A 72,089-nucleotide genomic window follows, 5' to 3' on the forward strand; every position below is an offset into this window, starting at 1 on the left:
AATCTCGACCTCGTTGTTGTCTGGACCACCAAACAAGTGATTTGGTAGAGGGTTATACCCTCCCTGGGTTTAGTGTCATAGCTAATCTTTGTTTGATAGAAGAATGTTATCCCATTGTCTTGGTATGCAGCATTTCTGGAGGCCTCTAGTTTGCCCCTTGTGAAGTTCTGTGCTTACCACGTCTGCCCATTTCAGGACTGAATTAGGACAGGCGGCTGGAAGTTAGTATATTTCCAGTTAAATATAATTAAGCTCTTGGTCGGTATTAATGCAAGATCCATAAATCTGGATTCCACTTTAAGGTGTTTGGTGTGATTGAACAGGCTAATAAGATAGCACTCAAGTAGGTACATGTCGCCGCATCCTAATATGTCAAGTTAGTACATGTTGCTGCATCCTAATATGGTTGAGAATGTGGCACAGACCTAGCTCCAAAAGTGTGTCACGATCCTCATTGTGCTAATCATTGCTAGTGTGCTCTGATAACCTTTCTGGCATGAACATGGTCCCCCTGGCATGAACATGGTCACTTTGGAATGAGCACTGTTTCCTAATAACTAACCCCGCCTATTACATGGGGGCTCCAACTGGCGTTATGACCTCTGAGTATGTCATGAGCGCTGATCATAGTTTTCTTATAGTGCATTGACTCTGTGCTACCTTGAATGTATACTGTACTGTACTAAGTGCATCACTACGATAGGAAAAAAAACTAACCCATCAAGCTTAACTCATTGTGCAAAGACATAACTTATGCTGTGAACAAGTAATTTGCAAGCAAGCATGAATGATACAGACCGTCTTTTGCACAATGTGCGGTGCTGCACGCTCAAGTACCTTTATTTTTGTCCACTAATGTTGTCCTTTCTTAGTTTCTAGCACTTCCTACTTTTCGTGAGAGACTGCAAAACACAGCTGCCATCTTGGTTGCAGATGCTATATTAGTGGCCACACCCCACTGCCAAGTGGGGATTATTGGGCCTTCGGGCATCGCAACAGCAGCTCAGAGTTTTGGCAGCATTCTGAGCATTAGCTTTGAGACCCTTAGGTCTATTCACAAGCATCAAAGTACAGTTAGGAGACCCCTGTTTAAATAACGTGCAATGTCCTCCCCTTATTAGAGAACAGAATCTAGTGACTGAACAGCGCTTCTGTGTTTGCATGTGGGGCGCGCCTTGTGCACCGCAGGTCAGAGAATCACTGTGACACTATTGTGCTATCTTGAACCACAATGAGTGAATCTTGATGCATTAACATGCTAATGAGGCAAATTCCTGCTTGGATTTAATAACTGCTGAAACCGCAGGTGGTGATAAAACTTTATTAAGACTGCCCACTGATATTGAGCCACACGATAAAACCCAGAAGTGCAGAACCAATGTATCTTTGAACTATGGTCTTGAACTGCCAATACTAAAGCCAATGACATGATCTGCAGTTCTCCTGTGACTCCTTTGTTCTCCAAGACAATTTTACTTTACAGGTAATGATACTACTGTTCTGATAGAATGTGATGGAGGGTGTAACGTTGCTGGTGTTGTGATGTAACAGACCAGCCCAGGGGAAGTTTAGTCACGGGGGTATTTGGAGAGAAGTTGTCTGGGCTTTGTGGAATCCCCGGATGTTATTAGGGGTTCCACCTCGTTATTTGTTGTTTGATGGTTTGCTCCGTGGCCTCCGGCCCGGAGCTATAAAAATAAAGAGAGGCGTGGTCAATTAGGGAGTTGCCGGGCAGAGAGCAGTTACGCATCTAGAGATAAGGAATCTCCTGCTGGGAAGGCCGTAATTGACCACGCGGTTTACTGGCAAAGTAACACCCGACTCGAGTGAGTTATTTACGCTGCTGCAACGCGCATTCCCTCACTGTGTGTCGCAGCTCTTATAAGAGCTCCGACACTACAATTTGGCGACGAGGGTGTGTGAACCCTCGCCCCGGGGCTGTGCTACACGCGGCCGCGTGCGAGATACGGTGCTCGCGCGGCCGCGGGGAAAAAAAAAAATGAGGTTTTGAAAAGCGGCGGCCGCCTAAGAAGCGGTGCTCGTGCCGGCAGAAATTAAAACCTGGTTTATGGTGCCAGACGACGGAGCGGCGGCCGTGCGTGTCACGGTGCTCGTGCCGGCTCCGAGTGTCTCTCCAAAGAAGAAGAGACGGTTTAAGAAGACAGTCCATTCCACGACCTCACAGGAAATGTGCAATAAGGTCCAGAGGCCTCTTCTGATTGGTCAGCAGCATACCTTGCCCTAAAAAAAATAAAATAAAAAAAAAATAAAAAATTAGACAAGAGAAAAGCAGGGTAATAGAAGAACAATACTGTGCCCACTGCAAATGTAAAGACATCTGGTGGTAACACACTAGGAGTAAGCCCTACGAACCACCATGTCTGCAATACCACCGGTCGAGCCGTTCATTGTGGAAGGAGCACCATCGGCCCAAGCTCCAAAGTGGAAAGAATGGGTCGACAGAGTACTCCTATACTTTGAGGCCACCAAAGTAGAAGATGACCAGAAGCGGTCGTTGTTGATCCATATAGGAGGCAAAGACATATACAAGATAGCGAAAAATCTTGTGGAGAATGAGCCCAAAACACATGCTACGCTGATAACAGCGCTCAACAGGCACTTTGAACCCATGGTCAACACGGACTATGAAAGGTTTATATTTAGACAAGCAAGACAACATACGGAAGAATCGCTAGACGCGTTCCACTTAAGATTAAGAGAGCTATCGAGCACATGCAGATTTGCTGATGAGACTGAAGAAGTTCGGGGACAGCTTATCCAAGGGTGTGCGTCCCTGAGGTTGAGGGAGCGCATCCTCGAGGAGTCTGGAAAATCCTTACATGACATCCTACAATTGGGCCGCACTAAAGAACTGTCAAGAGCCAGAGCTTCGCACATGGAAGCAGCCCTACAACGTCCCATCAAAGAAGAGGTGACTAATGTGGTTAGGGCACCGGATAGTCGACCTCGACAAACGGGGAATAAAGCCCGTACAAGACCGTGTGGATATTGTGGTGGGATGCCACACAGAGCATCAGAGTGCCCTGCTCGAGGGAAAGTGTGTTCCAGTTGTGGAAAGTTAAATCATTTTGCAAAGGTGTGCCGATCGAAAAACAGTCGAGGTGCGTCTGTCAACGTTGCGATTGAAGATACGCCTCCAGGAAAATCGGAGCGAGGAAGTGATATGGATGATGACGAAGCAGTAGTCCATGTTGTACACTCTCTATTTGCCGTCCGGCTATCCAGTCATCGCCCATCACAGCTTCCCAAGTGTCAGATCCTTGTGGGCCCGCATGAGATTGTTGCGGTGGTGGATACCGGAGCGTCTATAAATTTACTGGCTGCTGAGGAACATTGCCGAATGTCACCGACTCCGGCGCTGGCCAAGGCGAACGTTAAAGTATATGCTTATGGACAAAGCACACCGCTAACTCTGCGAGGCATGTTCCAGACAGTTATCACTCATGGGACACAATCCACACCTGCTAAGATATATGTGACGGAAGGGGGAACGGGCATGCTGTTGGGTTGCCAGACTGCTGAACAACTAGAAATCGTAACATTTGCGTTGAGTATACACCAAGAATCCGTGGCGGAATTGGTGGCCCGGTATGATGGGGTGTTTAAAGGCATTGGGTGTCTAAAAGGCCGAGAGATTAAACTACACATCGACCCCACTGTGCAACCGGTAGCCCTCCGCCATCGGAGGGTGGCGTTCCACCTTAGACCACAAGTGGAAAGAGAGTTGGCGAAGTTGGAGAAAGAAGGAATAATTGAGAAGGTGTCTGGGCCCACTCCGTGGGTATCTCCGATTGTCGTAGCCAGGAAACCCAAACAACCTGGTGAGGTGCGGATATGTGTGGACATGCACCTCCCCAATGCAGCCAGAAAGAGAGAAAGACATCTGACCCCGACCATTGATGATATATTGGGAGAACTCCGGGACTCCAAGTGGTTTTCGAAGTTAGACCTCCGGTCTGGATACCACCAATTGGTGCTAGCCAAGGAATCCCGGTATATCACGACTTTTTTTACACATGTGGGGCTCCGCAGATATACACGGTTGAGTTTTGGAGTGTCCAGTGCTGCAGAGGTGTTTCAGAATGTAGTTCGGGAGATGTTGGAAGGGCTGCCGGGTACTATCAATGTCAGTGACGACATTCTTGTTCATGCCCCGACCCTTGAGAAGCATTATTCCAGATTACAGAAGGTACTCCAGCGAATTCAAGATTCCGGACTGACCCTGCACCGTCAAAAGTGTGAGTTTCTAAAGGACAAAATTCAATTTTTTGGATACACGTTTTCTGCCAATGGGGTGACCCCTGATCCCGCCAAGGTGGATGACATCAAGAATGCCCTGCCTCCCACCAACGTTACCGAAGTAAGAAGTTTCTTAGGGATGGTGAACTACTGTGGCAGGTTTATGAAGGACTTGTCCAACCTTACACAGCCTCTAAGAACTCTCACCAAAGCGTCGGAGCCGTGGAGATGGGGTTCGGCTGAGCAGGTTGCTTTTGACAACATCAAGGATGCATTGTCTAGTGAAACTGTCCTAAGATATTTCGATCCTAGGAAATGTACCAAACTTGCTGTTGACGCCGGGCCAAAGGGCCTTGGTGCAGTGTTGTTACAGGATCAGGGAGAAGGAAACTGGTCCCCCGTTGCGTATGCCAGCCGGTCACTCACTGACACTGAACAACGGTATTCACAAATCGAAAAGGAAGCAATTGCGGTGCACTGGGGTTGTAAGCATTTTCACATATATGTTTACGGTCGCCCGTTTGTGGTAACGACTGATCACAAACCTTTGCTTCCCCTCTTTAATGGGACTGCGTCCAAGCCCCCTCCGCGAATTGAGAAATGGATGCTACAGTTACAGGATTATCGGTGCATTTTAGAGTATCGCCCCGGATCTGAAAATCCGGCAAACTATTTGTCAAGGCATCCTAGAGCTGCTTCGGCCGCAGAAGTCGCGGAGGCTCAGGAAACTGAAGAGTATGTCAGGTACGTCGCGGATTGGTCCCGGCCTCTGCCAATGACCCTGGATGAAATTGTACAAGCGACCACCAATGACAAATGTCTGCAAAAAGTTTTGTTGGCCATGCAGAATAATCAGTGGCATCGTCTCAAGGGACAGCTACCGTTGCTTAAGGCGGAGTCTCAATGGATCATTGGGAGTCTGTACCGGGTTAAGGATGAACTCACTACTGATGCTACAGGGTGTCTCCTGAGGGGAAGTCGGCTGGTGATTCCCTCGTCCCTCACCCCCAAAGTTGTTGAGTTGGCCCATAATGGCCACCAAGGGATGGTCAAAACCAAAAGCCGTCTCCGGTCAAAGGTGTGGTTCCCTTTGATGGATGAACAAGTTGAGAGCCGGGTGAGGTCCTGCAGGTGGTGTCAGGCCACTGGTGAGCCCAGTAGACCGGTTCCCGTCGAAACTGAGCCTTCCCCTACTGGCCCGTGGGTCTCAGCAAGTTTAGATTTTGGCAGTTTGCCTGATGGACGACATACGATGGTCATCATTGATGATTTCTCGAAGTATCCGGAGGTAGAGATCATCCCTGCTCTCACTGCTGAAGTGGTGATTTCAGCTCTTGAAAAAACCATGGCCACTCATGGTCTAATAGCGGAGATAAAAACAGACAATGGACCTCCTTTTCAAAGTAATGAGCTGGCTGGATATCTGAAAAATACTGGAATTCGTCATCGCCGGATCACTCCCAGGTGGCCCCAAGCTAATGGTGAGGTAGAAAGATTTATGAGGACTTTGAACAAGGTGATCAGAATTGCACTAGCTGGAGGTCAGGCTGTAGAATTTGCCATTTTCTCATTTCTTCTGAACTATCGGCAAACACCTCATTCCACCACCAATCGAGCGCCTAGCCACCTGGCATTCGGGCGAGTGTCTGTTGATGATATTCCTCACCATCCCTCGTGGAGTCCTCATCCCCTGATTCCTGGGTCTGTTCAAGAAAAGAGACGGATGTCTAATCAGCGAGCGAGCCGGACTCGGAGAGCTGTTTTATCTGACCTCAAGGTGGGCGACCAGGTTTTGCTTAAGCAGTCTTTGCCTGGTAGTAAGTTTCGCATGCCATTTGACGCGGTTCCGTGGAAGATTATTCAAAGGAATGGGTCGTTGGTGGTTGCCCAGCGAGGATTGGAGGTGGTGAAGCGGAATGTTTCTTTCTTTAAAAGGTTTCACTCATCGGAAGAGAATGGTGAAGAACTGGCCGGAGACAGTGGCGATTTTGGACCGGTGTCTTCAGGACCGGGTGTGGAAAGTTCCTCGGATGATTCTCGGGATGTCCGAAATGGTCCTCCTGCCGCGGTGCCAGGAAATCAGCTTATGGAAGGGCCTCCCCCAGAATTAGTGTCACAGCGTTCTGGGTTAAACCGTTATGGTCTGCGCAGCAATCCGTGTCCCTCCATTAGGCTTCGTGATCACCTGTGTGACTAAGTGTTTACTGTGTTACAGAACATTTCAATTTTTTGTGTTTTTGGAGGAATGTAACGTTGCTGGTGTTGTGATGTAACAGACCAGCCCAGGGGAAGTTTAGTCACGGGGGTATTTGGAGAGAAGTTGTCTGGGCTTTGTGGAATCCCCGGATGTTATAAGGGGTTCCACCTCGTTATTTGTTGTTTGATGGTTTGCTCCGTGGCCTCCGGCCCGGAGCTATAAAAATAAAGAGAGGCGTGGTCAATTAGGGAGTTGCCGGGCAGAGAGCAGTTACGCATCTAGAGATAAGGAATCTCCTGCTGGGAAGGCCGTAATTGACCATGCGGTTTACTGGCAAAGTAACACCCGACTCGAGTGAGTTATTTACGCTGCTGCAACGCGCATTCCCTCACTGTGTGTCGCAGCTCTTATAAGAGCTCCGACACTACAGAGGGTACTTGATATATTGCTGAGAGTCACATATACAGTGATGATAGCAGATCCGATCCCTTGCTCTGGGTCTGATCCCTTGCTCTGGGTCTTCTCGCACAGTACCCTCCATAATTCCCTTTCCCTCGCCTGGCCACTCTGAACATCTGTTGAATATAAACTCAGAGTTGAGGCTGCCAGAAGGTGGGCCTATTGAGGTTACTGCTCCTGAGAAATCAACAAACTCTGACAGAACCTTGACACAATGTAATGAGAGTCCCCAAATATGTATTTTCTATTTCCTTCAGTCTCATGACATATGGGGCATTCAGATTTTCCATTCAGAAATATCTTGTGTAAGCATTGCTTAATTTGAGCCAGTAGTTTCCGGTGCTCTACACTAGCAATCAATTGTCAACACCAGCACTTATGGCTGTCTGTCACACGGTGGCACTGTTTGTCTGATTTGGAGATTAACACACCAACAGTTGCTAAATAATTCAATACACATTAAAAATGACTAATACCTGCCACACAAGCCATTCCTATCTCTTTGGGGGCCTGGAATAGTCTGAATTGTTATACTTGTAAGAGTGTGATGGTCAGTAGTTGTGTTGGTACTGTCATTGGCAGTGCTGCCATGGGCAATGGGTGGTGCAAGCTGCAGTGGCATCATGATGAGGGCCCTGGCACTTATTTCTTTACAAATTAAGCACTGTGTGTAACTGACTTAGTAGTCAAGTATGCCATACACAAAACATTAAATGTAATGTTCTTGAATATTAAATTACAAGGTATTTTATGGGGGGAAGCAAGGGATTCGCCCATTCCATGTCATTGAGAGGTTTGCCCACAAGTCTCTCAATTTTTCCTGACCCTGGCCAGAGAGGGACCGGTATATGATTGTTGACCTTTCCTGAGTCATGTTATCAACCATCTTCATGACTCCATGGTGCACAGAGTCTGTACTAGTTTATGAACAGGAGGTTTGATGCTGGTGATGGTGCAGTGAGTGTGTAGTGGGCCAATCATTTATGTGCCGGGAATTGTCCATACTGTAAACCATATTGCTCCATTAGGCACTCAAACTGATAGGAACTTCATATTTTCCCAGACTTCAATTGGCTAAAAATGTTTAGGCATCTCTTGTAACTTACACGTGGAAGAACAGTGGTTCTTAATGGAACAAGCAAAAATACAATTTATGTATATTCAATCATAAATCACATATACCATTTAATGATAAATAATAGTGGAAACCCCAGTATACTTACACACAAAATAGTTTTTGAGGTCTTTAAGGTTCAATAATAACCGAATACATAGCAAATGCTCTGTGCTCAGGTGATCACATGGTGAATTACAATAAGGCAGTGCGTTGGTGCATATAATACAAGAAGGCAATGAAACAACAATGAAATTTACAAAATATGTACAGTTCAAGGGTTTGAACCATTTAGACACCAGTAAAATCTTTTTATCTTTTTGTTCACACTACCATGACTGTGGTTGACATTGCAACCCAATAGACATTAAAAGTCATCATCAGAACTCATATGTAGATGCGGACCACGAGCAAATCATCTGCAGGTCAGAGAACAGGAGCCAAAAATTAAAATTACGGTCAAAATTAATGGAGGTGTTCAAAAAGGGGGGAACCAAAAATTTGTACAAGTTACTCACTGTAAAGGGTCCATAGAGGTAAATCTGAAAAGAATTACTAAAAATAAATCAGATTAAATCAGAGATGCGGAGAGGACAGGAGCATTGTGTAGCTCAGGAGAAGGCATGCCACAGTGAACAATCACCACTACAAGACAAACTCATACAAGAACAGGTTTACTCAATTCACTTATTGCAACAGCGCAAGTTCTGACAAAACTAAAACTGGGTCCCGAAAGGAGATCAGAATTGGGTGAACGAGACTAAAGAATTACTTGGAAAATTGATAGGTAGCATATCTAATAGAGTATTACATATTTGGATTGATAAACTACCATCCAAGTCAACCTGGAATGAATAAAAGCAGCCCCTGACACATTTTGTGCTCACATTAAACATTGTCAGAGAGACAAAGATTTGTCTAGACTAAAGGGAGCATCAAGTATAAGTCAAAGCAAAATTATTTCAGGCTTAGAGTGCTGCATAAGTTATCCAACAAAAGGAAGAAAGGAACCCAAGGGTAGTTCCCAGATTTTAGGTGGTATGTTGCTCTACTTTAAACTAAGAGGAAACAATGCCAAATAATGCAGCACTCTTAGTCTGAGTAATGAATGTATTAAGGCACTACCCAGATATCAAATAAAAGCAGACAAAAATCTGAACGTAAGCATTTAACTTGAATGCAGTGAAACATGTGAATATGCCAAAATACTCACAGCAGTTAAACAGTGTATATATATATATATATATATATATATATATATATATATATATATATATATATATATATATATATATATATATATATATATATATATATAATTAAGAATAAAAAATGCATCACCATAGGGGTAGAATCCTTCATCCTTGTCACCATCAAGCTGAGGAACCCTCAACGGCTGAGGCAGGAGTTCGTCCACTTTCAGGGGAGCTCCCTCCTCAGTGCCAAGTTTCCCCATCTTAAATACCTTAAACCAGCTCAAGAGTAAGATTCTAGTAATCCCCCTCTCCCTTCTGTTATGAAATTCAAGCGCTGGCTGTACTCGGTCTGTGTCAAAAATATGCAAAGGAACGGGCCCTGCCGAAATACACATTCCAGAGACAGAGCTGTACTTTTCCTTGATGAAAACCTTCAAAACCTGAGACTCTCTTTTCATGTCTACCTTCCACATCCCACATGTTGTGTTCCAGCATAGTGTAACCCTGTGCTGGAGAGAAAAAGCGCAAACACGGTCTGTGTGGAAAACAAGCTTGGTGTGAAAAAACCCTGCGTCACCGCTGTGACGGCCCGTGAAACTAAGCACAAACTGGAGTTAGTGGTCAAGATAGGGTCGGTGGTTAAATACACATAGCATTACAGGTGGAGGGCAGTTCCTTTATATGGGACACTCTGTAACACCGCCAACACTCTAAAACTGCTCACCTCAGAGGTCTTTTATCTAGCAAAGTTTTTAAGCGTAGTGGCATCCCTGCCAACTAGAAAAGTGACAAAGAGCCTGATTTAGATATTGATGGATGAGTTACTCCGTCACAAACATGATGGATTTCCCATCCGCCAAAATCTAAAACCCATTATATCCTAGGGGATTTAGATTTTGGTGGATGGGATATTTGTCACCGTTGTGACAGAGTAATTTGTCTGCCAACATCTAGATCAGGCCCAAAGTCTTTTGCCATTTTTTCAGCAAAGTCTTTAAGTACAGGATTAGCTAGCGCCATCCATGCAAAGTTGAAAAATGGCAAAAGTTGCTTTTCACTCAAGGCAGAGTGTTACAGCTTTGGATTGGTAAAATATCATCCAAGCTGACCTGGAGTGAATAAAAGCAGTCCTTGACATGTGTTTCGCTCTCATTGTAGCTTGTCAGAGAGACATAGCTTTGCTCAAGCACAAGGGGGATCCAGTGTATGTCAAAGCAATACCCTTTCAGGCTTAGAGTGCTGCATAAATTATGCAAAAAGGGAAGGAGGGAACCATGAGTAGTTCCCAAGTTTTAGGTAGAGAGCATCCCCTTTATAGGAGCCCTACAAAAATCCATCACCACTTTAAAACTGTTGTCCTCAAGTGTCTGTTTTTTACCGCAATGTTAAGCATAGGATCAGCATAGTGATATCTACGCTGAGCTAGAAAAGTGACAAAGTCTTCTGCCATTTTTAAAGCAAAGTGTTTAAGCAGTGGTTTAGCTAGTGTCATCCACACCAAGCTGAAAAATGCTTAAAGCCTTTTACCACTCAAAACACAGTATTACAGCTATTGATTGGTAAAATACCATTCCATCCAGTCTGGAATGAATAACGAAGTCCCTGACATGTGTTATACCCTAATTAGAACTTGTCAGAGAGACAAGCTTTTTCCAGATACAATGGAGCATCCAGTATAAGTCAAAGCAATGCCCTTTCAGGCTCAATTTGCTGCCTATCTTATGCAAAAAAGATAGCAGGGAACGCTGCATAGTTCCAAGTTTTAGGTGGAGAGAAGCTGTTTCACATGAAGCACTCTACAGCACCAACTCATCTTTAAAACTGCTCAACTCAAAGGCCTGTTTTTCCAGCAAATTTCTTAAGTATAGGATTAGCATCCACACCAGGCTAGAAAAGTGCCAGTCTTTTCCCTTTTAGCAGCAAAGCCTTTAAGCATAGCATTAGCTACTGCCATCCACACCAAGCTTCAAAAAGACAAATGTGTGTAATCAACTCTCTGTCTTGGAATCTGTTATAAGTTTGTCTTGAAACCTAAACAGAACAAAATATAATTAACTAATTAACCCCTTAACTGTTGAGGCTTTTCCACTCCCAAGCTGAGCCCTTTTTTGGCTATCAGGGATACTTTGTGTGTATGCCTCAAAAACATTAACCAAACCATTAATTCAAAAGGTACACCAGGTTTATGGATTCTCCAGGAGGGGACAGAGAAAATAGCTAAAGTATAGCTGAACTTTGAGCTTCTGAGAAAAATGGGACAAGTGTTCCACAAAAAAAGTGTTGTTATTTCCTAAAAATGGCATCAACGAAAGGTTTGCTATGTTAAAATCATCATCTTCTAAGTTTGCAGGAGCTTGCAGAGCTGTATCAAAAAAACTATTTTTTTACCACAGTTTTGGCTTTTTTGTGCATCCAGTTGGTGTTAGGAACAGGTGTGAAACACATGGATGACACCAGAAAGTTATACATTTCTGAAAATTAGACAATATTCTGAAATCACATGGATCATTTCTAAATTCCTCATGGTTTTTCTAAAGAAAGTTGAAATCAAACATATGATAAATGAGTAGGAAAAAGGAGCCTTTTGCAAACAAAGTGTGTGTCTGTAACCTCTAGTCAAAATGCTCATTTACAAAACCAGTACACCAGAATATCTACTAAAATGCTTCTGGATGAGGATATTTAGGGCTTGTAGGTTCTCTAACAACCTGAGGAATGTCAACAACTGATCTACACCTTAAATGGTTGAAGGTGTACAGAGCAATTCAGACAATAAAATATAAAGAGTTAAAAATGAGTACAGAGGAAATCTATGTATTTCTGAAATGTACACCAGATACTGAATTTCTGAGCTATATGTCTACTTTCTTGCACAATAGCTAACATTTCCAAGAAGAAATTCAGAGAAACTGACTTGATAATAACAAATGTTCCACTTTTCTGTGTTCCTACATGTCTTCTGCTAAAAATAGTACCCCCACTTGGATGTGCCTAGCCTCGTTTACAGGAATGACGCAAAACGCAACATGGCCACATCAACTTTTTCTAAAGAAAACTGATCTTTAGTTTGCAATTTGGTTAGCTGTGGATTTTGGGCCCTGGTTCAGCCAGCACCAAGGGAAACCTACCAAAGCTGCACATTTCTGAAAACTAGACACCCAAGGAAGTCCAGAGTGATATGACTTGTTTTTTTTTCCACGAAACCCTTGAAAACCTGAGACTTTGGCTGAAAACGCACATTTTCCATATTTTTCTGTGACGGACAGTTGTGGAATCTGTGGGGAACCACAAATATCCTATCGCCCAGCAGTACCCCATATCGCCCAATAAAAATTGTACCTTACTTGTGTGGGTAGGCCTAGCCTCTGCAATAAGAAAGGAACCAAAATGCAACATAGAAACAACTTTTTTCACTAAAAACCAACCCTCATTTTGCAATTTGAATAGCTGTGAATTTTGAGCCCTAGCTCAGACAGTACCTAGGGAAACCTACTAATCTTGCACATTTTTGGAAAGTAGATACCCAAGGAAATCAAGTTGGCAGGCCGTGTGTGGCTCTCGCACAGTGATTTTTTTTACCCAAAAGCCCTTGAAAAGTCTAACTTCAGTTAAAAACACACATTTTCTGCCAAATTTCTGTGATGGCAAGTTCTGGAATCTGGAGGGAGATACATTTTTCATACCACCTAGCATTCCCCCATGTCTCCTGATAACAATGGTACCTTACTTGTGTGGGTGGGCATAGCCAGCAACTGGAAAGGGCTCAAAACACAGCATGGGCACATCAACTTTTCCCACTGAATACCAAACCTTTTTTTTTGCTATTAGGTCAGCTGTGGACTTCGGGCCCTAGCTCATCTGGCATGTAGGGAAAAATACCAAACCTCCACATTTCTGAAAACTAAACACCAGGGTGAGATGACTTCTGTGCCACTTACAAGATGTTTTTTATCCAGAAGCCCTTGCAAACCTCTAACTTTAGCTAAAACATACATTTTCCTCACATTTATGTGACAGAAAATTATGGGATCTCTGGACTGCATCATTCCCCATGTCTCCCTGTAGAAATGGTACCTCCCTGGTGTGGGTGGGCCTTACTCCTTAGACAGGAAATGGCCCAAAACACCAGTGGTGGGTCCTCCGCTAAGGACGAGGAGCGTCGCCCCATTACCATGAATGGGGGAGAGGCTGGGCTGTGACACAGGGAGAAGGATTGGTATGTGCACCATAAGTGCGCAGGACAGTTTGGCTGTCCAAACAGACATGCACATTTAGCATTTCTCCTCGTGGAGGTATTGCACATCTGGGTCGAGAACATGCACAGGCTCCCACTCCCTGTCTGAGCGCCGAACCAGGCCACTCAGACCAATCACAACGCTGATGTCATGCTGGTGACAGTAGCATTGTAATTGGCTTAGGGGAGTCTGGGAGACTGTGTGCTTCCGTGCTGCTGGAGTCAGGAAGAGAAGAGGACGGAAGAGGGACGGCAGCCGTACACAGGCAAGTGTTATTTTTTTTTCATCCCCTCCACCCTGCCACCTCCATTCTGTAGCAGCCGCCAGTGCAAAACACAACATGGACACTTCAACTTTTTAACACAAATGCTACCCCACCTGTGTGCCTCGGACTGGTATATCAAACAAGGGTCCATTGGTGTTTTTAACTGAACAAGTAGGGGGAATACTGGGACGTAGAAATTTTGTGGATGTCTGCAGATTCTCAACATTCACATCAGTGAAATGTAATGAAAATGTGCTATTTTAGTCAAAGTTTGAGGTATTGCAGGGTATTGTGATTAAGAAAACATTGTAGAAGCCACACGAGGCACACCACTAAGAATTACCCAGGTGGCTAGTTTTCAAAATGTTTGTATTTGGTAGGTTCCCTTGGTGGCTACGCAGCCTGCACCCAAATACAGACACTGAACATGACTTTCCTACCTGCTCTCAATCAAAAGTTATCACTTATTAAATATTACAAGGTAACCAAATGTTATGCTATGGAAGGGGTAGGCCTCACAGTAGTGAGAAACAAATTTAAGAGTTTTTCACTACCAGGAAATGTAAAACGTAAAGATACATGCCCATTTTTTAGATGGTCTGCACCCTACCCTTTGGGCTGTTTAGGGCCTACCATAGGGGCAGCTAATATGTTTTAAAAAAGGAGGTTTAGGACTTGCAAAAGGTTTATTTTGCTGGGTCAAAATGGCAGTTTAAAACAACATACATTGGCTGCACTGCAAGGCCTGAGACATATTTTAAAAGACTACTTAACTGGGTGGCACAACCAGTGCTGCAGGCTCCCTACTAGCATTTAATTGACAGGCCATGTGTACCTGTAGCACCACTTTACTGTGGATTTACAAGTAAATGAGATATGCCAATCAAGTGTAAGACAATTTTACCATGCTTAAAATGGTGAGCAGAAGCACTTTAGTACTGGATAGCAATGGTAAAGTGTGCAGAGACCTAAGACCGACAAAAAACAAATTCAGAAAAAGTAGGAGTGAAGGCAAACAATTCGGGCTTACCCTGCAGAGAGGACTGAGTCCAACACTTTCCTTCACAGAAATGTAAGAAAAAATTGTTTTTTTGCAAAATTTGAGGTTTGCAGAGCATTGCAGGTAAGAAAACATCACAGGATCCATGCAATGCACACCACCCTGGAGTCCCCAGGTGTCTAGTTTTCAGAATATCAGGGTTTAGTTTGTTTCCCTGGAGGGCAGAGCATGCATGTGCCCAAACAGAGCAAACATTAACCGTGGCAAGCTGGAGGAAATGTGGAAGTACTCCTACTCTGCTGCACCATATGTCAACACTGCGGCCAAAAGAACCATTCTTACCATTGGATAGCGGATGCTCCATGCCCAAAGTGGGAAGAAAGATGTTTGAGGTTTTAGGGCTGAAGGGTAGGCCCAACACCACGATGATCCACCCACACCCCATATTTTCTTTCAATAACAAAAAATATATCCCTGGTTCATAGTGTGTTTTATTGGAGATAACCTTCCCGATCTACTCCTAGGTGGGGAAAATGATTGTTTAACCAGTTCTGGGAAGGGAGCACAACCCGATGCTTGGACAGGTGACTCCTTTACCCATTCTTTTTATTGGAGCCATATTTTCCCTGGTGGACTAGTGGGCTTTCTGCACCACGACAGTAGATGGAGGGTAAACTCCTTATGTCTGTCCCTGAGGGCAGAAAGATTGTTTTGACGCAGAGTAAGGGGAACTCAGGTACTTGCTGATGGGCTAGCCTCCTCCCACCCACCAAATAAAAGAAATACAGCTAACATTCCCTGGTATCTAGTAGGCTTGCTGCCCCAGAGGACAGACTGGGGATAAACACCCCCAGGGAGGCATAAAGTCAGATTTGTCCCAGGGCAGGCCCATGTCATGAGGGCTGCACCCACAAAAATAAATATTGCGCTTTATAAATCCCTGGTGTTTAGTGGTCTTGCTGCCCCACAGGTGAGCAGACTGGATGAGAACTCTCGTCCATCCCCCCAGGGGAGGGAGTACTACAGTCCCATGCCATTTGGACTACTCACAAAAAAGTGCCACCCCTAGAGTCTAGTGGGCTTTCTGCCCCCCCCCCCCCCAGGGGGCAGAAAGACTAACCTGCTCCAAGCTCAGAGGAGCACAGGCCCATGTCATTGTGAGTGAACACCCCCACAACCCAGTGGTGGTAGAAAGACTAACTAACCCTGGGTGGGGGGTGTACAGGCCCATGCCATTGAGGCCACTACCCCAAAAAAAATATTTACATAAAAACATCCTTTGTGTCTAGTGTACTTTCAGACCCCCAAGGGGCAGATTAGGGCGAACACCTCCATCTGCCGACCTTAGTCAAAAGGCTAACTGAGCTTGGGTTGGGTAAGCACAGGCTCATGCCCACAGAAGACAAACCCCTACCAAAGCCTCATCCCTGGTGTTGTAGTGGAGCAGATGCCTGCTTGGAGATCAGGTGCCCAGCAAGACCCCTAAGCAGAGATCCACTAGGGAAAGGCAGCATTGGAAATGAGACATCGCACCCTTTACAAGGCTGCCTATCCCATGATGACCATTGCTCAGGGGCAGAATTGTGGCCTGAGCACCGATCAATAGTGAAAGCAGTAAGCACGTGATATACTTTCACTATTGTTTTGCTGTGACATCACTGCAATGGGCACATGGTGTTACAGCAAAACAAAAAACCCAACTCAGGACACAACTGAAGCTGTTTCCTCATGCCCTGACTTACATTTTGAAAAGGAAAATGCTCCTAATTTAAAAAACAGAACCATTTTCTTTTTTAGTGCTGAGGAAAACCTACTGACGTCCCCAGCGTTACGCAGGGATGGCTAGGATGTCGATGGGTCATCCTCTGCATTTAAGAGGCCTGCAGCTACTTCCTTCTTAATAGCAAGAACTACTTCTGATCCGTACTTTTCATGCCTCCTGGAATAATTGCCATTTCTCTGAATACACCTTGTGAAGACTGGACAGTAATTAGACATTCATTAATACCTTGTCCTCCTAGTGCTACATATATCAAATCGCTCTACATTAGAGCACAATATACGTGACAATATTGTCAGAAAGTAGGACTTGAGGTGCAACTTATTGTCATCAGTTTTGAATGTGAGAAAACAGTACCTTAAGACCATCCGTGCCGTGCTCCTTTCAGCACATGAAAGGTCAGCAGTTATTACAGAGTGTGAGTACTGACTGGATTCAGGCTGCATGCCTGTTTGGAATGTGCTGCAAAGACAGTGAATGACATTTCCCAGTGGGTATGGGACTCTCACTTGTCTAGAGAGATGTCTAGAATCTTCAGATATAACTTCCCTCAAGGTGCTCGGTGTACTTGTTAGGCTGTTGTACTACAGTGCGCTCCAGCTGGACCTTACTACAGGGATGTTGTTTTTCATGTTTCAGGACCTCTAGTCCCCAAAGGATTGGAATATGCACATTTTTGTTTACAGAGATGTATCCTGAAGTCGTGTGTGATCTGAAAATTAATCTCACACACTTGTTTGTCCTTTATATCTGTATATTTTGTTAAGAGTTCCTGTTTTGGCAAAGGACATTACATATGTATAGCAAGCATTGGCAAAGCCAATAGGTCTCGCGTATACAAGGGCTATTGGCTTTGGCAATATGTTGTGCCATGTTGTACATCAGTGTGGCTGATGTTCAGCATGGCTGAAAGTTAGTGGCGTGGAGAGTCGTAGAGTGGAGTGGGGAAGTGAAGTGTTGTAGAGTGGAGTAGGGGGAAGTAGAGTGTCATAGAGTTGAGAGGAGGAGAGTAGAGTACAATGGTTCAGTGTCAGAGTATTGTGACATGCAGTGGCATTGCATGGCGTGGAATTGGATGGAGTGGACTGAGCTACTGGGGTAGATTGGAGTAGAGTGGGTTGGATATGATCGGAGTAGAGTGGGGTGGGGTGGATTGAAATGGGGTGAGGGGACTGGAATGGGGTGATTAGACTGGATTTGGGTAGAAGGATTGGACTGAAGTGAAAGGACTAGGGTGGGTGGATTGGATTGGGGTGGGTTTGAGTGGGGTGCATTGGAGTGGGATGGATTAGACTGGAGTGGGGTAGTTTGGAGGGGAAGTGGGGTTGATTGGACTGGAGTGGATGGATTAGAGTGAGGTGGGATAGATTGGAGTGGAGTGGATTGAACGGGGGTGGGTCATGGGGTTGTGTTGGGGTTATAGTGGGGTAGATTGGAGTAAAGTAGAGTGAGTGGATTGGAGTGGGGTTGACTGAATTGAATTGGATTGATCAACTGGTAGCAAAGAGGAGATTACCATTTGAAGACCACGATTAGGCCCCACAGAAATTGACGGTGTGGTGCAAATGGAGGAAAACTCATCGACATGAGAGGGATCAACACCCCAGGTTTCCTGAAAGCAGATCACGTGTGAGATAGCGGTAATATGGGCCCAATCCGAGGCAGATCATTTACTTTTGAGCCCAAAAATATTCCATTAAATAAAACTGTAAAATCCCTTATAGACCAGCAATTTTAAGGATGGAGATGAAACAGGAGGGCTAAATGCTCTTGCTTAGGCCGTCCTGACTGACGGAGCAGAATAATTGAAAACAGGAGCAGTAAGCCCAGCTGTAGGCTCAGGATTGGGGCATAAAAAGTGAGCGATTTTGTCAGTGGCACCATCTGGGCAGGAAGACAGGGGGATACCCTCAGAGATATAGGCCCTTGTTACAAGTTCTGCCACCAGCCAAACTTGTACAGCCATCTGGCCGCCTCTGCAGCTAAAACACCGCCAGACCTATAAGGAGTTTACTGCAGGGCCGGCGGGCAGAAACAGTCTTTCCCCCTGCCAGCCCTGTGGTGGACAGGGCCTTAACATTGATGCCGGCTTGTAATCGAGCCGGCGCCAATATGGCAGTGTGGCGGGTGCAGCAGCACCCATCGCGCTTTCCACTGCCCGTAATTCAGGCATTGGAAAAGCGTGATGGGGCTGTCCATGGGGACCCCTGCACTGCTCATGCCATTTGCACCCCCTGTCTGCCAGCCTTTGCAAGGCGGGGCCCTGGTGGATTACAACTGCCGAGACTGCCAGACTGTCGATTAGCAGCCACTTTGGCGGTGGCCCGACTGCGTCTGTGACCCTGGCGGTCTCCAATGAGGCCCATAATGTCAATCTATCTTCTGCAAGTCAGTCAATACCCTGAACCTATTCGATGTAGGAATAGAGGATGTACAATTGACGGGGAAGGACTGCCTGAGGGAGTGAAACATCAGTCACCTGTCGTGTTTGGTGAAGATGGTGATAAAAATAGCCCAAAGGGAGAAGTGTGATGTTACTGGGGTTTGAATCAAAAGTTGGAGGCCTAGAAAGAAAGGATTTCTTCTGCAAATTTGGCATCTTTAAGATTAATAATAATGCAGTCCCCCTCAAATGTTTTTTAATCGAGCCAATCCACCCAACCCTTCTAGTCATTATTATTTGGTCAGCTCTAGAAATAGGAAAATCAACTCAGACTGAAGCCAATGAAGGACTTTATTTCTTAGCTGGATAGGAGACTCAGGTGTTCCTGTGGACAGGGGAGGGACGTTGGTCACTATTGCCACATATGGGCAACAAGCAGAGGCTAGATTGAAGGTAACTACATTTGGGGACTTCCTCCCCTTTCCCATGGGTACTACTATTCCCCAGATGTTGGAGGGCACTTCTTGTTGGACTTCCAGATGGCCAGTTACTAACAGGATTACTGGCCGAGTTATAAGTTGAGACTGAGCAGCAGGTGAATCTTTCACAGGACCCAAAGCCCTTGCTACGATCAAATCCCCCATCCGCTCAGGGAGCCATCCCACATTTCGTGATACATAAGTAGCTCACAATTAGCTATGATGTGGAGGATGGTTGCGCTGTGCAGAAGGAAATCAACCTGGTGAATGTACTTAGGTCAGTTCAGTCACAATTGGTGCATAAGTAGTTGCCGCTTCACTCTGTAGTTTCTAATAAAGGCTAGGGGATGATGTCCTACCCCAACCCCACAAAGATGCTGCCAATACAAGGGTCCTACCTCCAGGAGAGTGGGGGTCGGGCTAAGAACCAAATAGGGGGGACAAAGCCAAGCCTCTTCCTGGTGATGACAGGTGCAGATGGATCCAGGGTTGGCCAGCCTTGGCCCGGGGACATGACCAGGCACATCTCACGCTTTTGATCTCTCCGAAGTGTGGCGAGAGATGGTGTCTGGTGCTTCTAATCCTCTCAGTGTCTCCAAATGGCCCCCACTGCAAAGTTCGGGATCGCCAGCTACTGGAGAAGTTGTTGCTCTAAATAGTGATGTTCACCTCTCCCAGGTGTGGTAAGCGGTGATGCCTGGGGCTTGTAGTCATATCAGTGCCCCAATACAGCCCCTACTGCAAAGTTCTGTGTCCTGTGCCACTGGAGAAGTAGGCGTGCTAAATAGTGCTGTTGATCTCTCCCAGGTGTGGAGAGCAGTGATGTCTGGGGCTTGCAGTCCTCTCTGTGCCCCCATGCGCTGGAAAGTTCTGCGTCTCCCTGGCTCTTTGCTGAGATTATATTTAAGGTAATTTTTAAAAGAAAGGTCACTTTTGAAAGTTAATAGAAAGGTGACTTTAGAATCACTACTTTGTTACCCAAACCTCTTGTAGCCTTACCTGCATATCTGTAGCAGTTGTCACCAGAGACAACATGCTGCCCCCCTGCTAGGAAGTGTGAACCACTCCCAGGAACAGGGAACAAAGAGACATGATGTTGGGAGAAGGTGTGACCTGGTCCAACAGGATGACTACCAGGATGTTGTCAAAGATGGCCCAGCATCAAAGAGGTTATGACATCCGTGAGGCAAATGATGATCACACCTTTGCCTGCCCACTCCTTTCTGGCAAGCAGATAACATGGCAGCTGCTTCAGAAGAGGTAAACCAGCTCATTATGCTGGGTTCACCCCAGGGGTATGCTCAGACCACAGCCCCAAAGAGAAAGGTTGCAGACATCTTGTATTTGTATAGAAAAGGGTATTCTGGAATTGTTTGGAGGCCCAAATCCCAGGACGTGATGTAAAGTGGGAAGGGTTGTCTCATGGGACCCACAAAGACGACTGTTCCTGCTGTGCCCACCATTGAAAATGAGCTCTACTGGTGCCAGGACAGGAGAAGTGACTCCAGTGGCTAGGTGGCTAGCCCCCTATGCATCACCAGGGACACAAAAGGTGGAAGAAGCCTGCAATCCCAAGAGTTCAGCTGCCCAGGAACACTGCTGCTGCTGGACGCTGAAATTCCTGTTGGCTGTAGGAACACTCACCACATCTCTGCAGCATCTTCACCATCTCAGCATCTTCAGGATCCCATATCACCAGAATCAGGACCACTTCTTGGCTGGACCCCTGTAAAAGGGGGAAATGCACTGAAGACCCTAAGGTTGCTGAAAGTGACAGGTAACTGTCCCCCTGGACCTAAAAGGTGCCTGTGACTGGCCGCTGCTCCCCACCCCATGTGGTTAATCCAAGATGGTTTTCACAGGTGTTTTAGTCCATTAGCTACCCACTGCATGCCACAAATGATTGCATTGAAAGACTAAGTTCAAGTAACTGTAGCCTCTTTGTCATTTTGGTGTTGATTTTAAGCTAACAATACACTCTATTTTTATAAATTGGTGTTGGGTTTTATTGTGTTGTGTTTGTTACTTACCTGTTGTTTTGGTACTCCTATGTGAGTTACAATTCTTCTAGTGGTTCAGCCTGACTGTTCTGTGCCACAGCTACCCAGGACTGAGCCAGAGGTCTTAGTAAAGAAATCTACCTGACCTGCTAAAACAATATATCAATATTACATGGTGCGGTCTCACAAACACCACATAATAATTAACTTTCCTACATAAGGCATGTCTTTATCTTATAGGGGTCCACTACAACCTGCAGACCTTTCTGACCTCAGAAGTGACGAGGCAGAGTGTGACGTCTGTATGTCTGTTTTCCCTTTCCCTGCTTCTATTACTGGCCTTCTTGTTCTAGAATAGGTGGCCATTGGTGAAGATGGCGATAAATAAAAAACACAACAAAAAGAGAGATACGTCTCGGAACGCCAAGGGGATAGGGTCACAGAGACAATGAAAACAGTAAAAACTCCCCTAAGGAGAAAGTGCAGACTGCAAAAATATACAAAACACACATTTGATTTTTTTAAATGTTTTGGTACGGGTCAACAGGATCTCAACTGAGTGTGGGACCATAACTATTAAAGGATGTCCTATCACTATGCCTTCACATTGTGCAAGGCTTTGACCAACTGCTGCTACTGCACGCAGACAACTGGGTCCAAAGTAGCTGAAATATATGCTACTGGTCGGTTTACACCTCCATGGACCTGTGTCAGGACAGACAAAGAACATGCATCACGTTCATGACAAAACAGGACAAAAGGCTTCGTGTAATCAGCCATACCTAAAACTGGAGCCCTGCACATACACTCTCTCAGTTCATTAAACACCTTCATTTCTTTCTCTGTCAGTGTTAGGACATCTGGCCCATCCTTAACCGTCAGTCTCACTGATGGCTTGGAGGTGACTTAGAAATTCGGGATCCAATGGAGACAGTATCCCAAAATTCCCAGGAACATCCAAACATCTCTCCGTGTCGTTGGGGGATTCATCTGCAATAAGGCGGTCACTCTTTCCCTGGATAACTTCCTCGACCCTTTCTCAATTATATGACCTAGATATTTCACCTCTTTCTGACAATACTGCAGCTTCTTTGGGGACACCTTATGCCCATTCTTTCCCAAGTGGTTCAGTAAGGCAATCAAATCATATTTGCAGTCATCTCTCATTTTAGACGCAATCAACAAATCATCAATGTACTGCACTAGAGTCGATTGAAAAGGCAATTCCAATGACTCCAAATCCTTCTTCAGTATCTGATTGAAGATGGAAGGTGATTCCGAAAACCCTTGAGGAATTCGACACCAACTATAAACCTTATCCAGGAATTTGAAACTGAAAAGAAATTGGCTGTCCTCATGAGGAGGCACAGAAAAGAACGCTTGTGACAAATCTACAACTGTGAACCATTATGCATCACATGGGACCTGGACCATTATTACAGCTGGATTTGGCACTACTGGGCAACATTTCACCCCTATGTCATTGATCTTTCTCAAATCTTGGACAATTCAAACTTTTCCACAAGGCTTTCTCAGTCCCATGATTGGTGAATTACATGGACTGCTCATCACTTCCTTCAAGACTCCCTGCTTTACAAAGTCTGCAATCAGTTGCGCTACCTGTATGAGGACATCTTGTGCCATATGATACTGCGGTACCTGGGGGAACACAGTATTCGGCTTCACACTAACTTTAACTGGTTCCACTCCTTTTATCAGCCCTACTTCTTTCCCTGTCAAGTCTCTGACTGTCCCCTGCAAGTCTGCTGGCAGATCAGTCACTGTGAACATTGGGAAGAAGCTAATCAGTGGATACTCCTCATCTGTTGTCTCCGTTTCAGGTTCTGAAACCTGTCCATCATCCCCTTCATCGTCACTGTTTGTCTGCACCTCAATTCTGTCATTGGAACAGGTGATAGAACATCTTGTCTTGCACAGTAAGTCTCTTCCCAGTAGGGACATGGGACTTGAGTCGCAAACTACAAAACTGTGCAATCCCTGAATAGTGCCAAGCTCAACTTGAACTGGATCTGTGATCAGGTTAGTCAAAAGCTGATTCGCCACTCCTACTACCTTGACTGTACATCCCGAAAGAGGCAGCTTCGGAAGCTCTGCACTTCTGACTGTAGAGCGTGTGGCTCCTGTGTCAACCAAGAACGGAACTTTGTGACTCATCACTTTCCCTTGCACATAGGGTCCCCTTTGATCTACCTCTAAGGACGCTGCAAGCCTGCACTCTTCACTGTCTGAGCTTTCATCTGATCATTCATCGTTTATTCCATTCTCACCACGCAATGGGAACTGTTGTACTGCATTATTTTGACTTATTCCTTGACTTGTGACCTGTTGTGGAAGCATCACCTGTTGCTGTCCCATTGGTGCTAAGGGCAACTGCATTTGCTGTCTAGGTACCATGGGAATCTGCTGTTGCATTTGCTGCATCTGCACTGGTTGTACACGTGGCATCTGCACTTTTTGCATGGGTTGAAGACCCTGCATCTGAACCATGGTATTTTGGAAGTTCGGATTTGGACCCCTCATTCTTGGTACTTTAACATTTTGGAATGCATTAACTTCATTGCTTTGTTGAACAACACCCTCCTGCACAATCATCGGGCATTCCCGCTTCCAGTGTCTGACGCCCCCCGCAAGCATGGCAAGGTAACACCTTCTTCCTCCCCTGCACATCATTTTGAACTACTACAGTATTCAAATCCGGACCACGGTTCACAAAACCTCCCCGAACTCTGCCTCTCACTTGCGCCTGAAACATCCCATTTCCTTGCGGCTGTTGCACCATCTGCTGTAAACCATTTCCCTGCATCCCTGCTTGTGCTGCCTTAATTTGCATCACCAACACCTTCTCCTTCAGCTTTCTCTGCTTCAACTCAATCTCATCACTACAGTACTTTGCATACTGCAACACCTCATCAATTGGCTTCGCTTGCCAACAGATCAAATGATTATTGATCATCTGGCTAATCTCAGGTCTCAATCCTTCAACAAACCTGAACACAAGGTGATTCATGTCCTTCGCCTCTATAACCTCTGTACCACTGTAGTGTTTGAATGCCTTCAACAACCTCTCATAGTAGGCATGTATCGACTCCTTGGCCTCCTGCGCCATTCGATCAATCTTTTGCCAATCAATATTTTGCGGCAAAACCTTCTGCTTCAAAAACTCAATCACCTTATAGTAGTACCTCATCACCTCAGGAGACGGTGCTCCTGTGACTCTATCCCTTGCCGGTTGTGCTGTTGGCCAATCCACACTTCTCTTGCACTCGAGCCACAAATCAGCTGGAACCTTGATCTCAAAGAGAGTATTTAGGTCTTCCCAAAGACACTTCGCAAGCTTCACAAACCTGTCCGTCTGCTGATACCACTCTATCGGCTTCTCCCTCAGCCTGGGGAAGTCATTTGTGAAAGACAAAATATCACCCCTAGACCACGGTACATGTACTTGAACCCCTCCAGCTGTTTCTCTCATGGGTAACATCTTTATCGTACCAGTATCCGGTACGGCTTTCGCCTACTGCTCTGTGCCGTCACTCTTACTTTTATCTATTTTCTTCGCCCATCTGCCTTCCCACTTTTCTAATGCTCCCCAAACTTGTGCACTCTGCAGTATTTCTTTAAGGTGTGCCTTCATCCCAGTAGACCTCATGTGATCACAATCCTTAGACTCGAAATCTAACCTATAACTCCTCTTCAGATGGTTAGTATTGTCTATGTCTGCGCCGTATTTATCTGCCAGGTTCTCCAACCTCTGGTGCACCTTGCTCACCTCCTTAGTTATCTTTGGGTACAGATACCTCAATTCTGCTTCAGTATATGATTCTAACCTGTTCACTCCCATGCTCCCTTCAACTAGCTCAGCTGCCTCCATGCCCAACCTCACAAAATTCAGGTACTCTTCTCTTTCCGACCGCTCTGCTGTGGCAGGAGTAGTCTGTGGTGAATTTAACTTGTCTAACCATTTGTTCAGTTGTTGTGCAGTTAAACCTTGCAATGAGATATATCCAGCCTGCATCATTGGTGTTTGCGGTACAGTGGCACTTGGTATCTGTGGAGTCAGCAGTCCCAAACCTGATTGTCTCATGGTGTCTGGAGGAACCCCAATCGGACTGAAGTCTAACAGGGACCTAGATCTCTCCATTGCCTGTTCCACTGGTGTCATCCCTTGAGGGCTCCCTATGAACCCTCCTCTTTGTCATCTCTTGGGTCATTATTCCCTGATCACATATGCTAGGCTTTGTCTGTGCGTACAATGGTACTGGCGGACCAACTGTAAGGATATGGCAGCTGGCAGCTGCCTGCTTCCCAAACCCTGTGGAGCATTAGCTCCCATATTCTGATTCATTATCGGTGCTGTGGCTGACTGCGGTCCTGCGACCGAAGTGCAATTCGGGATCAATTGTTGCTGTGCCTGAGGCAGTAAAAGTGGAGTTGGCTCAGTTTGTATCAGCTTTGGTCTCATAAATGCCCGATCTGACGGCACCATCAAACTCGTATTACAAGTAGTGGGACATCAGGGTAGAGCCTCTGAACCTATGGTGGTTGCAGCTGTGTCTGCATCTCTGGAGCAGTGGACACACTGACACTATCCTGTATCGGAACTGGTGTTGCAACAGTATTTACCTGTACCGTGTTTGTTGTCCCCTGGTTCTGCGTCAAATTTATAGGACCTGCACTAGTACTTGGTCTATTGTCATATAGGGCATATGGTGTTGGTCGATCATGTAGCAACTGATTAAGGAACTCATCATCATCAGAGTCATCTGCCTCTTCCCAGGACTTCTTAGTCCCCTTTTCTTTGCTAGACCCCTTGTCAGTCTTACAAGTGGCTTTCCCTCCTTGGGTTCCACCTTCTTGAGTTATTGCTGGAAACATCCTAACTCCGTCTATTATTTCTCTTCTCCAAAACTTATGCTTGCTATCCTAACTAGCCTCCGCTAGTGTCTTTTCTGCTTTCCTCATTCTCCTCTCAAACTTTTGTTGCTGTTGTCGTATGGCCATCAGTTCCCAAATTGCTAGCGCCTCAAACTGTGCTGGCCTCGGAGGTGGCTTTTGCTCATATAACACCTTCCGCAAATTTTCCAAAATCATTATATTGAACGTTCTGCGCTCAGGAAACGCCAAACACCCTTCTTTCTCTGTTATTTTGTGATTGCTTTAGCCAAAGACATGGCGCAACTCCCCTCTCCTCCATTACGGCATAAGCCGGTGTATCCTCTGGCGGTGTGGGCTCCCCCACACTCGCGGAAATGTACACATCTCCCCTCAAAGCGCTCTTTAAAGCCTTGAAAAACCTCATTTTACGTCTTTTATTTAATTTACAATTGAATCAGGAAGTGACTTTAATTCCCAGAACTCTCTTCGCCCACCTTCTCAACCAATTGCCTCTCACGGACGGCTGCCAATCCATGTGCGACCCTTCTCACTAACCGACCTATCCCAGCGTGGCTCCAATGATGTCACACTCACACACTGCAGCTGACAAAGTCTTGCGGCTTGTCTTCCTCACTCTCTCGATTCACACAAAAACTAATGCAATATATTGCGAGCACTAATAAAACTCAAATTTGCCGGTTTACTACAGGGAAAGGTAATACAATCGCTTCAGAACTTTACAGAGATTTTGCTTAGCCTCGGCCGTTACTCTCTCCTTCTCGGATCCCGCACTCGCAAGCAAAATTTGACCCGAAAATTCTACTCTCGACTTGTCAATGGGTTGTCCTAGTGCACTTTAGGAATCGCCAAATCTCCATTGAAGTTTTCATTCACTCACTTTGACTCAAACTCGACTCGTCAACCACGCCCGATTGACCTATTAAACTGCACAAATTACAATATAAGCCATCAATATACTCCGGAGTCTTAGACCACGCAGGGTCCGTACATCACCAACAACCACGTGGACAATTTTTGAGCACAAAGCGCCACACTCACATGAAGTTCGCCGACTTCCCTACTCTCATACTGCGGAGTACGCACACTCCTACTAAAACATTACCTGGCCTAAAATTCTCACAAAGCTCACAATCCACCTGCGGTATCCATAAGCTGTGCAAGTGCAAACCCTACGTCACTCACTCTATCACTAGAACGCCGAGAACATACCCAACTCACTTCGGCAAGCTCCGAGATTCCGGGAAAGTCATTTGGGACTTAGGGGCACATCATCTCTCCAATTTGCATTACTTCAAAAACAATTTTCAACCAGTGGTCCCTCGTCCTGGGGCCCCAAAGGGCCGAAACCGTCCTTTGCTACCAGAACTGATAACGCATCAAAACCTTGATAATTTACCTTACAAGGAGACACGTTTTAGGCCAATGAATCTTTTGACCACGTTTGGAGACTTCCCAGGACGAGATATCTGTTCAGCATTCTAATCAATAAGAAAATAACCTTATCAATATTCATGATAACTAATCAATCGAACTAATCAATATCATGTAATAAGAATCGAACACACCTCGACCTCGCGGTCAGGAATAACCACACAAATCTAATAAGAGTAAGGATATTTATTCCCTATTAGTTACACTCTAATAGCATATTTATTAGTCTCAATATCAGTAAGCACATCGAAACCACTACAATATGGCAACTTGAGTAAGACTTTATCAAAGCATAGATCATGAACATTAAAACAAAGCACGGCATTAACATGAATCAACTTTAGCAGAGTATCATTAGCACGTTATTCAACAAAGCAAGAATTCAGTTATTTGTCTATTTGCATCCGATATTAGTGAACTCCTTAACTACCCTCAAATTAGCATCAGCATGTTGGGCTTCATGCAAAACAATTTAGCAACACAAATTTAGAAAACATCTATCTATGGCCTCTATCAAATGAGCAGTTGTACCTAGAAAGAAAAGGCAAACAGACAATTACAATATATCATCAGATAGTTACCCATCCAAATGGGTCAGCATACAGCGTCAGTCTTCGTCCTCAGGACATCAGTCGATTCGCCATCAGCCAGGATAGAACAGGCAAGGTCAGTAGGGCATAGCTAAGAATAGGGATCTTCCCTCATAAGGAGGAGAAGTAAGCATTAGACAAAGAATAGGACAAGGATGGTTTAGAGTATCAAATATTCTGACTTTCCCGCTGGGCCGGCGGGCGACCGCCAGAAGGCCGCCCGCCGGCCCAGCGGGAAAGCCCCTTCAACAATGAAGCCGGCTCCGAATGGAGCCGGCGGAGTTGAAGGGGTGCGACGGGTGCAGTGGCACCCGTCGCGATTTTCAGTGTCTGCTAGGCAGACACTGAAAATCATTATGGGGCCCTGTTAGGGGGCCCCACGACACCCGTTCCCGCCATCCTGTTCCTGGCGTTTTTTACCGCCAGGACCAGGATGGCGGGAAGGGGGTCGGAATCCCCATGGCGGTGCTGCGAGCAGCGCCGCCATGGGGGATTCTTTGGGGCAGGGGTAAACCGGCGGGAAACCGCCGGTTGCCCTTTTCTGGTCAGAATTGCCCATGAAGCACCGCCAGCCTGTTGGCGGTGCTTCCGCGGCACTCTGCCCTGGCGGTTTTCAACCGCCAGGGTCAGAATGACCGCCAAAGTCTCTCAGAGTAGCAAGGGATGGTGAAGAACGGCAAGGTAATGGTTAAGAAGAATAATGGCTTCAAGAGTGGCAGAGTAAAGGCGAGTAATGGCTGATTTCTTCTTGTGTCACGTCGTTATATCAAATTTGTCGAACAAGTCTCTAATTTCCCATTGGGCAATATTTGGTGTATCGTTATCTCTGTCCAATGATCCATCACACACCTTACTAGAATTTTCACCTAACACAGTTCTCACGTAGTCAATTGGCTCCTGTGATTGACGTCTTCATCGGGTAGAATGTCAGGTAAGAAAAGTTATACTTGTTGCTCCAGTCAGTAGTTCCATTGTCTTCCCCTAGTCCAGGCGACCTGGCACCTGTCGCGAATTACACTGTTGCATTCAGCCAGAATGTCTCCTTGAGCAAGTCGAGTCTCATGAGAAAGAATTTACTACAGATGCACACATATCTCCAGCTTTTGGAAAAGTACAGCTCCGGGTCCTTCAGGAAAGCAGCACATTGCACGTTAGAAAAACACAGTTTAATATGAGACCAGCCAGCTAGGCCCAGACCCTTGCTAACTAAGGCCTAGTGATTAATTTAGCAAAACCCTAATACATAATTCTTAATGCTGATACAAAGTCATACATTAGTACATTGTTCATTCATCATTAGTCAGTTTCATTAATCATCGTATACATTGGTGGCCACTCCCCGTGGGCACATTTCAACGCGTTCATTATTTCTACATTAAAACATTTCTATGTGGCTTCATTACACATTATGGGCCTGATTACAACTTTGGAGGAAGGTGTTAATCCGTCCCAAAAGTGACAGATATACCACCAGCCGTATTACGAGTCCATTATATCCTATGGAACTCGTAATACGGCTGGTGGTATATCCGTCACATTTGGGACGGATTAACACCTCCTCCAAAGTTGTAATCAGGCCCTATATTGCAAGCTTTTCATGTTAATATTAATTCTAAAAGTCACACTCCAACACTTGGCTCCTAGAATATTTCTCTACAAGCAAAATTCTTCAGGAGCGCACAATGCACGTTACAGTTCTGAATTATGAAGCACTAACCCATGAAACAAGATCCGAGCTGTAGCAACACAAGTCAATTGCAAAGCTAGGGTGGCATGAGTGATACCCGGTCTTCCAAGATGACCACTGCCCCTTGACAGTACAGGTGTTCTGGGAACTGTAGTTTGCAGGTGAGGTACTCAGTGCTTAATTTGTGCTTGTTGTTGCCGGTGCAGAGCACCAGCACCTATTTCTGAGGGCCGGCGCTTAGTTTTCTGTCTCAAGCATTTACTGCGAGCTAAAGATATGTGGGAAAGACGGGGGAAGAGAAAAAAGGGAAAAGCGTCAGAAAGGGGAAAAGCAGGAAGGTGCGTCAGTGAGCGAAAGTGGCAGAGGGTGGCTGTAAACGAATTGAAGAGACTCGAGGTGGCTTCAGGATTACGCTGCCTCAGTATTCCGTGTTCTCACTTTAAATTGCAGCAGCTGCGTGTTTAAGAGGAGAGCTTTGCGCACCGGCACATCATTATTTACAAATTAAGCACTGGATGTACTACTGTGTAGAGTATTCTTCCCAGGGACAACGCCTTCTTCCAGGCAGGGCTTGCATTCTGCACACATTGTCGTCCCTTCCTGGTTTCCTATAATCTTGGCATGGATAGCTATCCAGTATCACTAATACCTGGATGGCCAGCCGTGCTTCCTGGCGACTTCCTGACAACAGGAAAAATACAATACATTAATTTCTTCAAAATAATCAAACTGTCTTGTACATTAATTGTAAATTATAAAGAATAGTTATGTCAAGATTGAAGTCTCCACTCACAAACCCTACGTATTATCATTTTGGCTCATCATAACAATATGTATTCTACATATATATGTATAAATACCTTATATCAGTAATGTAAGATGTACCCTCCCTGGTCATGGTTACCTCCTTTGTACTAACATGTGCATATAAGGCATGTATAACATGAAAAAATGGTCCTTCCAGGCTTACGCAACGAGCAGACTACAGATGTGGCCAGCGTTTTCTAGCATGTTTTCTCAATGCCTACTGATAATACCAAAAGTCCTATTTGCATCTCCTGAGAGAAATCAGTCACAGTTTCAATAATATAGCTCTCCTGAGAATGTCTCATTTCAGGTACATGGCCTTGATCGATTAGACTAGTTACTCTATATTCTCAGTCCCCTGATCCAGATCATACAAAACACTTTTTGAGGTAAATAGTGAGATTAGTATAAAGGAAGCAAACTGTTTCAGACCCTTACCTTTAAACTTCAGAAATTAAGTTGGTCTTGAAGAGACTATAAATTGCACTGCTGGCCCACAATATATTCCTCTGCTTGATTGATTGTCTTTTGTTAGACACTCAGGGTGTCATTCCAACCCTGGCGGTCATCGACCGCCAGGGTGGAGGACCACGGAAGCACCGCCAACAGGCTGGCGGTGCTTCCCTACCCATTCTGACCGCAGCGGTAAAGCCGCGGTCAGAAAAGGGGATCCGGCGGTTTACCGCCGGATTTCCCCTGTCTGGGCTGAATCTCCATGGCGGCGCTGCAAGCAGCGCCGCCATGGAGATTCCGACCCCCTTCCCCGCCACCCTGTTTCTGGCGGTTTTTACCGCCAGGAACAGGATGGCGGGAACGGGTGTCGTGGGGCCCCTGGGGGCCCCTGCACTGCCCATGCCACTGGCATGGGCAGTGCAGGGGCCCCCTAACAGGGCCCCAGCATGATTTTCACTGTCTGCTTAGCAGACAGTGAAATTCGCGACGGGTGCAATTGCACCCGTCGCACCCCTGCAACACCTCCGGCTCCATTCGGAGCCGGCTTCTATGTTGCAGGGCCTTTCCCGCTGGGCCGGCGGGCGCTCCTTTGTCGGGCGCCCGCCGGCCCAGCGGGAAAGCCAGAATGGCCTCCGCGGTCTTTTGACCGCAGAGCGGCCAAATGGCGGTGACCAATCTTTCCTTATTTTAACCACTTTTTGTATAGTATCTTAGAATTTTGTCATAAACCATACACTTGACAATGGACATCCAAGCACAGTTGAGTATACACTACTTGATTCTGCTCAGTGTTGTACCTGCCTGGCTGACGACGCAGCCGGGCGACCGTACACCTGCTTAACGGCAGAAGTGCAGGTCGGGCGGCCATCTTGGTGAGTAGGATTGCACCGGCTATAAAGCTGTGCGCTGCCCTACAGGAAGTTGCTTGCTGTTCCAGTGTCTTCTGGCTCGCATACGTCAGTGTGGATATTCACTCACCTGGTTGTGGCATCTTCACTCTTCTTGAGCTCCTTGGAGGCCTTGGCTACTTTGGCAGCATCAATGGCTTTGACAGCACCAAAGGACTCTACCGGCCAGGAATCTGCGTCCAAACGGTGCGGGCGATAAACCTGCAAACCAAAAGACACGAAGGACAGACATTACCCAAAAACAACGCTTGGGTACATTGCAGTGCTTGCAAACTCTGTACTTATCTTATGTACTGGTCAATCGGTAGAAAGTACAAGTCATCCAAAGCCATTCTGACTGGAATCAATCAGAAATATAAAAAAGGGAAATACTCTTATTTTAAGCACAGATTAGAGCATCTACTATAATTTTTTGTGAACTCTAACTAACAGGCAGTACTGTTTAATAATGGTACAGCATGATCTGTACAAGCATGATGTAATGTTTATGGGGCCTGTTTTCTGTGAAATTCTATGTTATTGGTTGTTTTGTTTTCCTTACCATCTGTATATTGGAGAACAATTGATATACCATTGGTTATATCCTTCAAGACAAACTTATTTTCTGTCCTCTACAAAACTACATGCACATGGGTAGGTGGGCGTTACACAGAAACATGTATATAAAAGGAAAAGTAAGCAAGGGGTGTTGTGCAATTATTGACATCCTTGTATTCCATAAGCTGTCCTCATCAATTCCAGGTGTCTCCTATTTTGCTCTGTTTGAAGGCTTGCAATATATTAATTTCTATGTCAGACATCAGCGGGGGGAGGGAATACTCAGGTAGTGTAGTTGACTTTTGGGTATCATATAGGTTCAAAGAAAAACCCTTGTTTGATCTATGTGAGAATAGCTTTTCATGTGTTCCATTTTTTTATAGGCAGAATATTTAGAGGTAATCCAAGTGACACACGTACTGCAGGGAAACTGTTTGAGATGGAACCAGTACTTGTCTAATTTCCATTCCCCTCTCCCTTGGTGGGCTGGTGTGGCTTTGATGATTGTTGGGTCCACTTGGCTGGTGGTGGTGTTGGGACATAGTATTGTTCCCCTCGCACACTCCTGCAGAAATCCAGTTGAGTTCCTGACACTGAGACTGAGGAATATGCAAGAGTCATACACAGTAAAACAGGCAAAGCAAGCAGATCGTCCATTGGAACCCTGTTTCTGAGAATCTTCAGCATGAGCTTCCTTTTCAAAGCATTGGTGGTCATCCTTGTGATCAGCAGATGAAGCTTGTTTGGGAAACTGTGTTGCTGTAATGCCAGAGCACTGCAAAATATATTTAGCTTTGCTAATTCCGGATTTGTTGCTATTGGTATACACATGAACTATTGTCTGCACTTGAGTGATAAGAGAGTGAAGCCCAAAGGGAAACCACTCCGTTTCCCCTGTCAACCTGTGAGCTTGTTATTTAATGGATGCCAGTATTACTCTGGGGAAAATGTAAATGGGAACACCGACCCATCAATCAAATCTCCCTCCACTCGTGTCAAAGTTTTGATACAGAACTATTCGTTATATGATCTGCAACCTCACAGGGAATAACAGCATTGGCCGCAAATCCACCATCACACAAGCATCCAACATAGGTTTTGTTGCAAGCACCAGAGGAGAATGAAGCTAGCAAAACCAAATTCTTTTGGGGCGAGGAAGTAGCGTAAATTCAAGCAGCAACTCACAATCAAGGGAGTAGAACAAGTGTCCCCACCCAGTCTCTCATATCGAGTACTCACGAAAAGTCCACAGAAACTAGCATGTCAGAGAGTTGTGTCAATGGTGAGTCCAGGAATTGGTACCCTTCATAACAAATGTAGAAAATATCATTAAAAATAAGATAGTTCAGATCAAAATAATTTCAATGTGCGCATGTGTAAACTAAGGTGAAGAACAAGATTCCATATAAACATCCATGTCTTAGGACATTGAGTAGCACCACTTTTAGCAACCTCGGAGCGAAAGACAGCAAGCGGCCTGGTCAGGGCACTCATCCCCATCAACACCTGTTCAATATTTTCAATTATAAATCTCCCTAAAATGCAATCCCCTACCTGCTTGCATGTTGAGTATGCACAGGAAGAGAAGAAAAAAGGAAAACACTTTGCGACATCCTGCAGTATGGCTCAATGAGCTGAACACTCGTCCTTGGAACATACTGTCATCTGCAGGTCAAGGATTTGAATACTTGTAAGCCTGGCTCACCTTTATTTACAGCCGTCCGAAGGCAGATACATTGTGTGCAATCAAATCGGTATTAGCACCATCTGTAGTTTGAATTTTACTGCACTTTGAAAAACGAGAAGTGTGGCATGAAGGGCATTATAAACAAAACACGTTTTTAACTAATCAAAACTTCAGTTACCTGAATTGCATCAAGCGCACTGATACACCATCAAGTCATAAAATGTATGCAATTTAGATAACACTTCATTAATAAGTGGCGAAAAAATACAAACTGTCTGAATACATGCAAAAAGTGGGCATTTGCTAGTTTTGCCCAAATTCCACAGCGTCCTTCTATCACTTCTTAACATTAGTATTTAGACATTGATAGACTGCAGTGTCTGTTAAACAGCGCACACCCAAAGCCCTACAATCTCAAGGATGAATTACAAGGCTACAACCACTCTCGAAACGTTGGTGCATCCACTGGCCGGTGACATCCTTTATCACATCATCATTGAAATCATTAATGACATCATTGCAGCTGCTGTACAGGTTTGGCTATGAGCACAGACCCTGAACAACCACTCTGACTGTTATCTACAACTACCTCTATTAGGCAGCTCCTAAATTCTTGAGTGACTATCTGTACGTTTTACCATTTATAAAGCATTCTTCTTGTTGTATTCTGAGGTGAATTTTGCTTTAATGATCAGAATACGTAGGACAGTTCTATGTGGCATGTGTAACTTCCATGGAGGCAGGTAAAGCTGTCGCACTGTGGGGTTCAGTTGTACATGTGTCTGATCTCATTTAATAAAACATACAAAACTAACCTGGCAGCAGAGAGGCTTCTTCACTGGTGACTAGGATCACTTTTCTGTTGAACTCTGTATACTTAAGGACTTTGTCACGGCCCGTGAGGGTGTACAACTCTAAAGACCTTGCGTATCTTCAAGAGCAGATGATGAGAATGAAGAAGTCTAAGGAGTGTAATAATAAAATTAATGCAATATCACGTAGAATTAAGGTGTAGGCCTTAGACGAACAAACAGTGCCTTTTGATTCAAGTGAAGATCATTAGGCAGACACATTTACATGTATTAGACTTGAAAAGCTGATACTCTAGTTTGAAATTGACCTAGGATAGGAATGTAAAATATTAAACTATTGACAAACCTAACATGCTGTGAAAATGATGATTTACTGCAAAAGAAGTTAGTTTTAACCTTCTCATAGGCATTTTTTGTGTAAGAATATAAAAATGTATTAAAATGTTCTAGCTTAATTCTGGAAAATCTTTCAAAGCATACAATGGCATAGTCTCAGAATCAATTGGTAGCTTGTGATGTAATAGAATGATGCAAAAGACTTATCATGGACTGAAGTTTTCCACACGCAGAGTAAATGGTGAAAACCCTCACTAAAGAATATAAATGCTGCTAAAATGATTCATTCAAACATTGTTGCCTATGGACTATTGTTTGTGCGGTGAGATGATGATGAAATGTTCATGTTCCTATGAAGACACAGTTTGCTGATTTGCTGATGTGAAGAAGACGATACATGTTGCAAAACTTTAGATGCTTTGTTTTTATATTAGTGTGTGTTCCTAGAGCGGATAGGATGTTCTTTCCCTGACTCTCAGCAGGAGATTTTCTCTGTGCCCATTCTTTGAAATTTGCCGGAATCTTTGCTGCTCTGAGATTCTACTGAGTTTCATTAACTTTTCTTTATAGGGTAGTTCTTCTTTGATTGATATTTGAGATTTGATATTCTGAATATTCATGCTTTTCCCTCTCTATTTGGAGCTCTTTATGGTTTCCGAGTGACACCTTTTTCTTGTTCTTTCAATTCAAAATACTGGGATTTAGAATAGGGACTTTTCTTTTATGGACTGTACTTAATGCGTTTATTCTGATATTGATTGATATTATGATTTACAACTTATTGATTTGATATCGATGACTTCTTATGCTGGTTTAATAAAGATATTTCAACTAAAAAGATTTATAAATAAAGCTTTTAAACTCACACAAACTCTCATTAGTGACTGAAAAAAATAATAACTGAAATTGTGATGACTAACTGATTAATGTGCAGCTCCTGGTTAATCGCCTGCATCCAAGGTCTATCAGCCTGTGACACAGCAGAAATTTCTAAACTGATGAGTTAGTCAACAAATCTGTAAACCGATATTTAAGTGATATCCCCACTTCAGCAAGGTCTTTAAATATTTAACTGTAAGTTTGTTTTCTCCAATGAAGCTGTTGCAGCGCATACAATATTAAGCAATTAAAGTAATTAAAGCCTCATTACCAAAGGGTCGTGCCACATTGCTGGTGAATAATATTGTTTCATATCATTGTGCTACCACGAGTCGCCTCGAGATCAAGTGCGGGTTGTGCTCAGCCCAGAACACTGTAAACACTGCCTGGGAACTGTCCACAAGGTTAACGTGAATCGCCATGTGGCCCGTGAGCCCACTGAAGTTCATTGAGCTTACCCCATAGCTGTACATACTCTAGTTAAAAAAAAAAAAAGGAAAAAAGGGAGAGCGCCCACCGGTGAGTCAAGTGCCTATCAGCAAGTATACAAAAAGAAAAAAGGGGAACAAGCTAAAAGTTGATTCATTTACCCACTGTGAAATCATCCACAATTGAAGCCAATTGGGCTTCAGGAACTGCAATCTGGATATTCCAACTGATTATGCAGCAGTTCAGGGAACAGTGAAAAAAGGCTTTTGTTCATTGACACAGAAGATAAACAATTTTATTCCTGTGGCAGCATAAAGATAGAAAGTGGACTTGAGAGAAATTGAAGTTAACACAACCTATTTATACTGAAGATTGCAACTTACCTTATGACAACACTGACTACAATTGTTTTGTTAGTTTATTGTCTTGCACCTTTTATGTTATCTCTTTGAAAATTAATCTATTGTAGCACTACTTATGTTTCTACAGCATCCTGGGCAACCAGATATGTTGTAAGAATATTTGAAGGATGCTTTTAAACCATATTTAGAAGCTATAGGAGGTGACATTTTTGTTCCTAAACAGAACTTAGCATTACGCAAACATAAATGAGGTATTGAAGGTAAGAATATTTTGAGGACTTTACCTTTAGCTGATGTTCAGGATGATAATGATGAAGAGCATGTTGATGGGTATGTGAAGGCCATACAAGGCCTGAAGTGAACATTATAGCAAAAAGCTAGATGTAGAAGAATGAGATAAGTTTTTGTCAAGGTGCCAATTACCAGGAGAAAGTATTAAAATTGTGTAGGTTGTTTAGGGTACTAGCACCTTCATGCAAACTTAAAGATTTGCATGCCACAATTATAAGAGATCAATTAATTAATCATACCAGTAAACTCAAAATTCAAGACAAATTGTTGGCCATTGGTGAACCTACCGTAGAAAGATCTGTTGCAAAAAAAATGGAAGATGCTTCTTCTTATCTTTCAGTATTGAAGTCAGAAAACAAAGTACCACCAGAAGATGATTGTTGCCAGACAACAAATCAAGAGGTGAATTTAGTGAACAAGATGTCAGATACAGGTAAAAACAAGACTCAGTATTTCAGGTGTGGAAGTTGCAAACATTTAGCTATATTTTATAACTACCCAGCTGTAAAAGCTAAATGTTATTGTTACAAATGTTCTAGGCACTTTTCAAAGTATGTAAGGTTGACATGGATAAGCATAACACAAGGGACAGGAAAATCAGTGCCACCATGCAAATGATCAAAGAGAACTCATCTAAGGATGACAAGGTTTTAGCTGTGAATGTGTCAAATTTATCTGATGATGAAATGTACACTGATGTCCAACATCAAAGACTGAATGTAAAGGAAACTTATAATCCACATACGCGAACAATAACAATTGATTGTTTGGAAGTGGATATATGGTGCATCATACACAATAATTCATAAGAATACGCACCTGAAATTGCTGAACATAAAACTAGAAAATGCCAATGTGACCCCTGTGGATTATTGTAGAAAAAGGTTGCCTTTATAAGGTTGTTTGAATCTGAGTTGGATTTTAAGGGTTAGTCCATCATGGGAAAGGTGTGTGTAGTGGAAAAAGGTAAGCTGCTGCTGTGGTTGGGGAGAACAAAAGAAGTTTGGAATAATACTTAACCCCAACCATCCTGAACAAGTGATTGTTCTGAATATATCTGAGGAACATAAATGGAGGAATACATTTCTTAATGTGTTCCAGGACAGACTTGGGAAGTTAAAGGGGTTTTCACATTAACCCCTTTGCTGCCAGGCCTTTTCCCCCTCCTGTGCCAGGCCTTTTTTTGCCTATTTGGGGCAGTTCGCGCTTAGGCCCTCATAACTTTTTGTCCACATAAGCTAACCAAGCCAAATTTGCGTCCTTTTTTTCCAACATCATAGGGATTCTAGAGGTACCCAGACTTTGTGGGTTCCCCTGAAGGAGGCCAAGAAATTGGCCAAAATACAGTGAAAATTTCGTTTTTTTCAAAAAAATTGGAAAAAGTGGCTGCAGAAGAAGGCTTGTTGATTTCCCCCTGAAAATGGCATCAACAAAGGGTTTGCAGTGCTAAACTCAGCAGCTTCCCAGCTTTCCTCCATCCAGTTAGTGACAGAAATGGGTGTAAAACCAATGCTGGATCCTGGACAGCTAAACATTTCTAAAAAAGTGGAAAAAAATCTGAATTCAGCTAGAGGTCATTTGTGTAGATCCCACAAGGCTTTGCTACAGAAAATAACAGCTGAAATAAAAAAATATTGAAATTGAGGTGAATAAAACATCAATTTTTCTCAACGTTTTACTCTGTAATTTTTGTCCGCGATGTCAGATTTTCAAAAGTAATATACCGTTATGTCTGCTGGACTCTTCTGGTTGTGGGAATATATAAAGCTTGTAGGTTCATCAAGAACCCTAGGTACCCAGATCCAATAAAGGAGCTGCATCTTGCAATGGGTTTTCAGTGTATACCAGGTATACAGCAATTTATTTGGTGAAATATACAGAGTGAAAAATAGGTATCAAGGGAACCTTTGTAGTTCTATAATGGACATAAGATAAGGTGTTGAGAAGCAATAGTTATTTGCACATCTCTGAATTCGGGGCGGGGTCCCCATACTAGCATGTGAATTACAGGGCATTTCTCAAATAGATGTCTTTTTTACACACTCTCCTATATTTGGAAGGAAAAAATTTAGAGAAAGACAAGGGGCAATAGCACTTGTTTTGCTAATCTATGTTCCCCCAAGTCTCCCGATAAAAATGATACCTCACTTGTGTGGGTAGGCCTAGCGCCCACGACAGGAAACGCCCCAAAACGCAACGTGGACACATCCCATTTTTTTGAAAGAAAACAGAGGTGTTTTTTGCGAAGTGCCTACCTGCAGATTTTGGCCTCTAGCTCAGCCGGCACCTAGGGAAACCTACCAAACCTGTGCATTTCTGAAAACTAGAGACCTAGGGGAATCCAAGATGGGGTGACTTGCGGGGCTCGGACCAGGTTCTGTTACCCAGAATCTTTTTTACACTCTGTCTTACATGTGGAAGGAAAAAATTAAGAGAATGACAAGGGGCAATAACACTTGTTCTGCTATTCTGTGTTCTCCCATGCCTCCCAATAAAAATGGTACCTCACTTGTGTGGGTAGGCCTAATGCCCGCAACAGGAAACACAACATGGACACATCCCATTTTTACATTGAAATCCGAAGTGTTTTTTGGAAAGTGCCTAGCTGTGGATTTTGGCCACTAGCTCAGTCAGCACCTAGGGAAACCTAGCAAACCTATGCATTTTTCAAAACTAGACACCTAGGGGAATCCAGGATGGAGTGGCTTGTGGGCTCCCTCCAGGTTCTGTTACCCAGAATCCTTTGCAAGCTTCAAAATTTGGCAAAAAAATAAATTTTCCTCACATTTCGATGACAGAAAGTTCTGGAATCTGAGAGGAGCCACAAATTGTCTTCCATCTACCATTCCCCCAAGTCTCCCGATAAAAATGGTATCTCACTTGTGTGGGTAGGCCTAGTGCCCGTGACAGGAAATGCCCCAAAACACAACATGGACACATCACATTTTCCCAAAGAAAACTGACCTGTTTTTTGCAAAGTGCCTAGCTGTGGATTTTGGCCTCTAGCTCCGCCAGCACCTAGGGAAACCTAGAAAACCTATACATTTTTTTAAACTAGGCACCCAGAGGAATTTAGAATGGAGTGACTTGTGGGGCTCTCACCAGGTTCTGTTACCCAGAATCCTTAGGAAACCTCAGAATTTGGCAAACAAAACACGTTTTCCTCCCATTTCGGCGACAGAAAGTTCTAGAATTTGAGAGGAGCCACAAATTTCCTTCCACCCAGCATTTCCCCAAGTCTCCTGATAAAAATGGTACCTCACTTGTGTGGGTAGACCTAGTGCCCTCATAAGGAAATGGTCCAAAAGACAACGTGGATACATCACATTTTCCCAAAGAAAACTGACCTGTTTTTTGCAAAGTGCAGCAGTGGACTTTGGCCTCCACCTCAGCCGGCACTTATGGAAACCTAGCAAAACTGGACATTTCTGAAAACTAGACACCTAGGGGAACCCAGGATTGGGTAACTTGTGGTGCTCTCACCAGGTTCTGTTACCCAGAATCCTTAGCCAACCTCAAAATCTGGCAAAAAAAACACTTTTTCCTCACATTTCGGTGCTGCAAAGTTCTAGAATCTAAGAGGAGCCATAAACTTCCTTCAAACCAGTATTCTCTTAGGTCTCCCAATAACAATGGTACCTCACTTGTGTGGGTAGGACTAGTGCCGCGAAAGGAAATGCCCCAAAACACTACGTGGACACATACAAATTATCAAATACAAAACTACCTATTTTTTGTGGGGGGACACCTGCGTTTTTGGTCCTGGGCTCAGCAGCCATCTAGGGAAACCTACCAAAACCAAAAAGTTTCTGAAAACTAGATACCTGAGGGAGTCCAGGGAGGTGTGACTTGCATGGATCCCCCAGTGTTTTCTTACCCAGAATCCTCAGCAAACCTCAAATTTAGCTAAAAAAAATCCAATTTTCCCACATTTCTGTGTGAGATCACTGCACCAGCACAAATTTCCTACCACCCAATGTTCCCCTCAGTCTTCCGGTAAAAATGGTAGGTGTGTAGGTGGGCCTAGTGCCTGTGACAGGGAAGAGCCCAAAACATGTTGAAAATGAGGGGTAACCAAAGCGAGTCCAAAAAGGCAGTTTGAAAAAAAAGTTTTTAGGCTGAGAAGTCAGGCAGAATTGTTATCAGTATAGATGCGACAATGCTGGGTGGTAGGAATTTTGTGGATTCCTTCAGATTCCAGAAGGTTCCATCACAAAAATGTGGGAGAAATGCGTGATTTCCAGCAAAATTGGAGGTTTGCAGGGCATTGTGGGCAAGAAAATGGTGCTGATGAATGTGAAGCACACCACCCTGGACTCACCCAGATGTTTAGTTTTCAGATATGTCTAGGTCTCATGGATTTTTCTACATGGCAGCATCCCAAAGTTCAAAAAGTGCAGCCCTCACCATTCCAAGTGGGACGATTTTGAGAGTTAGACAAGCTCTCATGCCTAAATGTAAAACCAAAACCCCAAATAATCAAATCTCCTCTTGCTTGCCATTGGAATAAGATCTTTTAGTGTGTGGGAGAGAGATGAAAGACTGTTACCACCTTCAGTTGGGGTGGGAGCATAACCATGCCGATACTGGTTGGTAACCACCACCCCACTATTTTTTATGTTTTTTCAATTCCTGGCATCTAGTAGGCTTTCTGCCCCCCTGGCGAGTGAATCGGGGGCAATTGCCCCATCTGCCCTCCGGTGGGCAGAACAACTTTGTCCCCATTTATTTGGGGTGGGGGTATGGCCATACCTCCACCCTCTTTTTTTGAAAAAAAAATCTTCCGTGGTCTCTGATGGGCTTTTTGGCCACCCTTGGGGGCAGAAAGACCCTACAAAAATAGGCTGATATGATCCCAAGGGGGGCAGAAATGGCCTAAAATAAATTTGCCCCCCGGGGAGAGACCCTTGCCTGGGGGGTCGCTCCCCTTGTGTGAAAGTGGTGAAAAAAACAAACCCTGGTGTCTTGTGCCCTAAGAAAAATAGGCTCATCTGCTCCCAAGGGGGGCAGAAATGGCCTAAAATAAAATTGTCCCCTAAGGGAGTGGCCCTTGCCTAAGGGTCGCTCCCCATCTGTCAAAAACAAGAAACAAAATGGTGCCTGGTGGTTTCTGCCCCCCTCCCTGGGCAGATCAGCCTAATTAACATAGGCTAATCTGCCCTCGGTGGGGCAGAAAAGGCCTAATAAAAAAATTGCCCCCCGTGGAACAACCCTTGCATAAGGGGTCACTCACCTAATCAATATAACCCCCAAAAAATCCCTATTGTCTAGTGGCTTCTGCCACCCCGGGGGGCAGAAATGCCTTAGAAAAAATGTCCCCCCTTGGGGAGCGACCCTTGCCTAAAGGGTCACTCCCCTTAAATGTAATACACACAAAAAACTCCCTGGTGTCTAGTGGCATTCCTGCAGAAAGAAAAGTAAAAGCCTTTCCTTTCCTTTTCATGCTTCTCTGACTGCCTCTGCCCCCGTACTGAGGAGAAACAAATCTGTTTCTCCTCAAATCGCGCTGGAAGCATGCTTCCAGCGCGATAGGAGGCGACCTCTGATGAGATCAGCGCGCAATCACACGATGATGTCATCTGATGTCCCTGGAGGGGTCGTGGGGGGAAGCGATTCTGTTATTCTTCTCTATAATTGCAACTTGTTATTCTCTCCTTCCTTTAGGTATCTTCCATCCGGCGACATTTGTTCCACAGGTCGAGTAGGCCCAGAGGAGACAGTGGTTTTAGACGTTGGAAGTGCTGGGAACGAAAGAAAAAGAGAAGGTAAGTGTTGGTTCTGGGACCTGTGGGTTAGGATTAGTAAGGTGGTACAGCGTGGTGGGTGAGGATACAGGGATTCCCTTTTATTAACTCCCAAACGATCACCAGCTCGTGGAATGGGTTCTGGGTTCTTCCTTAAGAGAACCTTATTGGCATTCTCTGCAGGGCTGTTAACTTCACAGTCCCTCTCTGTGTTGTTAATGTGATGATCGGCGGTTTACACACATAAGTGGTGTAAAGGCAAACAAAAAAAATAAACAACAACTCTCTCGAGCCTTCCTGAAAGTGCCCGTTATGTAAGAGGCTTTTCACCAAGAATCCCAGGTGCCCCGTTCCCCACCAACCCCACTCCCACACCTTTCCCGAGTAGAGTATTGCAGCAGGCATGAAGGTAGGAACGTACCTGCGACAGCCACGTCCCTCCAGGGAAGTGGCAGGAAAATGTGTTTGTCTGTGCGGCAGGATCTGCGTTGCCAGGGTTTGGACTCCGACGTCTTCAGTTCCTTCTTGCGGCGTTTGGCATCTCTCTCCCTTCGCTGCTTCGGCTTCTCCAGTTTCTTCCGTCTTGCACGCGGCGGCCACTCCCCTTTTGAAGATTTAAATTCCCGGATATCCGGGATCAAGCTGTTTTCTTGTGGGTCACTGTGCTCACAGATAGGGCTGGGGTCCCCCTCTGTAACTGGGGAACTCATGACCCGGTTACACACCCCTCCCCTAGAAGGGGACAGTTCCAAGTCCCGTCTGGTGGGATATCATGATAGATAATCGGCGTTACACAGCAGGTCTCCAGGGAGGTGGTGCACCTGAGAGGTAAAGGGTTGCACTTCCATAAACCAACGGAGAATGCTTGAGTTGGTGTTTTTATGTCTGGACAACCACATAAGGGGAGCATGATCGGTATATAGTTGAAACGGATGGCCCAGAAGATAACACTGAAGACTTTCAACTGCCCACTTGATCGCCAGATATTCCCTTTCGATTATGGGGTAACGTTGTTCGCGAGGCAAGAGTTTGCGACTTATAAATACGATGGGGTGGTTGGTACCAGCCTCGTCCTTTTGGAATAATACAGCACCTATGCTTACGTCAGAAGCATCTGTCTGGAGATGGAATGGTTTGTGGAAGTCGGGACAGCGCAATACGGGTTCAGTAGTGAGACTATTTTGTAAGAGGGAATAACTGTTTTTTTGGGATGGGGTCATGCTTGTTTTCCTCGCGGGCTGCCCTTTTCTTTAAACATCCGTTAAAGAGGCTGCTACGGTGGAGTAGTGGGGAATAAACCTTCGGTAGTAACCCACTAACCCTACCCAGGAGCATAATTCTTTTTTTGTGGATGGGGAGGTATTCGTAGTATAGCTTCTACTTTGCTCATTTGTGGTTTAATCCGACCTTCTCCTATGTAATAGCCCAGGTATGCAATTTCATTACATGCTAGGTGACATTTTGAGGGATTCACTGTAAGTCCTGCTTGTTGTAACAGGATGAAAACGTTGTCTAGATGAGTCAGGTGCTCAGACCATGTTTCGCTGTAAACCACTATGTCATCAAGATATGCAGCGGCATAAGTGTTATGATGCTGTAATAAGGTGTCCATGAGTCTTTGGAAGGTTGCTGGTGCCCCATGTAACCCGAAAGGGAGTACAGTAAAATGACAGAGCCCTGAGGGTGTGGAGAAAGCCGTCTTCTCTTTGTCCCCGGGTGACAAAGGGATCTGCTAGTATCCCTTAGTGAGATCTAGGGTGGCCATATAACAGGCCTTTCCCAGTCGTTCTATGAGTTCATCTACTCGTGGGATAGGGTAAGTGTCAAATTGAGGTATGGTATTTAACTGTCTGAAGTCTATACAAAAGCGGATGGACCCATCCGGCTTGGGTACAAGAAGGACTGGGGAACACCATGGACTAACTGAAGGTTCCATGACACCCATTTGTAACATTTTCTCTATTTCCTGCTCTACGACTTGTTTTTGAGCCTTGGGAATCCTATAAGGTCGAAGCCGGATGACCTTCCCGGGTTTGGTTTTGATAAGGTGCTGAGTCAGGGTAGTCCTCCCAGGTCTGGAGGAAAATAACGTTTTATGTTTGGAAAGGAGGAGATTTATTTGCTTCTGTTGATCCGGTAGGAGGGAAGTATTTATGTAAGGTGCTTCGGGTTTTGTCTCCTGATCAGTTGGACACAACCCGATTTCTAGTTCCTGTACCCTGTTTATGAGAAACCCTGTAGCTGGAATCGGGGGGCCTTGTCAGGTTCTTCCCATTTCTTTAGCAGGTTAATATGATATATTTGTTTTTGGGGGGGATTTTCTGATAATTCAATTGTATAGGTCACAGGAGTTACCACTCCTAGTACTCTATACGGTCCTTGCCACTTTGCTAACAGTTTATTATCTGAACTAGGAAGCAGGATAAGGACCTTATCTTTAGGTTTTAGTTGTCTGAGCTGGGTGTTCCTGTCGTAGTATCGTTTTTGTTTATCCAGTGCTTTCTCTAGGTGTAGCCACACGTCTTCCCAAACGGTTTGGATTTGGGATTTGAGTTGCTGGGTGTACTCTAGTGGGGCTTTTTCCCCTCCTTCCGCTTCCTCCCACAGCTCTGCAGCCATATCTAGCAGGGTTTGTGGCTGCCGACCGAACACTAGCTCGAAGGGGCTATGACCTGTAGAGGTCTGTACGTGAGCCCTTATTGCGTAAAGGACTAGAGGTAGCTTCTTATCCCAATCTTTGCCTGATTCTGAGATAGTTTTTTTCAAAAGTGTTTTAGTGTGCGATTATACCTTTCCACAAGGCCGTCTGTTTGAGGGTGGTATACAGAGGTCCTTATGTGTTTTACTCCTATGATCTGACATATTTGAGCCATGAGGTTTGACATAAACTGGGTTTCCTGGTCTGTCAGAATTTCCTTGGGAAAACCTACTCGCAAGAAAAACCCAACCATGGCATGGACTATGCTCTTGGTGTTCATGCTAGAGAGTGGTATAGCCTCCGGGTATCGTGTCGCATAATCTACAAGTACAGGATATAGGTATACCCTTTTGAGGATGGAATAAGGGGTCCAACCAGGTCCATGCCTATTTGTGAGTAGGGAATTTCGATGATGGGTAGTGGATGTAGGGGTGCCCTCTTTCTAGGACCGGGGTCTACTAACTGGCATTTCGGACATTGCTGGCAAAAGCAGCGGATGTGGGAGAATAACACAGGCCAATAAAATCGATATAACAGGTATTCTTCTGTTTTTTCTCTTCTGAAGTGTCGCCCCCCCATGTGGCTATGTGCTAAGTGTAAAGCTTGTATGCAATAGGGTTCTGGGACTACAAGCTGTTTATTTTCCTGGTTGTTATTGTTTGTGATCCCATCAAGGATGTCTTTTTGTACTAGAAAATAGGGACCCGCTTCTCCCATTATCTCAGACTTAGCTGCTCTCCAGGCATGTTCAAGGGTAGGGTCTTCCGTTTGGCTACTACGGAAGGGGAGAATGGTAGTAACCGCGACTTTTCCTACATTTACCCTTTTCTGGTTTCCTTCCTTAGCGTGGTATAACTTTCTTCCCTCCCTTTTCACCACCTTACTGGGTTTGTGAAGTGTTTTACCCAGGCTGATCTGTTCTTTAGCGAAAGGTGCCTCTTTCCACCATGGATCCGTCTGACTGGTGCATTGTATGTTTTTCAAAAGGTGAGCGAAATGTACGTAATCAGCGCCCACAATGACTTCTTCCACCAAATGCTCAATGATACCCATTTTTATGACCTCTCGTCTTTCTCCCCATTCAAGGGAGACAGGAGCCAACGGATACTCCCTCATGTCCCGGGGAATGCAACATATGGATACAGTAACTTCGGGGTTAAAGGTGGGGCAGTTCACCAGGCTGGCCCGGTTGAGACTGGCTACAGCCTGAATCAACCAGTATGCTAGTCGAACATCCATTAACCACCATGTCCTTTAAATATGTCGTATTATCCTTCCCCATATAAAAAACCCTTCCACGGGTAACACCAATTTCCATAGGCTCCGGTTTCTCTTCCTTGTGGGGACACATATGGGCAATGTGCCCCCATTCTCCACAACTATAGCATTGGGGTTGTTGGCTTGGGTAATTGTCTGCGATTCTGGGGCTTACCCCTTCTTCAGGTGTTTTTCCTGGGGATAGGACGGAAAAGGGAGGGGCTGGGTCGACTGTCCGGGGTGGCTCCTTTGGTGGGCCCAGGTCTGAAATCAGCAGATCGATGATCGGCACAGGCTAGATCAATTACAGTCATAATGTCTACATTGGGGTGCTGCTTGATCCAATTGCGGGTGACTGCTGGTAATGACTCCAAGTATTGTTCTAGGAGAATGGTTTGAATAATGTCTTTTATATATATAAGAAGCTACCCCTAATCCTTTCTGTACCTACAGGACCCAAACACTTCAGTCCCAAGTCCTTCACCCGATAGTACAGTGCCCGGGGGGTTTCTGATGGACTCCACTTGGTTTTCCTAAATTGAAGCCGATAATATTCTGTATCGAAACCGACAAGTTCCAATATGCTTTTCTTTATTTCAGAGTAAGGGGTAGTTCCCCCAGGGTTAACCGCCTGGTAGGCCGCTTGTAGAGTACCTGTCAACAAGGGAGCCACATACTGTCCCCATCGCTCTTCGGGCCAAGTGGCCGACGTTGCCACCCTCTCAAAGTTGATGAAGAACGCATCCAGATCTTCACCTCCTTGATACTTTTGGAGGACAGAACTTGGTACGTTGGGATGAACTCTTGTTGCGGCGATGGTGTCCGTTAGTTTCTTCAAGGCAGTTTCGTGGACCAGCTGGTTATTTGCCATAATGGTCGCCTGGCTCTTTAGCGCGCTTTGGAGGGTTTCTCTGTCTGTCCTCGCCTCCCTTTAGTGTTCCTCCCACACTACTTCGAGGTGGGGTTGCCCCTCCGCCAGTTGCTGTATCATGTCTTCAATTGTGGGCTTCACCTCCATTTTCTGAGCACCGTCTTGTCTTCTGTGTCGCTGTCCCACTTCTGACACCACTGAAGGAGGTGGGGTTATAGCGCTTGGTAGGGGTCAAGAGAATAAATTGCTCCGAGACGAAGTTACGGTGCTTCACCGTGGTTGTTTTCTTTTCTTTATGGGATTTAGCCCCTTCTACTGTCCCTGGTAGTGAGTCTCTTATATTGTCTCTTATATTTCTGTCCTTGGGATGTTCTGTAGGTTTTCTTATTTCCTATCTGTTATTCTTCTCTATAATTGCAACTTGTGATTCTCTCCTTCCTTTAGGTGTCTTCCATCCGGCAACATTTGTTCCGCAGTTCCAGTAGGCCCAGAGGAGACAGCGGTTTTGGACGTTGGAAGCGCTGGGAAAGAAAGGAAAAGAGAAGGTAAGTGTGGGTTCTGGGACCAGTGGGTTAGGATTAGTAAGGTGGTACAGCGTGGTGGGTGAGGATACAGGGGTTCCCTTTTATTAACTTCCAAACGATCACCAGCTCGTGGAATGGGTTCTAGGTTCTTCCTTAAGAGAACCTTATTGGTGTGCTCTGCAGGGCTGTTAACTTCACAGTCCCTCTCTGTGTTGTTAGTGTGATGATCAGCGGTTTACACACATAAGTGGTGTAAAGACAAACAACAACTCTCTTGAGCTTTCCTGAAAGTGCCCGTTATGTCAGAGGCCTTTCACCAAGAGTCCCAGGTTCCCCGTTCCCCACCAACCCCGCTCCCACGCCTCTCCCAAGTAGAGTATTGCAGAGGACACGAAGGCAGAAACGTACCTGAGACAGCCAGGTCCCTCCAGGGATGAGGCGGGAAAATGCGTTTGTCTGTTGCGGCAGGATCCGCATTGCCGAAGTTTGGACTCCTACGTCTTTGGTTCCTTCTTGCGGCGTTTGGCGTCTCTCTCCCTTCTCTCCTTCTGCTTCTCTGGTTTCTTCCCTCTTGCGCCCGGTGGTCACTCCCCTTTTGAGGATTTCAATTCCCGGAAATCTGTGATCGAGTTGTTTTCTTGTGGGTCGCTGAGCTCACCAGTGCCCCCGGGCACTGGCAGATAGGGCTGGGGTCCGCCCCTGTAACCAGGGAACTCATAACCTGGTTACAGGAGGCAATTCAAGACCTGAAAACAGGTAAGGAAAGGTTTCAGTTAAAACTCGAATCAATGGAAAACTACCTGAGAAGAAATAATTTGAGGTTTTTAAAGGTCCCTGAAGGTTTGGAAGAAGGAGATTTGAAAGGTCTGGTAGTCCGTTTGATTAAACACGGGGTTCAGGTTGATGATACAGAAGAAGCTATAGCAAGAGACATCCAAAGGGTGCATAGGAATCCATTCAGAAAACCCCCTAACAGAGATAAACCCAGAAAGATTTTGGTCTGCTTCCATACGTATGCTATCAAGGAGCACATTTTAGCTGCTGCATTGAGGGTACTGGTTTCGAGATTAGATCTGATCTCTCAAGTGTGACACTGATCAAGCAATGGGAATTGCGGAAGAGAATCGAAGTCTTAAAGGGATTAGGGGCTACGGCCCAATTGAAATTTTCAGCTTCGCTGAAAGTTATGGCTAATAACAAAATGTATACTTTCAGTGACTACAGAGATGTGGACGATCTGATCAAAAAGTTAGATAAGGGCAACTATTTTGTTAATGTATGCACGGACTCTATATAGATAGTATTCCCGGGCCCAGGGGAGCCATCCTGAGGCATATTCGCCTAGAGAAAGAAGACAGGGTGGGTTCTCCCAGGTAGGTAGGCATTGAGCCAAGGGGTTGAATCACAGGGTGGGGAGCATAGGAGAAAACCCGCCAAAAATGTGTCCTCATTCACTGGTGCCTGGGAAGGTTTTTCTTCTATTTCTCTTTGGGGCCATAAAAGGTGGGCTGATCATAGTAGGTAGATAATAAGGGGAAATGAGTTGAGGGTCCTGTTGGGGAATGTTAATGGTTTGAGGTTAAGGAATAGGCAAAATAGGCTGGTGCAATATTGTAGAAATGCCCAAACTAAGGCGATAGTCTTGTAAGAAACACATTTGTCCAATGAAGAGTGTACCAAGTTGTTTAAATCATGTAGATGGATTCAGCACATATTAAGTACCACCCAGGCAGGGGGTACTAAGGGGATGGCTAAACTAGTCAAAAATCATCCTGGAATTTCTTTCCAGGGAGGGCCAGTAGATAAGGCAGGTAGGTGGGCAATTGGAAACTTGGTGGCTTTTGATCAGGCTTTTACCTTAGTGGGCTATTATGGGCCTAACAAGGACGACATTGCACCCTTGGGAGAGTTATTTTGGCTTCTGTTACAATTTCCCGATCCTATAATATGGGTGGGGGATTTGAATATAGTGTTAAATTACGATCTGGAAAGGTCTTCAGGAAGTAGATCGAAAATGAATGAGAAGATGCAATCACAAGTAATTAATAGGATGTCTCAGTTGGGGTTACATGATATATGGAGAGAGAAGATGGGAACAAAGCGGGGATATACATACAACAATAAGAAATACAGACACCAATCAAGGATTAATTATGCGTTAGTTGATGGGAGGCTGAAGGATTGTGTTGAAGAAATATCCCATGTTGGAGTGCATCTATCCGATCATTCAGCAGTGAGTTTGTGCATTTGAGTAAGAGGGAGGGCTGCTCAGAGTAGGTGGACGCTTGACAGAACTCTTCTTCTAGACAAGGCTATTGTGGCAGACTTGAGAACAGACTCATAGGAGTTCTTTAACCTGAATGTGGGGTCATTGTCTCTAGATATGCTATGGGATGCCTTTGAGGCTTTTTTGAGAGGTAGATTGATCAGAGAAGCTTCCATCAAGAGGAAATTATATAAAGATGAGATTAGTCACTTGGAAGAGCGTATACCACTAGTAGAGCAAGAGCTGCTAGATAAGCATGATGAGAAAGAAGAAATTGGGAAACTAGGTAAGGTGCTCCAAAGATCTACGATATGAGCTTGCAGCAGTGTTAGATAAAAAAGTTAAGGCAAGATATGAAGTGGATAGAGTGGCCCATTTTGAATATGGGGAAAACTGTGGGAAATTGCTAGCCTGGAAAATAAAATAAAATCAGGTGAGAAATAAGGTGGTAGAGATTCAGGGCAAAAATCCAGGGGACACCTGTAGGAGAAATGAGGAGATCGGAGAGTCTTTTCTGGTATTTTTTCAGGATCTTTATACAGAGAATTTAGAGGTGTCACCAGAGAAGGTGTAGGCATGGTTGAAAGACCTAGGAGGACAACAAAGTTCTGAATGAAGTAGCTGGGCAGGAAGAAGTGTACAATGTTATAGGTTCAAGGAAACCAGGTAAAACGCCAGACCCGGATTGGTTACCCCTCAAAATGTGTAGAGCCTTAAGGGATAGTATAACTAAAATCCTAGTAAGGTTGTGTAATAACATTTTAGTAGAGGGGGCTATGCTTCCCCCCTCTTAGAAGGAGTCTACTATCACACTAATTTTAAAACCAGGGGAGGACCCCAAGCGCTGTGACTCATATAGGCCGACCTCTTTACTGAACAGTGACTATAACATTTTTGCAAAAGTTTTAGCGGTCAGGTTGGGCAATGTTCTAGGTAACTTCCTTCATGTAGACTAAAAAGGGTTCTTAAAGGGCAGATCCTTGCATGAGTTGAGTCAGTGTCAGTGTTTGATAGGGACAATAGGTCTGGCTAGCTCATATAAGGCACCTTTAGTAGTGGAGACGATTGTCACTTCTAAGGCATTTGATAGGGTCAACTGGTCATATCTGAGTACCCTCTGTGAGGTTTTCAATCTAGGAAGGAGATTTACAAGGATATTACGGATAATATACCAAAATTCAGATGCAAGAAGTTTGTTTAACGGCTCCATGACTCACCCATTCAAAATTGGGAGGGGAACTAGACAGGGCTGCCCACTGTCCCCACTGTTATTTAATCTGTATATAGAACCCCTGGCCTGCAAGATCAGAAGAGAGTCAATTATAGCCCAGTTTCTTTGCGGGATTGGTCCAGGAAAGTGGCCTTGTAAGCAGACGATCTAATGGTCTACACAACAAATCTGAAACAAACTTTACCGGCCTTGGAAGATTTGATGGTGAAATTTGGGGAAATTGCGGGGTACGCGGTCAATAAGGGAAAAACTGAAGTTATGACTTGGAACATGCCTGAGGTGAGTTTCTCAAGCAAGAGGGAGCTGAAATATCTGGGTGTTATGATAACTCAGGATATTGAGAAAATAGCAGAAATACATTTTAAGAGGGTAATGACTGATTTATGTAAGCAGATGAAGAGTTGTGTCAACTTACCCCTTACGATTCTAGGGAGGGTCAATCTTGTTAAAATGATGATTTTACCAAAATTGTTATTTATTTTTAACACGCTGCCTTTGAGGTATAATAAGGAGTGGTTAAGTAAGCTGCCGGGCAAAATCAGTAGTTTTATATGGGCCAACAAGGGAGCGCACATAGCATGGAAGAAGCTGAGACGAAGGAAAGAAAAGGGAGGGCTAGCGCTAGCAGATCTGCAATATTATACCTGGGCACTCTTCATTAAAAATATGGGAGGGGTGGACCGGTCAACAGTTTCAGAGCTGGGGCAGATATTAAAAGTCATGATGAAATTTGAGAAGATTACAGAGGTGGGATTTCTATATAAATTTAGAGATCCTAAATTTTTCAAGAAGTTGAGATTCAAGATAATGCAAGACTCAGCAAAAATGTAGTATGCGATGAGAAGGGCTACTAACTTGCCATACTACAGCAAATATGCACCCCTTTGGGACTCACCGGGCTCACCAGAATGGACTAAAGATGCTCTAGCTGCACCTCTAAAAGAGACCGGACCTGTGCAATTGAGACAATTGTGTAATAAAGAGGGCCTGATCTCGTATGAAGACCTCAACAGGGAGACAGTTGGGAACTCTCTAAAATTAAATATATGCAAATAAGGAGATGGGTGAAAGATGTTAAAGAAGAAGTGGGCGGCTCAAACAAATAGAAAGTTTGCTTCAGCAGGTCATCCCCGACAAGAAAGAAGTGTGGAGATGGTACAGGGCACTCCTTGAAACAATAGACAGAGAATTTCTTATGCCAGAAGAAATTTGGAAAGAGCACCTGCCAGCATCACAGATAAGAGAATTATGGCAAGTATCTACTACCTTGTGGTATTTCTACAGTCGAACCTGCCTGTTTAAGAAGGAATCATCTGTTTTCAATCCACATGGCCGTTTTGGACTCCAGAGGAGCTATCAAGCTTGAACCACGGTAATGAGGTCAGGTGTAGGAAATGTGGCCTGGAATCCGCAGGAGATTTGCATATGTTCTGAGAGTGTCCACGGCTTATCCGGTTTTGGAGTAAGGTTGGTGAAATTATCAACAAAGTCTTACCTATAAGGTGTCACGTAACCCTCCCACTGGTTATCTTTGGTTGTAAACTGGGGAAAATAGAGGTAAATAGGGACAGTGCCAAACTGCTGTTCTATATGATATCATTGGCCAGGAGGGAGATCTGCAGGAAATTGACAAGTATTCTCCCCCCAAGGGTCTTGGGGTGGAAAGACTTGTTAATATTTAATTTAACATCAGATACTAGGGGCAAGGAAGAGTACAATAAGAAGTATAGATTTTGGGCTCCATTAAAAAGCTGGTTAGCAATGCAAAATTGGCCTGTCCTATGATACACAGGTGTTAGTCCAAGGCAATGCCTAGTAGACGTGCTCTAAGGGCTACTCCAGCTCAAAGATATGGACCACCCCCGGTCAAGAGCCTCTACAGGGAGATTGAACCAGAACGAATGACGCTCCCAGAGGTGGCCTCTGATAAGCCATTTGGCCTACGGGTAACGTGAATGAGGACAAAAAAGAAATATCCTGGCTGCAGAGAGGCTTTTTCTCTTCTCTCTTGAGTTAGGTGCTCTGCAGACCCTGTGTTTTTATTGATGTAATCAGGGTGCCAGAGGTTTCTCTGTCCCTGGACAACCTTTGGAATTCTATTGTTAACTCTTTAAAGTCCAGTGCTGTACAAGGCAGCTTTTTTAAGCTTTTAACACACTTATTCTCTGCTGTATGAGGTATGAGTTTTCTGTAAGTTCTTTCTGTTGGGTAGATGCTCTCTTTATCACTCTCGCACCACGAGAGCCGTATGTGTGTATCAGAACTTTTAAAAGAAACAATTAATATAACAGGGTCATGTTGAAGTTTGGTGAAAATTATTTGACACGTTTTTGAGATATTTGCATCACAAAAATGTGCCAGCTTGGCATTAAAGGGTTAATTATCCATATATATTGACTGTTAATTATTTGCAGAGCAGAGATTCTGTATTCATAGTTAAGTAATTCCTTCCATAGAAAGTAGCATGGTCATTTTCTAGTGGCTTCCATGATATTTAAGAAATACACAATGGAGAATAACTTTAGGCAAATAAGATTACTGTTGTTTGATTTAAGTTCACTAGGAATTTGTGCATGTAATTAAACCATGACACGAGGAAAGAACTTCACTCAAAGTAAGCCACTTGTGCCGGGTGAGCTTCAAATGGTAAATTTGTTCTACAACTTTACCATTAACCTGTTGAGTAGCTACAGATTTTCCGATGTAAAAAATAAAACTGATTGAAGCAAGTTTGGGCAGACAGATGTGGCACAGATCATTGCCAGAAACCTCTTCATGAGCCCAGAGACCACTATGCAATCCAAAGTTATTTTTACGGGACCCTGGGCACTCGGGTGATGAAAGGAAGAGGTATTTGGCCAAACCTTGTTCCCAAAACCCACTTCAGCCACATGCATCTGTTGCTTATGTTGACGAAGAGCTAAAGTATATAGATAGAAGACAAAAAATGAACCCTGTGATGGTTCTTAGATGGAATTTGGCTGTGAGGGTGACCAATACAACCATAACTCCCCACCAATGCACTACACGTGACCTCACACATGAAAGACAGGACTGGGCACGCCCAGGAAGCTATTGCAGTGGTGGTGGGTCGGCATGCCCTATGGTTGAAGTGTCTACGCCCTTTTTCAACACAATACTGGTCTGCAGGTGACCGCTAACATACAGGCTGAATTTTAATAACTATTAGCATTTTGTGATGGCATCAATGATGGCAATACAGTCATTTGTGGAGCATCAGTGGGTAGCTATAGCTATGTTTCTCCTTACCTGTGAGGTCACGTGTGTGATCAGCAACAGTTTATTTTGCTCAATGTGTCACTTGGAGCCCTCTTAATTAAGTGATAATTTTCACATAGGTTTACTAATACATTAATAATTTTAGTACTTTTTATTATTATTCATACATTATATATTATTATATTTTTATAAATACATTATTTTGTCAGCTTAATTAAGATATGTGGTATGGCATGTGGCATTATTGTCAGCAACAACTGCAGCACACTTATGGCACAATAACTTTGTCAATGAAATCTTTATATAATGCTGATCCCTTGCCATGGTGGACATGGGAAAAGGGAGCGTATATTCATTACATAAGCAGTTGGGAGTGACAATTAGCCAGTTGTGACATCTTCTAACACACTGGATTGACCATATGGGGTGCAGGGAAAAGCCCCAGTAGTTTGAGGATGTGGGAGCAAAATGGTCTACCATAAAATCTTAACACCCTAAAATCTACCTCAATTATATTTCCCACGTTTCACTGGATCAGAGACAGTGTTAAACCTCAGTTTCATGGAGCAATATGTCCTTGCATTAAAGCACCTCTCAAAGCATTAACATGAGTAAATATAATTTCAAGTAAATAGTGGAGATTGAATGGACTCACTTTCTAGATCAATGTAAAAGTTAAAGGGTTTCATCACAGAAGTTAAAAATGAAGCTGTACAGAATTAATACCTTGAAGGCTCTCAATTGCAGATTTACACAGAGAATGCAAAAATAAGAAAGTATATTAAGTTTCAACTGGCAGCAAAATCAGAAGGAAAATGAACAGCATCTAGGTCATCAGGAAAATCTTCTCCAGGCTCACCTTCAAAATTAAAGGGTTTTAATATATTATTTTCACATATGAAATGCCAAAATCCACAGACTCATTGCGGTGTGAGCTAATGTAGCTTTACCTCAGCAAGGTAGAGAACTTGAAAAATAAACGTCACATTGCCTTGACAGCGAACCACTGTCATTACATGAACAATTGCTCAGCACCCTCAATGCTAATGTCGTCCAGAGATGCTAGTGCGTAGCTATATACATGAACAATAATGTTTACGTAAATCAGTGGAGCACAGTGAATCAATGGAAGGACCTTGTAAATGTTTCAAGTTATAAGAGAACAGGGAATGTACATTGAGAGCAGAATAACAATAAAAGATGAACTAAACCATTACTTCTAAGCATGACTGTGTGCTGCAGAGTTTGTGAGGAGAGAAGGGGGGCAGGATGAGTGACGAGATGAACACTACTTTAAACAAGATGGCATTCACACTAAAGTGTGGCATGTTTAACATGTTCCAAAAGAAATAACACTGCATCACTATATACATGCTGCTTTTGGAGGTGTAGGTACAGAGGGATCATTAGCTATCCAGCCTAACAAACAACCCTGAGGGAAACACTCAATTTAGTTGTAGACACATCTATTATTTGCCGCCTACAAATCCTCTACAACATGGCTGGACTCACTACACTGACTCGGTAGAATATGGGGTGATAAGAACACATTCTACAGGGCTGCTTTTAACTCCATGTCCACCACCACTATGCAACACACACTCTTTTTGTGGTGCACGGCAGCAATGTGGCGGTGACTACGGCAATTAAACGAAGCGCAGCTTATATTTGTTTACGTCGCATCTGCATCATTTTAGGCAGTCATTATCAGGGCCAGCTTTTGGGCGGTGTGAGCGGTGCAATCTCACTGGGTGCTAGCCTCGGGGGGGGCGGTGTGTTTATCAATAACTTTTCGAAACTTGCGATTTAACCTCTTAGCTGCTGGGCCTTTTCCCCTCCAGTGCTGAGCCCTTTTTTGGCTATTTGGGGTAGTTTGCGCTTAGGCCTTCATAACTTTTTGTCCACATAAGCTATCCACGCCAAATTTGTGTCCTTTTTTTTCCAACATCCTAGGGATTCTAAAGGTACCCAGAGTTTCTGGGTTCCCCTAGAGGAGACCAAGAAATTAGCCAAAATACACATACAATTTAGTTTATTTCAAAAAAATGGGAAAAAAGGGCTGCCGAAGAAGGCTAGTGTTTTTTTCCCTGAAAATGGCATCAACAAAAGGTTTGTGGTGCTAAAATCACCATCTTTCCAGCTTTCAGGAACAGGCAGACTGGAATCAGAAAACCACATTTTTCAACACAATTTTGGCATTTTACTGGGACATACCCCATTTTTACTATTTTTGGTGCTTTCAGCCTCCTTCCAGTTAGTGACAGGAATGGGTGTGAAACCAATACTGGATCCTGGAAAGCTAAGCATTTCTGAAACGTAGACAAAATTCTGAATTCAGCAAGTGGTCATTTGTGTAGATCCTACAAGGTTTTCCTACAGAAAATAGCAGCTGAAAAAAGAAATATTGAAATTGAGCTGAAAAAAACAGCCATCTTTCTCAGCGTTTTACTCTGTAACTTTTTCCTGCAAAGTCAGATTTTTTAAAGCAATATACCGTTACACGTGCTGGACTCTTCTGGTTGCAGGGATATATATGGCTTGTAGGTTCATCAAGATCCCTAGGTACCCAGAGCCAATAAATGAGCTGCACCTTGCAATGGGTTTTCATGCTATACCGGGTATACAGCAATTCATTTGCTGAAATAAAAAGAGTGAAAAATAGGTATCAAGAAAACCTTTGTATTTCCGAAATGGGCATAAGATAAGGTATTGAGCAGCAGTGGTTATTTGCCCATCTCTGAATTCCGGGGTGCCCATACTAGCATGTGAATTACAGGCCATTTCTCAAATAGATGTCTTTTTTACACACTGTCTTACATTTGGAAGGACAAAATGTAGAGAAAGACAAGGGGCAATAACACTTGTTGTTCTATTCTGTGTTCCCCCAAGTCTCCCGATAAAAATGGTACCTCACTTGCATGGGTAGGCCTAATGCACGCGACAGGAAAGGCAACATGGACACATCACATTTTTACATTGAAATCTGACGTGTTTTTTGCAAAGTGACTAGCTGTAGATTTTGGCCTCTAGCTTAGCCTGCACCTAGGGAAACCTACAAAACCTGCACATTTATTAAAACTAGACACCAAGGGGAATCCAGGATGGGCTGACTTGTGGGGCTCTGATCAGGTTCTGTTACCCAGAATCCTTTGCAAACCTCAAAATGTGGCCAAAAAAACACTTTTTCCTCACATTTCGGTGACAGAAAGTTCTGGAATCTGAGAGGTGCCACAAATTTCCTTCCACCCAGCGTTCCCCCAAGTGTCCCGATAGAAATGATACCTCACTTGTAGGGGTAGGCCTAGTGCCAGCGACAGGAAATGCCCCAAAACCCAACATGGACACATCACATTTTGACAAAGAAAACAGAGCTGTTTTTTGCAAAGTGCCTAGCTGTGGATTTTGGCCTCTAGCTCAGCAGGCACCTAGGGAAACCTAGCAAACCTGCACAGTTTTGAAAACTAGACACCTCGGGGAATCCGAGATGGGGTGACTTGTGGGGCTCTGATCAGGTTCTGTTACCCAGAATCCTTTGCAAACCTCAAAATGTGGCCAAAAAAACACCTTTTCCTCACATTTCGGTGACAGAAAGTTCTGGAATCTGAGAGGAGCCACAAATTTCCTTCCACCCAGCATTCCCCCAAGTCTCCCGATAAAAATTATACCTCACTTGTAGGGGTAGGCCTAGTGCCCGCAACAGGAAATGCCCCAAAACACAACATGGACACATCACATTTTGACAAAGAAAACAGAGCTGTTTTTTGCAAAGTGCATAGCTGTGGATTTTGGCCTCTAGCTCAGCAGGCACCTAGGGAAACCTAGCAAACCTGCACAGGTTTAAAAACTAGACACCGAGGGGAATCCAAGATGGGGTGACTTGTGGGGCTCTGATCAGGTTCTGTTACCCATAATCCTTTGCAAACCTCAAAATGTGGCCAATAAAACACATTTTCCTCACATTTCGGTGACAGAAAGTTCTGGAGTCTGAGAGGAGTCACAAATTTCCTTCCACCCAGCGTTCCCCCAAGTCTCCCGATAAAAATGATACCCCACTTGTAGGGGTAGGCCTAGTGCCCGCGACAGGAAATGCCCCAAAACACAACATGGACACATCCGCGACAGGAATAGATCACACAACGGTCAATGTTGGTACTTACATGAGGCAACTGTTGACCCAGGGGTGATCCATTCCTTACACAGGCACTAGGTATAGGCACTCAAGTGGGGTAGTGTTTTTATCAGGACAGGTGAGGGATCACTGGGTGGTAGGAATTTTGTGGATCGCAGCATATTCCTGTAGTTTGTGTGAGAGAAATGCAAGAAAAATAGAGTTTTTATTCAACATTTTAGCTTTGCAGGGTATTCTGGGTAAGAAAACTTTGGGGAATCCACACAAGTCACACCTCTGTGGACTCCCCCGGATGTCTAGTTTCCAGAAATGTTTGGGTTTAGTATGTTTCCCTATATAGCCGCCGAACCCAGGACCAAAAACACAGGTGCCTGCCTTACAAAACCAGTTTGTTTTGTGATAGATAATTTTGATGTCTCCACAATACAATTTGGGCAGTGGAATTCGGGGCTGAACTAAATTGGGGCGCTGCCAAGAGAGCACCCTCTCTGTGCTTGCCCCTGCATTCACCTGCTCCCTGGGTTGGCCTAACCCACTATTGCCCTGTTGCACAGACTGCGCTTACGAAGGGACAACAGGACTGCCCTCATCGCCTCCCTCACAATTAACTGGAAGGAGTTATCCAATGGGACTCCTCCAACTGAAAAATCACTCCCAGAGTCTGCGCCATTGCCCTTTCCCTCAGATGCTGTCTCAGTCTCGGGTCCTATGTCAGAGCTGTCTTCTATAACCAGAGTGACGTCAGCAGCAGTCATCCATCAAGATGCCATCTCTGCCATTGGCTAAACTGTCGCTCTAAAACACTAGCCTACATAGACAGTCACAAAATTGCTGATGTGCATGTGTGATACGTGCAACAGTAGAGGCCACCTTACCTGCGCTTCTTCCCTCAATCAGCACGTTCTTTCAAGACACTCAAACACCTTGTCACATACCACTCATCCCAGTCTTTAGCACCTCCTGCGCCCAGTCCAACAATCATTATTGGTGCTCCCAGTCCCATGTCCTCCTCCTCGGATTCCCTCATTACCACCCAGCAAACGTGCTCTTCATCTCTCCACAGCCACCCCCCACCCCGCACATACATTTCATTTGTATTATAGCGCAGGTAGTGGCTGACTTTACTAATGCACTCAGCTATTTACTTAAAATACAGATTTGCTCTTTGCAGTAGGCATATAAACCTTCTGTGCTTCTTTATGGCACTAAAACTGCCACTAGACAAAAGTCTGATCCTTTTGTAGCAGAAACATAATCACAAGACTTACTTGACTTCTTTATTGCTGCCTAAAAGCTACAGTTGAAATGCGTCAGTTGAAGTATGTGCACTACCTTGAAGACGCAAGCTGCAACTGCAAGACAACTGGTGGCAAATATATATTATATATAAGATATATATATATATATATATATATATATATATATATATGGATCACTTTTATATGTGGGTCTGGTTTTCCTGGGGGCCGATTGCAGCCCCCAGGGAAACCAAACATGCACTGACTAAAGTGATATATATATATATATATATATATATATATATATAGATATATCTATCTTCATGGATATATCTATAGATATATAAATATATATAGATCTATCTTTAGATATACCCATGTAGATAGACATATCTATCTATCTACATGGATTGATATATCTATATATATATATATATATATATATATATATATATATATATATATATATATATATATATATGTATGTATTTTTTTGGTAGTTGTAGGGTTTCCTTGGGGCCAAAATGGCCCCCAGGGAAACCCTACAACTACTAAAACAAAAATTGCCCCCACACTGGGTCACCCTGCCAATGGGCGACCCCCTGTCAATTTCAGTTTTTTTTTGTTACATTTTTTTTTTAATTAGCCCCTGGGAGTAGCGCGATCACGTTCCCTCCAGGGGGCCCCAACATCAACAATGAAAAATATGGCCCCACATGGGGTCACCCTGCCAATGGGGGCCAGGAAACGCGTTCAGGAAGGCCTTGTATGAAAGGGAATTCATACGAGGCCTTCCCGAACGTGGGTTGGCCGTTTGTGGCTGTTTTCCCCTACGACCGCTTCCTGCTCCGATGGGGAAAACAACAGTGTGACGTCAGCGCGTCGCAAAGGGGCGGGCGGGAGGTGGGGGGTGTAGGGCGGGGGGAGACGCGGAAGCTCTTCTGTGTCTCCCGGGGATTAAAAATAAATTAAAAATCCTCAGGTGCAACGCACCCGAGGATTTTCAAACTGCCTCCCCAGTGTCGGCCACTGGTCGTGACCCGCACCAGGGAGGTAGTGCGGGCGTCGTCCAGTGGCCGACGCCCACACTTAAGGGGTTAAAAGCACCTGCTGAAAAGTTCCTTGTGCGTTTATCCTTCAAGAAACAATTAAAATGTCAAGGTACCTCTTGTGATTAATGTTCCTGCTAGGTTGGGAGATGGGAGTTTTGCCTAGTGGCAGCTTTGTCTCAACATAAAGTAGCATAGAGGGTTAATATGCCAGCTGAAAAAAAACTGAACTGAGGGGCATATTTCAGAAAAGTCTTGCACCCATTTGCGCCCCCCAAAAGCCACCATGTGTGTGTCATATTTAAAATACGGCGCACCATGTCGGTAGTTAGGGGACTGGCATCCAAATTTTTTATGCAAGTCTGGCGCTTTGCAGGATTAGCGTAAAAAATTTTGACGCTAATGTTGCAAAGCACCCAGAGGCCCATTGTAACCAATGGAAGCCTCCTTTTAATGCCTTCTCTGAGCATGCGTTAAAAGTGCCGGAGAAAAATGATGCAAAGAAATCTAACAGATTTCTTTGCGTCATTTTTTTGGCCCCTTTAATGGGGGGGTGCCCCCTTTGCATACATTATGCCTGGTGCAGGCATAATGTAGCACAAAGACTTACAAAGCGGCGTAATGCATGCATTTTGCCTCTTTGTATATATGGTGCAGCGTTTTTGGCCTTCTAACACCCCACTAGTGTAAAAACATAACACTAATGTGGTGTTAGAATGGCACTGGGGGCTCTTAAATATACCCTTATGGCAGTGCTTAATTTGTGCTTGTTGTTTCCGGTGCAGAGCACTGGCACTTATTTTTGAGGGCCGGTGTTTATTTTTCTGCCTCAAGCATTTACTGTGAGACAAAGACTCATATGGGAAAAACGGAGGAAGAGAAAAACAAAAAAGTATCACAATGGGAAAAAGCAGAAATCCACTAGAGTGAGCTGAAGGGGCAGGGAGTGCCTGTAAATGGATTGAAGAGGCCTGAAATGGCTTCTGGATTACACTACCTCTGTATTCCGTGTTCACACATTGAATTGCAGCAGCTGCATGTTTAGGAGGAGTGCTTTTCATTTACAAATTAAGCACTGCGCTATAGGGCACATTTGAAAAAAGTGGTGCTGCACACAGTGCTGCACCACTTTTCTTGTGCCTTTTAGCACCCCCCTAATGCCACCATGTGTGCATCATATTTAAAATATGGTGCACCATGGTGGTAGTTAAGAGACTAGCATTAGAAGTTTTTATGCTAGTACGCCGCTGTGCAGGATTAGCATACAAAATGTTGAGGCTAATCCTGCAAAACACCAAGAGACCCATTGTAACCAATGGAAGACTCCTTCAATGCCTGCTGTGAGCAGGCATTAAAAGTTTTGGAAAAAAAAGGATGCAAAAAAATCTGTCATATTTCTTTGCGCCATTTTTTTGGCCCTCCTTAACGGGGAAATCCCACATTTGCATACATTATGCCTGGCACAGGCATAATGTAGCACAAAGGGATACAAAGTGGTGCAATGCATGCATTGCGCCACTTTGTAAATATGGCACAGCGTTTTTGGTCTTCTAACGCCATATTAGCATAAAACAAATTACGCTAATGTGGCGTTAGAATGGCGCTAGGGGCTCTTATATATGATTAGTAAAGCCAGCCTTTACAAGTGCTTTAAAACACATGAATGTATGTGAAAGGGGAGTGATGGGGGGGCACGTTTGCCAGGTGGTAGTGAGTGAAACCGAGGAGAAGGTCATGGAGCTGGGGGCGCCACAATAAACTGTCGCACAGGGCACCACCAGTCCGAAGGCCGGCCCTGGTCATTATTGTCTTCCGTTTGAAGGCTCATGGATGTCCGAACTCACAAATGGCACCCGGCCTAAAATCCAAGACTTGGAGAATGCGACACAGACATCACGGAGCCGGTTGGCAGCTTAGCTTTCATTATCTGTCAATACAACCTACACCCTGGAAAGTAAACAAAGTGCACATTATTTCTGTTTGGCATGTCGGTATCATTTTAAATGGTCATTATTTCTTTTTCTTAGTGACAACAAGAGCGAGCTTCTTGCCCGTGAACTGGGAGCGCAGGCAAAAACTCGAACTGCAAAAACGCTCTTTGATGTTAGAAACACAGCTGGAAGCCATAACATGCTTTAGAAAATTGGGATGTCACTGTGCACGGCCTTTCGCATGATGAGGAAGCATTTTAATGAAGTGTTGAGAAAAACATCCTGTAAATATTCTTATCTGGTTCGCCTGAAGAAGTTCCATGGGGAGTGGTTGTAGTTATTTAAGTTGTGTGGCATATTGTTAATTATTTGTATTGCAGAACAAAACATCCCAACTTAAGTAGTCTTTTTCACCCAGAAGGCTAGTTCCATAAGTTACTTTTTCCACTACATGTGATTGTTTATTCTGCATATAGGCAACCACATTAACCTGTGTTCAAATACAAGGAAAAGACACAGGGCCTGATTACGATCTTCGCGGATGGGATGCTCCTCATCATAAACGTGACAGATATCCCGCCCGCTTTTTTACAAGTTCCATAGAATATAATGTAACTTGTAATATGGCGGACGGGATATCTATCCCATCTGCCAAGGTCATAATCGGGCCCACTGTGATGTGATTGTATAAGACCATTTTTGAGAATCCACTACAGCACTAAGGGGGTCATTCTGACCCTGGCGGTAAAAACCGCCAGGGCCAACGACCGCGGGAGCACCGCCAACAGGCTGGCGGTGCTCCCATGGGCATTCTGACCGCGGCGGTACAGCCGCGGTCAGAAACGGAAAACCGGCGGTGTACCGCCGGTTTCCCGCTGCCCTGGGGAATCCTCCATGGCGGCGCAGCTTGCTGCGCCGCCATGGGGATTCCGAGCCCCATACAGCCATCCTGTTCCTGGCGGTTTTGGCCGCCAGGAAGAGAATGGCGGTATGGGGTGTCGTGGGGCCCCCGTAACAGGGGGCCCCACAAAGATTTTCAGTGTCTGCCATGCAATGTCTGACACTGAAAATCGCGACGGGTGCAACTGCACCCGTCGCACACCTTCCACTCCGCCGGCTCCATTCGGAGCCGGCATCCTCATGGAAGGGTGTTTCCCGCTGGGCTGGCGGGCGGCCTTCTGGCGGTCGCCCGCCAGCCCAGCGGGAAACCCAGAATACCCACGGCTGTCTTTTGACCGCGCAGCGGTATTCTGGCGGGCCCTGCCAGGCCGGCGGCTGCCGCCGCCGGCCGGGGTCAGAATGACCCCCTAAATTACGTAACTTTTGCCTAATCTACATGTCTTAATATACAAAATTGATAGTGCCTAGAAACAGGCATAAATCTATGTATGTATCTATGTATGGAAGAAAAGTACACCCTGCAGAACATTATAAGGATATTGCAAGTCACCTAAGAGTTCCATGACTTGATATTGTTTGAGGAATGAGGCTGAAGGTCAACCATTACCTTTTCCACAAACCACTTAAATTCTTGTCTGTAGGACTTTCATATGAAAGAGGCTGCATGCTTTCCAACACGAAGAATAAAACCAAAAGCTGTAGAAACATGCAGAAAGATTCTATCTTTTCTAAAATTACTCAAAGAGTGCAAAATAAGCATGTTGTCACAAATATCGCTTTTCTTTTTGTCAATGCACAGCTAGAAAAACTGAGCAGAAGAAAGCAACATTCTGTTTTTTGCTATTAAACAACTGCTTTATTTATGCTCTGTGACCTGAACTGACCTACCTTTCCCCTTGCCTGCTGGCACCAGTCATTTTGACATCATACTCAACTGTAATAAATTATCACAGTTGAGTTCTGACCTAATTCCTTAATAATCAGCAACTGGATTTGCGGATTATAAATAAATTAGAGCTGTGTTTTTTTACAGGGATCACACAATCTCATATATTATACAGGCATTAGTCTACGTCTTCGGCTGTACCTGGATCTGTGATTTCGTGAGAATAAAAAATATTAGAGACTAACACAGGCCAACCCATTTTTGAATTCAGAAATGCTGCATGAGTATGTATATATGTGCTTTTGTATATTTACAACATGTTTAATGTTTCTGAAACTGTAGTGTGTAAATGAGGAGTATACCACTAGAAAGGTTAATATGGTATGTATAATACTCTAATTACTTACCTGCAATCTTCATTGCTCTTAGTGCTACTCGTCCGTGTCACAGACATTACACCCTGAGGTAAGACTCCACATCTAGACAAAAAAATACACAGAAGAATTCTTGGTAAGCCATACACACCCCCCTGGGTGCTACACACTGGAAGCCTTACTCAGAATTCCCCTGGTCTTTTTTCTGTCTCTACTTGGATGAGAACGTGCAACACAAAGGATTGGAGGGGATGGGCCGCCTGCTGGCCTTATCGACCTACCTTTCCTTGTGCAGAGGGAGTCCTGTGGGACTTGCTGCACTGGGCAGTACTGCTAATTCCAGTCTCGACCTCCCCTCTCAAGGGTTTTCTTGGATCCCAAGGTTTGGGAAGGAACACTTCAGTTCCAACCTCATCTCCAGCTGTGGTTTTGACTCGGCCTCTGGGGGCACTATGGGGAGGCTCATAGAGCACTGTCGGCTCCCCGCATGCATCGGATCTGTCTTCACAGGAATGCAGAGCGTGCCTCCTAGCAGGTAAATACACTCACCTGACCAAAGGTAAGCATTCATGTCACTGTTTACTTTTGTAGTTGGCTTAGCTGCCCTTGTTGTTTTGTGGACCAGTGCTGAATTTTCTCTTCAGTGTCATACTTGAGGATTCTGTCTCAGTTTGTTTTTAAGAGACTTCTTGAGAATGGGCAAACACTCCCTAAGAGGAGGTATATTTCTCCCTCCAGGTTTCCTTCATCTGCTCATTCGCTGAGGAATTCCTCTCCTAAGAGGTGTAGGAGAGGGGGAGAGGAGGATGCTAAAGAGAGAATCCACAGAATTGTACTAGAGACTTTAAGAGCTTTTAAGGACGCTCCTAGGAAGGCATCTGATAAAAAAAGCAAATGGAGAGTCTCTTTCTGCATCAAATATTTCTTTGGATAGCAGTAATCCCTGTCTTCTTCCGCATCATAAGGGCAACTGCATCATCTCCAGAGTACTGCTGCAGGAGATTTGGCTCAATAAAAGTGAGCAAATGGGGTTCTCTTAGCAGGAGAAACCTTCCTCCTAACAGGATTCTATGTTACGCCAGTTCCAGAAACCTCCTAACTCAGGCTTGCCAACACATCAGAATGTGTTAGAAGTTATAAAGCAGGAGTAGAAGGACCTGGAGAAGATTCCCCTTTCCAGATGTATGTCAAACCTTTATCCTCTGAAGCAGACCAGATGGATTTGATTCATTACAGGACTGGAGGCTACCATTATGCAATAAACCTTTTATTGCTGCCCCAACATGCTGCCCTTTAAAGAATATAAATACATCATAAAGAAAAATAGATTAGTTAACAGCACATAACTCCATGTCACTAAGCATCTTTCTCTTTTATTCTCTGCTCCTACATAGTTAATTGTCATGCCCTTACTTATCCTTGTTTGTGTACCATCCATTTAATCCTTTTCTTACAGTTTTTACTTTGAGCAGGGCCCCCTTTATTAAGGTAAGTGAGTGATATTTCCTTTTTCTCACCCTACCTATTTATATTAGGTTTTGTTCAGTTCTTCCATTAGTTTTTTCTGACTGAGGCAAACGAATTGTAGGGGGCAGCCTCCCCATCCCTGCCGCAAGTCTTTTTATTTGTATTCTACAATTTATTTGTGTTAATTTGTGGCAAGTGAGCCTTCGCGTCTTTCAAAGCTGCGCGCAGACTGAGGCAGAGACCTCAAGCTCGGCTCATGGCCTCTGTGTGATGTTAACCTAGGCTGTGCATTCCTGAAGAGGACGCGCAGAGTAGGAGGAGTATTTTCATCCGATCATTTGTTTTATAACTGCTGGCATCGATGAGGCAGTAGCGATAAAGGTTTTAAGTTTCAGTCACCTGCAAAACCCAAGTGCTTCAGTCCAAACTCGGGCAGCGTCTCCGTTTTAGGTTAGAAAAATGACTTCTTCATCCTAGAAATAGAAGAAGAACTAGCCCTTTGTACATTTTGGCAGCAAGGACTCATAGTGTGCATTCCGTTCCTATGGCAACATGCTCCTACTGACAGTTATTCATATGCAGATAGGAATTCAACCTGTAGGGAGCGTTGTTGCTTATTAGTTGCCTTTATTTCAGTGTTTACTATGTTTTACAAATTTTTACTAATCAAAAAAAAGGGGGGAGGGAAGAACATATAACACTTTATATTTGTAAAGGGGACTAAAGAAGTGGCATTATCCTCAGATAATTAAAATAATGTCTGAGCTTGGTAACCAGCTGGAGTTACCGGTAACTGTGCTAAATAAGGATATGTTAAAAAGGTTTCTCGATAAGGAGTCAATGTCTTCTCTTAGAGAGGCAATGGAAACAGCCTTCCGAAAAGGAAAATGCTTTCCCTGTCAGAAGAGGATTATTTCTCAATCTCCAAAGTAGAGACCCCTCCTTTAGTTAAAAAGGGAGTTAAGGCATCCAAAAAAAACAAAATACATCTCAAAGTAACAATGTTAATTGGCAGCCTGAGCGCTGCAAATGACCATAATCAATCCTTGGACAGCCTGACCGACGTAAAAAGTCCTTAACAATAATTGGGTAGCCTGAGCACTAAAATGGAGCGAGGTGCCCATAGCGGCACACATAGCAAGAGCGAGCATGTTGGGGCAATTAATACAGGTGTCCTCCGTGGCATGAAAAGAATGAGTAGCCTTAATGGCACAAGAGACCACAGTTTAGACACAGATGATAAACTGTCAGGCTATAATGATATGGATGATGAGGCAGATGAATATGTCTTTGATCCCCTAGAATTGCTAGAGAATGATCTTCTTGATAAGGACTTAGACCAGCCCTGTAATTCAAAGGCTATTAGGGACCCTTCAGGTATGGAAATGATTAATCCAATCCGTATCTCTCACCCAAAGGGCTCAGACTGGTAGCCTATGGACCATGTGACTGCCTTTATCAAATTTTGGATTCACAAGTCCCTTGATAAGGAGGCGCAGAACTTGATGAGGACCATTCCTAAACAATAAGTCAGGGTTAACACCCAACTGGACCCAGAACTACTGAGTTTCCTTTTTAGATCAGGGAAAGATCCCAGGAAAGGTCTTGAGTGCTTCCTGAAGCAGTGTCAGGACAGGCTACTTGATATTCTGGGTTTGTTGGCCAGGATCTTAGATATGGATGAGGAATCCTCCTTTAGGGGCATCCCTGCAGATTTAGAGCTTTTCCCTGGCTGGAGGTAGCGGACCTTATGTCTTCTTGGAAATGCTGATGCCAGCCTGATTGTCAAGAGTAGGAGAGCCGTATTGATGCAAATTAACCCCAAGTTAGGCAATCTTGCTAGTAAAGAGATGTCAGCATACTCAAGTGGACTTCCTTTTGGTGATATTTCATTAAGACCCTGGGTAAATATGTCTCAACATTCACTGCCTTCAGAAAGGCCCAATCCAATTTGCGAAGAATGTACAACAATAGGGTTTTTGGAAGGGCTGAGAGGAGGGGCCTGGCAGTCAGCAGTGGGATGCCAAAGTCCCAATATTATTGACAAGACCAGCTGGGATATGGGAGACATTTCTGTGCAATCAATAGTTTCTACCCACAAAGTGGTTGAGCTCCCCCGGCAAGAGGCAACAGAGGCAGATCCCAAGGAACTGGAAATCAAGGTACGTCCTCCTGTTGGTTTTTCCCAGTCAAATATAAGAGGAAGGCTACGCTTTTTTGCCCCAAACTGGTCAGCTATAACAAAGCACAGATGGGTGTTACAGACTGTAAAAGGCTTCAAATTAGAATTTTGTCAGATTCCCTTTCAAAATTGCAGTGCAAGAGAATTATTATTGACTCAGGATCAATTGGCACTGGTGGATGCCAAGATTTCACAAATGTTGCTCAAAAGAACAATATGTGAGGTCACAGATTCAGAAATAGGTTTTGAAAGTACAGTTTTCTTGGTGAAAAAGGACAAGGGTTGGCAGCCCGTAATAAACGTAAAGGGATTGAACAGGGTTCTACAGACACTTTAAGATGCAAGGGATCTATCTTTTGATGAACATTTTACAAGAAAAATACTGGCTAGTGAAGTTGTATCTAAAGGATGCTGCCTTCACAATCCCTATGGATTTGGATTCTCAAAAGTATGTATGTTTCAGTTTGAAGGGCGTCTTGTACCAGTTTTGTTTTGTTCCCTTTGGTCTGTCATCAGCCCCTTGGTGCTTCACCAAAGTCCTACTACCTATAGTTGCATTCTCGAGAAAGAGAGAGGTATGTTATGTGATTTATCTGGACAAAATGTTACTGATGTCTCAGGATCAGTAAGAATTGTTGATGCACATGACATGAGCAATGGACCTCTTGCAAACGCTAGGATTCATTATCAATGCAGGGAAGTCAGTCATGACCCCCACACGGAAGATGGAATTTTGGGGATTCCAGTTCGATACAAGTATGACTCAGCTGTGTCTGCCATGGAAAAAAATTGAAAAAGATCAAGAAGGAGGTTTGTCATGTTCTAGGAAAGAATGTGTTAAGTCTGAGGGGCCTGACACAAGTGGTTGGTCTCTTGTCTTCATCCATTCAGGCCATCCCGCCAGGACCATTGCATTATAGAGCTCTTCCAGACTGAAAACCATGGGTCTGAGGAAAGATCTTTGGTCCGCTCTAACTAACAGTGTAGTATCTATCTGAATGGACAATTTCACTGCAGCATCTTATATCAATCACTTAGGGGGAGCAAGGTCAAAGTAACTTGCAGATTTAACCAACAAATCTTTTTATTTTTGTTGAAGTCAGAAAATTATTTTGAAAGTAGAGTTTATTCCAGGGCATGAGAACATCAGAGGAGACTGGAACTCAATAATTGTGAGGGATGCCAGTGGCTGGAAACTGAATCCAGTGTATTTCTGAAGGATTCATAGCTGTGGGCCCCTTTCAGATAGATCTATTTGCCAGCAGACTGACGTTTCAGGCAGAGCAGTTTTACAGCTGGAGACCAGATGCCAAAGCGCTGGCGGTGGATGCCTTTCCACCCTTCACACTGATCCAAAGTGTTGTTGATAGTGCGGAGAGAATGTGGTTTCTGGGCATAATGGAACTAGCTGAGGAAGTTCCTCGTATGTTTCTGTCACGTTGTAGATGCTCCTCAGACTCGGTGCGATGCAAATGGGAGTCCCCCTCCTGACACCACCAAGTCACCGATAAAAACCACGGTGCATTGGAGTAATCAGGTGAGGGAAGGAAGGGGAAGGAACAGCAGGGGATATCTGTAAGGAGAAGAATACACAGCGTTAATATCACATTAGCCTGTCTATTCTCGCAATGTCTCGCTAAAGCACCAACGACCGTACCTGCCAATATCTCCTGAGGGCAGGACTAGTCCAACGCCTGTCTATGCTCCATCTGAATCATAGATGGACGCCACAGGCCAACGATGAACACCGATAATCTCTTATGGGTTGTTCAACACCCACTCTTGTACAAGATAGACATAAAATAGTGAGGAAACAAAACGAAGAGAGAGAAGAAAAAGAATGACGGTAAAACCCAACTCAGGCTCCTTTCTATAACTCAGTTAAAACACTGAGCCTCATGTCATAGTCACGCAAATGGTAGAAATGACCCATTCTTTCTACACCATGTACTGAAAAGCAAAAATGTCCCGGCAGTTCAATCCCTGCAAAAGTAAACATTAACACTGCGTCACAGCAGAATAAAAATGTTCTCCGGCTATGAAGACAACAGTTCATGAGTAACGAACAGTTCAAATAAAGGAACGCCGTGCCTCGGATACTAACTGTGTCCTGGTCGAACAGGATAGTGGGAAAAAGGCGAGGGAATCCGGCACCAGTTCGCCTCACCGCTTACCACCTCTCCTTCATGTTTCGAAGATCCAAATGGAAGAACTCGAGACTCCCGACGATATCGGGAACATCCAAGACTTGAGGGAAACAGGAGAAAAACAAGCACTCCACTGGAAGCAGAACGAGAATCCTCCCTCGGGAACGCCGTCAACAAGAGCCCTCGTTGACCATCCGACTTTGATCTGGGAAACGAATAACGCACAACGCTTCCTGGATGTGCGTGGTTTTATGCGACCTCTTCCGGCGATAGGCATCATGGGATATGTAGTCCAGAAGTACTACAATATCCCGATTGTCAATGCAGGCGCCGCGGTTAACTCCTGACAGTACGCCCGCCTCCAAAGCGCCTCCTCGGACCAGGCTTAGAGGGATGACGGGCATGAAACAGCCGCACAGCCCTAGGGGCATGGACATTGCGTTCCGGCTCCCATGAATCATCCT

This window comes from Pleurodeles waltl, chromosome 6, assembly GCF_031143425.1.
Source record: "Pleurodeles waltl isolate 20211129_DDA chromosome 6, aPleWal1.hap1.20221129, whole genome shotgun sequence".
In the NCBI taxonomy this organism is placed as follows: domain Eukaryota; kingdom Metazoa; phylum Chordata; class Amphibia; order Caudata; family Salamandridae; genus Pleurodeles; species Pleurodeles waltl.